The 72,089-nt window shown below is 46.0% G+C and overlaps 1 protein-coding gene across 1 annotated transcript; it reads left to right on the top strand.

Annotated features, from left to right (window-relative positions):
- Positions 1 to 26,349: 26,349 nt before the first annotated feature.
- Positions 26,350 to 59,851, top strand: LOC137341493 (lamina-associated polypeptide 2, isoforms beta/delta/epsilon/gamma-like). The gene is made up of 6 exons (XM_068004601.1): positions 26,350 to 26,680; positions 35,863 to 35,989; positions 40,216 to 40,335; positions 43,636 to 43,718; positions 48,947 to 49,026; positions 58,654 to 59,851. Exons 1-6 carry the CDS (start codon positions 26,459 to 26,461, stop codon positions 58,940 to 58,942), a joined length of 921 nt encoding a protein of 306 aa, XP_067860702.1. The 5' UTR covers positions 26,350 to 26,458; the 3' UTR covers positions 58,943 to 59,851.
- Positions 59,852 to 72,089: the final 12,238 nt, after the last annotated feature.

Here is a 72,089-nt window from a genome sequence, read left to right as displayed (position 1 = left end):
GGCTATGGGGAGAGAGTGGGGCAGTGGGATTAGTTTGGGATTGATACAGGGCTATGGGGAGAGAGTGGGGCAGTGGGATTAGTTTGGGATTGATACAGGGCTATGGGGAGAGAGTGGGGCAGTGGGATTAGTTTGGGATTGATACAGGACTATGGGGAGAGAGTGGGACAGTGGGACTAGTTTGGGATTGATACAGGGCTATGGGGAGAGAGTGGGACAGTGGGACTAGTTTGGGATTGATACAGGGCTATGGGGAGAGAGCGGGGCAGCGAGATTAGTTTTGGACAGTCTCATCGTACATGGACACACCCTGCCAACCACTAGTACTGAGCAATAAATCTGTTGGGTCACTGACTGGTGGGAAAGCAGACTGAATAGTTCCAGACAACTCCTGGAAACCCTGAGAGAGAGATCGGTCCACTCTGGCATCCAAGGCAATCGTAGTTGCCATGCAGGACATTAGGGATAAGAACATAAGAACATAAGAAATAGGAGCAGGAGTAGGCCAATCGGCCCCTCGAGCCTGCTCTGCCATTCAATAAGATCATGGCTGATCTGATCCTAACCTCAAATCTAAATTCATGTCCAATTTCCTGCCCGCTCCCCGTAACCCCTAATTCCCTTTACTTCTAGGAAACTGTCTATTTCTGTTTTAAATTTATTTAATGATGTAGCTTCCACAGCTTCCTGGGGCAGCAAATTCCACAGACCTACTACCCTCTGAGTGAAGAAGTTTCTCCTCATCTCAGTTTTGAAAGAACAGCCCCTTATTCTAAGATTATGCCCCCTAGTTCTAGTTTCACCCATCCTTGGGAACATCCTTACTGCATCCACCCGATCAAGACCCTTCACAATCTTATATGTTTCAATAAGATCGCCTCTCATTCTTCTGAACTCCAATGAGTAGAGTCCCAATCTACTCAACCTCTCCTCATATGTCCACCCCCTCATCCCCGGGATTAACCGAGTGAACCTTCTTTGTACTGCCTCGAGAGCAAGTATGTCTTTTCTTAAGTATGGACACCAAAACTGTATGCAGTATTCCAGGTGCGGTCTCACCAATACCTTATATAACTGCAGCAATACCTCCCTGTTTTTATATTCTATCCCCCGAGCAATAAAAGCCAACATTCCGTTGGCCTTCTTGATCACCTGCTGCACCTGCATACTAACTTTTTGATTTTCTTGCACTAGGACCCCCAGATCCCTTTGTACTGCAGTACTTTCCAGTTTCTCGCCATTAAGATAATAACTTGCTCTCTGATTTTTCCTGCCAAATTGCATAACCTCACATTTTCCAATATTGTATTGCATCTGCCAAATCTCCGCCCACTCACCCAGCCTGTCTATATCTCCTTGTAGGTTTTTTATGTCCTCCTCACTCTCTACTTTCCCTCCCATCTTTGTATCATCTGCAAACTTTGATATGTTACACTCGGTCCCCTCCTCCAAATCGTTAATATAGATTGTAAAGAGTTGGGGACCCAGCACCGACCCCTGCGGAACACCACTGGCTACTGGTTGCCAGTCCGAGAATGAACCATTTATCCCATCTCTCTGCTTCCTGTTAGAAAACCAATCCTCCACCCATGCCAGAATATTACCCCCAATCCAGTGATTCTTTATCTTGAGCAATAATCTTTTATGTGGCACCTTGTCGAATGCCTTCTGGAAGTCTAAATGCACTACGTCCACTGGTTCCCCTTTATCCACCCTGTACGTTATGTCCTCAAAGAACTCAAGCAAATTTGTCCGACATGACTTCCCCTTCGTAAAGCCATGCTGACTTTGTCCTATTAAATTATGTTTATCCAAATGTTCCGCTACTGTCTCCTTAATAATAGACTCCAAAATTTTACCCACCACAGATCCTCTGTTCGGGGGCCTCAGCTGCAGATCGTGCCGGAGCTGCCACATGCACTGGGGTTAGCTGCAGGACTCTGCGCACTTCCCTAAGGTGCCACAGATGCAGCTCGTGGGCTCTTCCCCCTGAACCACACATGCTACGCTTCGTGGACATCTCCTCAACCGCCTTAACACGGGTTAGGTTCGGGCACCTTTCTATTAAATGTTGGACCCCTGAGATCAGAGTCCTGATCCTGTCCCCCTGGACAGCATCAGCTGCCTCCTCATCTGCAAACCCAAACTCCTCAGCACTCATGCACTGTGTCTCTCCCTCACACTGTCTTCTGGGTGGGTATCGCGGGGCTGGTGCTTGCAAGAGGCAAAAAGGATGCCTGAAGGGTGATTCAGGGTCAATGGCCTTGGGAGTCCTTCCCCAGTGGCACTCCTCTGGCGAGCATTGCATGCAGTCTTCTCCAACAAGAGGAAGATACAGTGCGTGAACACATTTTATTTGCCATCAGAAGGATTGCACCCCAGGTGTGAGTGAGGATTTCTGAATGGGGGTGAGAACAGGTACAAGAATGCAACCAATATAGGAGTGAGGCTTTCACATTTTCTCCACGTGTGAGGCTGTGAGCCTAGGATCAGTTACAGGGCAAGGCACAGGGTGTAAAGAAGTGACAGTGCTTCCTCGTGGATAGCTCAGGGGAGTAGGACATGGTGTGAAACACACTGGGGGCAAGGTGGGTGGCAATGGTAGACAGGCATTAAACCTAGCTTCAGCAACGTCCATTGTCTCCTCTCACCTTGGATGACCTGGTCAGCCATTGAACTACTTCTGGCATTGAGTAGGCATACAAGAGTTGCTGGAGGTGGTAATAGGCCTGGATAACCATCTTCCTTCCCTCTGTTCCAAAGATGCGGGTTCTCCTTTACTTGATTCCAGTCAATAGGATCTCCACTGAGTCACTGACTTTGGGGGCTCTGTAGCCTGAAGAACCAGTGTCAATGTTTCACATTGACAGTCAGCCCTTGGGGGTCTGGTCAGTGTGTCAATGATTGCTACACAAATCAGTGCAACCGGGCTCCCCTCTGCTCTTCCCATCTCCAGTATACAGAGGCAGCAATCCCAGCCAATAGTGGTGGATGTGTGAGGAGGAGGAGGGGGGCCTGTTCAGTGCATTAGTCACCAGACTTCAGTGGGTGAGAATGCAAAGGGGAGGGCAAGGGAGGAAATCCAAAGGGTGAGCAAAGTGGGGAGATAATGTAATGGGAGGGAAGGGGAGGAATGAATCAGGAAAAGAGAGGGCAGAATTCAAAGGAAAAATGGATGGGGAAGAGAGAGAGGGGAAATGAAGGGGAGGGCAGTGCGAATGGCAGTGAAGGGGAGAGGGAGGGGCTGAAGCAATCAGAATGAAATGGATGGTAATTACATAGAATGTACAGCATAGGGACAGGCCATTTGGCCCAACTGGTCTATGGCGGTGTTTATGCTCCACACAAACCTTCTCCCACCCCTTTTCATCTCCCCCTATCACCATATCCTTCTATTCCTTTCTCCCTCATGTGTTTATCTAGCTTCCCCTTAAATGCATCTATGCTATTCGCCTCAACCACTCCTTGTGGTAGTGAGTTCCACATTCTAACCACTCTCTGAGTGAAGAAGTTTCTCCTGAATTCCCTATTGGGTTTATTAGTGACTATCTTATATTTATGGCCCCTAGTTCTGGTCTCCCCCAAAAGTGGAAACATTTTCTCCACGTATGCCCTATCAAACCCTTTCATAATGTTAAAGACCTCTATCAGGTTACCCCTCAGCCTTCTCTTTTCCAGAGAAAAGAGTCCCAGGCTGCTCAATCTTTCCTGTTGGTATAACCTCTCAATCTTGGTATCATCCTAGTAAATCTTTTTTGCACCTTCTCCAATGCCTCTATATCCTCTTTATAATATGGAGACCAGAACTGTTCACAGTACTCCAAGTATGGTCTAACCAAGGTTATGTACAAGTTTAACGTAACTTCTCTGCTTTTCAATTTGATCCCTCTAGAAATGAACCCCAGTACTTGGTTTGCTTTTTTTACGGCCTGTGTCACTACTTTTAGTGATTTGTGTATCTGTACCCCCAGATCCCTCTGCTCCTCTCCCCCATTTAGGCTGTCATTATCCAAGCAGTATGGGGCCTCCTTATTCTTCCCACCAAAATGTAATACCTCACATTTATCTATATTGAAATTCATTTGCCAATTACACGCCCATTCTGCAAGTTTATTAATGTCTTCCTATATTTTGTCACAGTCCTCCACGGTATTAACTACACCCCCCAATTTGGTGCCGTCCCCAAATTTTGAAATCGTACTTCCGATTCCAGAGTCCAAATCGTTATGTAAATGGTGAGCAACAGTGGTCCCAGCACTGATCCCTGTGGAACGCCACTTCCCACCTTTTGCCAGTCTGAGTAGCTACCCTTAACCCCCACTCGCTGTTTTCTGTTTTGTAACCAGCTTGCTATCCATTCTGCTACCTGTCCCCTGACTCCACATGCTCTGACCTTAGTCATGAGTCTACAATGCGGTACCTTATCGAAGGCCTTTTGAAAATCCAAATATATTACATCTACTACACTACCCTTGTCTATCCTTTCTGTTACTTCTTCAAAGAATTCAATAAGGTTGGTCAAACATAACGTTCTCTTTTGAAATCCTTGTTGATTACTTTTTTATTATATTTTCGGTTTCTAGATGTTTTTGTATTACATCTTTGAGAAAAGATTCCATTTTCTTTCCAACCACCAATGTTAAGCTAATGGCTCTTTAGTTCCTTGGACTTATTCTATATCCCTTTATCAATATAGGAATAACACTAGCTGTCCGCCAGTCCTCTGGCACTACTCCCTTTTCTAATTAATTTTTATATATGTGTAATAGGCCCTCTGCCATCTCTTCCCTAACTTCTTTTAATATTCACGGATGCAGGGATTTTATCCTCCCTAAGTTTGATTTGTTTATCAATTATCTCCCCCCTTTCTATCTTAAATGTCTTTATATCTTTTTTGATCACTTCTTCTACTTTCCTGCCCACCTTGTTTGTCTTCCTGATAAATACTGAGGCAAAGTAATTATTTAATATTTCTGCCATTTTGCTGTCATTACCTGTGAGTTTATCGTGTGTATCCCTTAGTGGACCTATCCCTACCCTCATTTTTCTTTTGTTATTTATGTGTTTGTAGAACACTTCACTATTTCTTTTTATATTCCTTAATAATTTAATTTTGTAGTTTCTCTTTGCCTTCCTAATTGTTTTTTTAACTTTTTTCTTAACCTTTTCATATTCCCTTTGTCATCATCTACAAGGCACAAGTCAGGAGTGTGATGGAATACTCTCCACTTGCCTGAATGAGTGCAGCTCCAACAACACTCAAGAAGCTCGACACCATCCAGGACAAAGCAGTTCGCTTGATTGGCACCCCATCCACCACCCTAAACGTTCACTCCCTTCACCACCGGCGCACCGTGGCTGCAGTGTGTACCATCCACAGGATGCACTGCAGCAACGCGCCAAGGCTTCTTCGACAGCATCTCCCAAACCCGCGACCTCTACCACCTAGAAGGTCAAGGGCGGCAGGCACATGGGAACAACACCACCTGCACGTTCCCCTCCAAGTCACACACCATCCCGACTTGGAAATATATCGCCGTTCCTTCATCGTCGCTGGGTCAAAATCCTGGAACTCCCTAACAGCACTGTGGGAGAACCTTCACCACACGGACTGCAGCGGTTCAAGAAGGCGGCTCACCACCACCTTCTCAAGGGCAATTAGGGATGGGCAATAAATGCCGGCCTCGCCAGCGACGCCCACATCCCATGAATGAATATTTTAAAAAATCCTCTTTATTGTCTATGTGCTTAGTGTATGCTTTTTTCTTTATGGTGTGTCATTACTGGCGAGGAGAGGAGAAGTAAAGGGGCATCAGCTCTGAGTGGTTATTTGGGGTGGGGGAAGAAGCAGAATGTCAGCATTAACTGAGAGGGAGGGAGAGTGTCAGCAAGAAAGCCAGCAGGTACTGGAAGGGAGAGCTTTAACGGTGAGAGTGGAGGAAGAGTACCAGCTTAACCAGGGTGAAAGGGGAAGAGTGGCAGTACAAATGGGGTGGGTTGGAAGACAGTGTGTGTGTGAGAGGGTGGGGAGTTGGATGGGGTACAGTGTCTGTGTGTGAGAGGGTGGGGAGATGGATGGGGTACAGTGTGTGTGAGAGGGTGGGGAGTTGGATGGGGTACAGTGTGTGTGTGAAAGGGTGGGGAGTTGGATGGGGTACAGTGTCTGTCTGAGAGGGTGGGGAGTTGGATGGTGTACAGTGTGTGTGTGAGAGGGTGGGGAGTTGGATGGGGTACAGTGTCTGTCTGAGAGGGTGGGGAGTTGGATGGGGTACAGTGTGTGTGAGAGGGTGGGGAGTTGGATGGGGTACAGTGTGTGTGTGAGAGGGTGGGGAGTTGGATGGGGTACAGTGTCTGTGTGTGAGAGGGTGGGGAGTTGGATGGTGTACAGTGTGTGTGTGAGAGGGTGGGGAGTTGGATGGGGTACAGTGTGTGTGAGAGGGTGGGGAGTTGGATGGGGTACAGTGTGTGTGTGAGAGGGTGGGGAGTTGGATGGTGTACAGTGTGTGTGTGAGAGGGTGGGGAGTTGGATGGGGTACAGTGTCTGTGTGAGAGGGTGGGGAGTTGGATGGTGTACAGTGTGTGTGTGAGAGGGTGGGGAGTTGGATGGGGTACAGTGTGTGTGTGAGAGGGTGGGGAGTTGGATGGGGTACAGTGTGTGTGTGAGAGGGTGGGGAGTTGGATGGTGTACAGTGTGTGTGTGCAAGGGTGGGGAGTTGGATGGGGTACAGTGTCTGTGTGAGAGGGGGGGAGTTGGATGGGGTACAGTGTGTGTGAGAGGGTGGGGAGTTGGATGGGGTACAGTGTCTGTGTGTGAGAGGGTGGGGAGTTGGATGGGGTACAGTGTGTGTGTGAGAGGGTGGGGAGTTGGATGGGGTACAGTGTGTGTGAGAGGGTGGGGAGTTGGATGGGGTACAGTGTGTGTGTGTGAGAGGGTGGGGAGTTGGATGGGGTACAGTGTGTGTGTGAGAGGGTGGGGAGTTGGATGGGGTACAGTGTGTGTGTGAGAGGGTGGGGAGTTGGATGGTGTACAGTGTGTGTGTGAGAGGGTGGGGAGTTGGATGGGGTACAGTGTGTGTGTGAGAGGGTGGGGATTTGGATGGTGTACAGTGTGTGTGTGAGAGGGTGGGGAGTTGGATGGGGTACAGTGTGTGTGTGAGAGGGTGGGGAGTTGGATGGGGTACAGTGTGTGTGTGAGAGGGTGGGGAGTTGGATGGGGTACAGTGTGTGTGTGAGAGGGTGGGGAGTTGGATGGTGTACAGTGTGTGTGTGAGAGGGTGGGGAGTTGGATGGTGTACAGTGTGTGTGTGAGAGGGTGGGGAGTTGGATGGTGTACAGTGTGTGTGTGAGAGGGTGGGGAGTTGGATGGGGTACAGTGTGTGTGTGAGAGGGTGGGGAGTTGGATGGGGTACAGTGTGTGTGTGAGAGGGTGGGGAGTTGGGTGGTGTACAGTGTGTGTGTGAGAGGGTGGGGAGTTGGATGGGGTACAGTGTGTGTGTGAGAGGGTGGGGAGTTGGATGGGGTACAGTGTGTGTGTGAGAGGGTGGGGAGTTGGATGGGGTACAGTGTGTGTGTGAGAGGGTGGGGAGTTGGATGGGGTACAGTGTGTGTGTGAGAGGGTGGGGAGTTGGATGGGGTACAGTGTGTGTGTGAGAGGGTGGGGAGTTGGGTGGTGTACAGTGTGTGTGTGCAAGGGTGGGGAGTTGGATGGGGTACAGTGTGTGTGTGAGAGGGTGGGCAGTTGGATGGGGTACAGTGTCTGTGTGAGAGGGGGGGAGTTGGATGGGGTACAGTGTGTGTGAGAGGGTGGGGAGTTGGATGGGGTACAGTGTGTGTGTGAGAGGGTGGGGAGTTGGATGGGGTACAGTGTGTGTGAGAGGGTGGGGAGTTGGATGGGGTACAGTGTGTGTGTGAGAGGGTGGGGAGTTGGATGGGGTACAGTGTGTGTGTGAGAGGGTGGGGAGTTGGATGGGGTACAGTGTGTGTGTGAGAGGGTGGGGAGTTGGATGGTGTACAGTGTGTGTGTGCAAGGGTGGGGAGTTGGATGGGGTACAGTGTCTGTGTGAGAGGGTGGGGGAGTTGGATGGGGTACAGTGTGTGTGTGAGAGGGTGGGGAGTTGGATGGGGTACAGTGTGTGTGTGAGAGGGTGGGGAGTTGGATGGGGTACAGTGTCTGTGTGAGAGGGGGGGAGTTGGATGGGGTACAGTGTGTGTGAGAGGGTGGGGAGTTGGATGGGGTACAGTGTGTGTGTGAGAGGGTGGGGAGTTGGATGGGGTACAGTGTGTGTGAGAGGGTGGGGAGTTGGATGGGGTACAGTGTGTGTGTGTGAGAGGGTGGGGAGTTGGATGGGGTACAGTGTGTGAAAGGGTGGGGAGTTGGATGGGGTACAGTGTGTGTGTGAAAGGGTGGGGAGTTGGATGGGGTACAGTGTGTGTGTGAGAGGGTGGGGAGTTGGATGGTGTACAGTGTGTGTGTGCAAGGGTGGGGAGTTGGATGGGGTACAGTGTCTGTGTGAGAGGGGGGGAGTTGGATGGGGTACAGTGTGTGAGAGGGTGGGGAGTTGGATGGGGTACAGTGTGTGTGTGAGAGGGTGGGGAGTTGGATGGGGTACAGTGTGTGTGTGAGAGGGTGGGGAGTTGGATGGGGTACAGTGTCTGTGTGTGAGAGGGTGGGGAGTTGGATGGGGTACAGTGTGTGTGTGAGAGGGTGGGGAGTTGGATGGGGTACAGTGTGTGTGTGAGAGGGTGGGGAGTTGGATGGGGTACAGTGTCTGTGTGTGAGAGGGTGGGGAGTTGGATGGGGTACAGTGTGTGTGTGAGAGGGTGGGGAGTTGGATGGGGTACAGTGTCTGTGTGTGAGAGGGTGGGGAGTTGGATGGGGTACAGTGTGTGTGTGAGAGGGTGGGGAGTTGGATGGGGTACAGTGTGTGTGTGAGAGGGTGGGGAGTTGGAGGGGGTACAGTGTGTGTGTGAGAGGGTGGGGAGTTGGATGGTGTACAGTGTGTGTGTGCAAGGGTGGGGAGTTGGATGGGGTACAGTGTCTGTGTGAGAGGGTGGGGGAGTTGGATGGGGTACAGTGTGTGTGTGAGAGGGTGGGGAGTTGGATGGTGTACAGTGTCTGTGTGTGAGAGGGTGGGGAGTTGGATGGGGTACAGTGTGTGTGAGAGGGTGGGGAGTTGGATGGGGTACAGTGTGTGTGTGAGAGGGTGGGGAGTTGGATGGGGTACAGTGTCTGTGTGAGAGGGGGGGAGTTGGATGGGGTACAGTGTGTGTGAGAGGGTGGGGAGTTGGATGGGGTACAGTGTGTGTGTGAGAGGGTGGGGAGTTGGATGGGGTACAGTGTGTGTGAGAGGGTGGGGAGTTGGATGGGGTACAGTGTGTGTGTGTGAGAGGGTGGGGAGTTGGATGGGGTACAGTGTGTGTGTGAGAGGGTGGGGAGTTGGATGGGGTACAGTGTGTGAAAGGGTGGGGAGTTGGATGGGGTACAGTGTGTGTGTGAAAGGGTGGGGAGTTGGATGGGGTACAGTGTGTGTGTGAGAGGGTGGGGAGTTGGATGGTGTACAGTGTGTGTGTGCAAGGGTGGGGAGTTGGATGGGGTACAGTGTCTGTGTGAGAGGGGGGGAGTTGGATGGGGTACAGTGTGTGTGTGAGAGGGTGGGGAGTTGGATGGGGTACAGTGTGTGTGTGAGAGGGTGGGGAGTTGGATGGGGTACAGTGTGTGTGTGAGAGGGTGGGGAGTTGGATGGGGTACAGTGTCTGTGTGTGAGAGGGTGGGGAGTTGGATGGGGTACAGTGTGTGTGTGAGAGGGTGGGGAGTTGGATGGGGTACAGTGTGTGTGTGAGAGGGTGGGGAGTTGGATGGGGTACAGTGTCTGTGTGTGAGAGGGTGGGGAGTTGGATGGGGTACAGTGTGTGTGTGAGAGGGTGGGGAGTTGGATGGGGTACAGTGTGTGTGTGAGAGGGTGGGGAGTTGGATGGGGTACAGTGTGTGTGTGAGAGGGTGGGGAGTTGGATGGTGTACAGTGTGTGTGTGAGAGGGTGGGGAGTTGGATGGGGTACAGTGTGTGTGTGAGAGGGTGGGGAGTTGGATGGTGTACAGTGTGTGTGTGAGAGGGTGGGGAGTTGGATGGGGTACAGTGTGTGTGTGAGAGGGTGGGGAGTTGGATGGGGTACAGTGTGTGTGTGAGAGGGTGGGGAGTGGGATGGGGAACAGTGTCTGTGTGAGGGTGGGGAGTTGGATGGGGTACAGTGTGTGTGTGAGAGGGTGGGGAGTTGGATGGGGTACAGTGTCTGTGTGTGAGAGGGTGGGGAGTTGGATGGGGTACAGTGTGTGTGTGAAAGGGTGGGGAGTTGGATGGGGTACAGTGTGTGTGTGAGAGGGTGGGGAGTTGGATGGGGTACAGTGTGTGTGTGAGAGGGTGGGGAGTTGGATGGGGTACAGTGTGTGAGAGAGGGTGGGGAGTTGGATGGGGTACAGTGTGTGTGTGAGAGGGTGGGGAGTTGGATGGGGTACAGTGTGTGTGTGAGAGGGTGGGGAGTTGGATGGGGTACAGTGTGTGAGAGAGGGTGGGGAGTTGGATGGGGTACAGTGTGTGTGTGAGAGGGTGGGGAGTTGGATGGGGTACAGTGTCTGTGTGTGAGAGGGTGGGGAGTTGGATGGGGTACAGTGTGTGTGTGAAAGGGTGGGGAGTTGGATGGGGTACAGTGTGTGTGTGAGAGGGTGGGGAGTTGGATGGGGTACAGTGTCTGTGTGAAAGGGTGGGGAGTTGGATGGGGTACAGTGTGTGTGTGAAAGGGTGGGGAGTTGGATGGGGTACAGTGTGTGTGTGAGAGGGTGGGGAGATGGATGGGGTACAGTGTGTGTGTGAGAGGGTGGGGAGTTGGATGGGGTACAGTGTGTGTGAGAGGGTGGGGAGTTGGATGGGGTACAGTGTGTGTGAGAGGGTGGGGAGTTGGATGGGGTACAGTGTCTGTGTGTGAAAGGGTGGGGAGTTGGATGGGGTACAGTGTCTGTGTGAGAGGGTGGGGAGTTGGATGGGGTACAGTGTCTGTGTGCGTGAGGGTGGGGAGTTGGATGGGGTACAGTGTCTCTGTGAGAGGGTGGGGAGTTGGATGGGGTACAGTGTCTGTGTGTGTGAGGGTGGGGAGTTGGATGGGGTACAGTGTGTGTGTGTGAGAGGGTGGGGAGTTGGATGGGGTACAGTGTCTGTGTGTGAGAGGGTGGGGAGTTGGATGGGGTACAGTGTCTGTGTGAGAGGGTGGGGAGTTGGATGGGGTACAGTGTCTCTGTGAGAGGGTGGGGAGTTGGATGGGGTACAGTGTCTGTGTGTGTGAGGGTGGGGAGTTGGATGGGGTACAGTGTCTGTGTGTGAGAGGGTGGGGAGTTGGATGGGGTACAGTGTCTGTGTGTGAGAGGGTGCGGAGTTGGATGGGGTACAGTGTCTGTGTGTGAGAGGGTGGGGAGTTGGATGGGGTACAGTGTGTGTGTGAGAGGGTGCGGAGTTGGATGGGGTACAGTGTCTGTGTGTGAGAGGGTGGGGAGTTGGATGGGGTACAGTGTCTGTGTGTGAGAGGGTGGGGAGTTGCATGGGGTACAGTGTGTGTGAGAGGGTGGGGAGTTGGATGGGGTACAGTGTGTGTGTGAGAGGGTGGGGAGTTGGATGGGGTACAGTGTCTGTGTGTGAGAGGGTGGGGAGTTGGATGGGGTACAGTGTCTGTGTGTGAGAGGGTGGGGAGTTGGATGGGGTACAGTGTCTGTGTGTGAGAGGGTGGGGAGTTGGATGGGGTACAGTGTGTGTGTGAGAGGGTGGGGAGTTGGATGGGGTACAGTGTTTGTGTGTGAGAGGGTGGGGAGTTGGATGGGGTACAGTGTTTGTGTGTGAGAGGGTGGGGAGTTGGATGGGGTACAGTGTTTGTGTGTGAGAGGGTGGGGAGTTGGATGGGGTACAGTGTTTGTGTGTGAGAGGGTGGGGAGTTGGATGGGGTACAGTGTTTGTGTGAAGTGAGTGATGAGGTCTTGGATGTGTGAGAGTGACTGTTGAGATCATTTTTGGGTCCTGATGGTCTGTTGAAAATCCAAATGTGATTTTGTTTTTAAGAATTTATTAATTGTGAAGTATAAAAATGCTTTAAATTAACCAGATCTCATCAGGCCTGAAATTCTGCAGGAGGGGGCACCGTATGTCTCCCAATCTCAGCGGGAGTTCGTGGGACCCCCAGAGACACGGTGTAGATGGTGAACGTACTCCTTCTCTGGGGGTTTGTCTCATCTCCTGCTGCTTATATCAAGGGATTGGTAAACCCTCCCCCCACCCCTCACCCACACAGAATATCAAGGCCTTCATTTTTAATGTAAAAACTCTAATGTTTTTCGAGGGAGCGTGCCCCTTCCCCAGACTGGAAATGTGTCACCAATGTTGTCCCTTCAATGTTGGGATTTCCCCTCCCCCTTTCCAGTATTCCTCCAATTCAAGTGAAGGTATATTGGGGGTGAATTCCCGTGGGGTACTCCCACTCGTCAGTCTAACTTCGGCAGAAGTCCCCCACACAGCCAAAATGACGTTTACACCATTTCTCAAGGGCTTCCACCGATCTTGTACCGAAGATACAGCAGTCTGTCGGGAGAACCCCCCCCCAGCAGAAACTCTCCCCCCTTGTTGTGTAAACTGACCACTTCAGACACAGAGCCAGTGTAGTGACTTCTTTTCACGTGTCAGGGCCCTTCTTAAGCTGTCAGTTCTCAACATTAGCAACTTTTCCAGTTGGCAGTGAGAGGGCTTGACAGGGTAGATGCTGATAGGTTGTTTCTCCTGGCTGGAGAGTCCAGAAGTAGGGGGCATAGTCTCAGGATAAGGGGGTCGGCCATTTAAGACTGAGATGAGGAGGAATTTCTTCACTCAGAGGGTTGTGAATTTTTGGAATTCTCTACCAGAGGGCTGTGGATGCTCAGTCGTTGAATATATTCAAGGCTGAGATCGATAGATTTTTGGACTCTAGGAGAATCAAGGGATATGGGGATCAGGCAGGAAAGTGGAGTTTAAGGTCAAAGATCAGCCATGATCTTACTAAATGGTGGAGCAGGCTCGAGGGGCCATATGGCCTACTCCTGCTCCTATTTCTTAAGTTCTTATGGCATGTTGCAGACGTTGTTTCCTGAGTTAAGAATTAAAAATAGATGTCCTGGCCCTTAAATGTTTCCCTCCCCCCCAAGGCAGGTTGCTAACTGTGCCAGGAGCCGGAGAAAGGTAATGTCAGCGGGGTTACCATGGAGATGGAAGTGGAGTTCCGGAGTTAAACCCACCGTGGTGGATAATCTAGTCCAATCCCTTTAATATGTTAGAGCCTCATCCTTGGTCAAACCATCCCGTACCCGACCACTTTTAATCCAGGAAACAGAGAGGAGTACTGTTTGTCCATGGCAAAAGGGTTCATGTCGTGCCTGTGTCTCCAGCCTCAGGCCAACCCATAGTGTACAAGTGAGAAATGTCCAAACATATATTAGAGTCTCTTCTCTCTGCTTTACATTTGGAAAGATCTCACTTGTGCGGTAAACAGAGAGAATGAACTTGCATCTATACAGCGCCTTTCACATTCTCACGACCTCCCAAAGTGCTTCACAAACAATGAAATATTTGTTGAAGTGTACGATCTGTTGTTTAGTAGGCAAAAGCAGCAGCTAATTTGCATACAGCAAGGTCCCACAAACAGCAATGAGATAAAGGACCAGTTAATCTGTTTTAGTGATGTTGGTTAGGGATAAATATTGGCCAGGACACCGGGGAGCCTTGATTAAGTCCATTCCACTTACAATACCAACTTGATTTATATAGGGATTTTACACGGAAAAACGTCTCAAGGTGTTTCACACAGGCATAATCAGAAATAAATGGAGACAGAATGATTAGAGCTCAGAGACTGATATCGGATTTTTCGGAGAGAGGGGATATACTGGCCTTGGAGGGGGTGCAGCGCAGGTTCATCAGAATGATACCGGGGTTCAGAGGGTTAAATTATAAGCACAGGTTACATAGACTAGGCTTGTATTCCCTTGAATTTAGGTGGTGGAGGGGTGATCTGAGCGAGGTGTATAAAATGATTAAAGGATTCAATAGGGTAGAGACAAAGAAACTATTTCCTCTCGTGGGGGAGTCCAGAACAAGGGGGCTTAATCTTAAAATTAGAGCTCGGCCCTTCAGGCATGATGTCAGGAAGCATTTCTTCACACAAAGGGTAGTGGAAATCTGGAACTCTCTCCCACAAAAGGCTGTGGATGCTGGGGGTCAATTGAAACTTTCAATACTGAGATTAATCGATTTTTGTTAGATAAGGATATTAAGGGATATTTACCATGGCGACCATCAGGGTGGGCAGGACATTAGAAGAAGAGATCACAAAAGATATTAAAACATTTAAGATAGAAAGGGGGGAGATAATTGAAAAACTAATTAAACTTAGGGAGGATAAGACCAGATGGATTGCATCCACGAATATTAAAAGAAGTTAGGGAAGAGAGAGCAGAGGCACTATTACATATATATAAAAAATCACTAGAAAAGGGAATAGTGCCAGAGGACTGCGGACAGCTAATATGATTCCTATATTTAAAAAAGGAGATAGAACAAGTCCAGGGAACTATAGAACAGTTCGCTTAACATCGGTGGTAGGAAAGATAATGGAATCAAAGAAAACATCTAGAATATTAAAATATAATAAAGAATAGTCAGCACGGATTTCAGAAGGGAAAGTCATGCTTGACCAACCTTACTGAATTCTTTGACGAAGTAACAGAAAGAGTAGACTAGGGTAATGTAGTAGATGTAATATATTTGGATTTTCAAAAGGCCTTCGATAAGGTACCGCATTGTAGACTCATGACTAAGGTCAGAGCATGTGGAGTCAGGGGACAGGTAGCAGAATGGATAGCAAGCTGGTTACAAAACAGAAGAGAGTGGGGGTTAAGTGTAGCGACTCAGACTGGTAAAAGGTGGGAAGTGGTGTTCCACAGGGATCGGTGCTGAGACCACTGTTGTTCACCATTTACATTAGCGATTTGGATTCGGAAATCAGAAGTACAATTTCAAAATTTGTGGACACCAAATTGTGGGGTGTAGTTAATACAAAGGAAGAATGCATCAAAATGCAAGAGGACGTTAATAAACTTGCAGAATGGGCCTGTAATTGGCAAATGATTTTTAATGTAGATAAATGTGAGGTGGTGCATTTTAGTAGGAAAAATGTAAAGGCCACATACTGTTTGGATAATAAGAGTCTAAATGGGATAGAGGAGCAAAGGGATCTGGGGGTACAGATACACAAATCACTAAAAGTAGCGACACAGGTTAATAGGCCATAAAAAAAGGCAAACCAAACACTGAAGTTCATTTCTAGAGGGATAGAATTGAAAAGCAGAGAAGTTATGTTAAACTTATATGGAACCCTGATTAGACCACACTTGGAGAATTGTGCACAGTTCTGGTCTCCATATTATAAAAAGGATATAGAGGGATTGGGGAGGATGCAAAAAAGATTTAAAAGGATGATACCAAAACTAAGGGAAAGGCTGAACAGGCTGAGACTCTATTCTCTTGAAAAGAGAAGGAAGAGGGGTGACCTGATAGAGGTCTTTAAGATAATGATAGGGTTTGATTGGGTAGACGTGGAGAAAATGTTTCCACTTGTGGGAGAGTCCAAAACTAGAGGTCATAAATATTAAAAAGTCACTAATAAATCCAATAGGGAATTCAGGAGAAACTTCTTTACCCAGAGTGGTTAGAATGTGGAACAAGGAGTGGCTGAGGCAAATAACACAGATGCATTTAAGGGGAAGCACATGAGGGAGAAAGGAATGGAAGGAGGAATAGGCAGGGTTAGATGAAGTAAGGAGGGAGGAGGCTCATGTGGAGCATAAACGCCGGCATAGACCAGTTGGGCCGAATGGCCTGTTTCTGTGATATAGTTTCGATGTAACTCGATGAAAAAGTGGGTAGAGTTGGGATACAGGTCAGCCATGATTTAATTGAATGGTGGAGCAGGCTCAAGGGGCTAAATTGCCTACTGTTGTTCCTAATGTCCCTACTAGTATCACAGTAGGTACAGCACAGGAGGAGGCTATTCGGCCCATCGTGCCTGTGCTGGCTCTTTGAAAGAGCTATCCAATTAGTCCCACTCCCCTGCTCTTTCCCCATAGCCTTGTAATTTTTTCCCTTCAAGTATTTATCCAATTCCCTTTTGAAAGTTACTATTGAATTTGCTTCCACCGCCCTTTCAGGCAGTGAATTCCAGATCATAACAACTCGCTGCATAAAAAAAATGTTTCCTCATGTCGCCTCTGGCTCTTTAACCGATCACCTTAAATCTGTGTCCTCTGAAACAGTTTCTCCTTAGTTACTCTGTCAAAACCGTTGATGATTTTGAACACCTCTATCAAATCTCCCCTTAACCTTCTCTGTTCCAAGGAGAACAACCCCAGCTTCTCCAGTCTCTCCACATAACTGAAGTCCCTCATCCCTGGTACCATTCCAGTAAATCTCCTCTGCACCCTCTCTAAGGCCTTGACAGCCTTCCTAAATGTGGTACCCAGAATTAAATACAATACTCCAGCTGAGGCCTAACCATGTTTTATAAAGGTTTAGCATAACTTCCTTGACTCTACATCGCTATTATTAAAGCCCAGGATCCCATATGGTTTTTTAAAAGCCTTCTCAACTTGTCCTGCCACATTCAAAGATTTGTGTATGTGCACCCCCAGGTCTCTCTGTTCCTGCACCCCCTTTAAAATTGTACCATTTAGTTTATATTGCCTCTCCTCATTCTTCCTACCAAAATGCATCACTTCACACTTCTCTGCATTAAATTTCATCTGCCATGTGTCTGCCCATTTCACCAGTCTGTCTCTGTCCTCCTGAATCTGTTTCTATCCTCCACATTGTTTCCTTCATTTCTGAGTTTCGTGTCATCTGCAAACTTTGAAATTATACCCTCTATCCAAGTCCAGATCATTAATATATATCAAAAAGATCAGTAGTCCTAATACTGACCCCTGGGGAACACCACTGTATACTTCCCTCCAGTCTGAAAAACAACCATTCCCCACTACTCTCTGCTTTCTTAGCCAATTTTGTATCCACGCTGTCACTGTTCCTTTAATTCCATGGGCTTTAATTTTGCTAACAGGTCTATAATGTGGCACTTTATCAAATGCCTTTTAAAAGTCCATATACACAACATCAACCTCACTACCCCCATCAACCCTCTCCATTACTTCATCAAAGAACTAGTTAAAAGCAGTGTCAGTTTGGTTTAAGAAACACTTATTAGTAGGAATTTTACTGGAGATTTGAGAAAGACTTTCGAGGCAGTAAATGGGGTGGAGAGAACTTAGACCCTTAGTACAGGAGGGAGGGAATTTCCCTAGGTTGATTACACCATTTTTTGGGGGTATCCACAGCTCTTCCACTGAAGTTACAGCAGATGAGCTGGAGAATCCCCGTGGGCATTCACACCCATTAATGCACCAATTTTTTATTTACATTGCATGCAGCAGTCTTCCTTCTAATTTAGAAGGCTGTGGTTCAAGTCCCAGTCCAGGACTTGAGCACATAATCTAGGCTGATACTTCAGAGCAGTAATGAGGGAGTCAGAGATGTTGGATTTTATATCGGATCAGGACTAGTACTCCAGCTCCTGCATCTTCTCCTTTATTTAATTAACAGATTTGATAACCTATGAGATGGTGAAATATCGGATGTTTATTAGTTAAAGACAACACACTGTGTAGTACATGCAAGCAATACGTCTATATACTGACACATAGGATACTCATCGGGGTTACTGAGCTTACACCTCAAAAGGCAGTTCACAGCCTTGAGCCTTCACTTGTTCTAAAGCTCACTCATTGACAGTACATATACAGCCCAATGGCAGGCTGTCCCCTCTTCCCCCTCTCCCGATAAAGATATACAATTAAAATCACTTAAAACGTCCACGGTCACATAAGAACATAGGAAATAGGAGCAGGAGTAGGCCATACAGCCCCTCAAGTCTGCACTGTCATTCAATACGATCACGGTTGATCTTCGACCAACTCCACTTTCTCGCCCTATCCCCATAAAATCAGCAGTCACTTATATCAGCCAAAAAGCACTTACCATTATCCATTTGCATTAATGTCAATTTCAAAGTTGCCGTCATAGTGTCTTAAGTGCTCCGTTTATTTCGGGCAGAAAGAGCTGTGTTTACTCACTAGCTCGTATAATTACTTAAAACTACATAGTGGCTTAAGAATCCAATCCCAGTATGGGTCACAAGCACATTAAAGCCAGGAGGCTCTGGTGTCTATTTGGGTTAGTAAAACTGTAGCCTAAAACTGCTTTTTGAGACCCAATAAATCGTCTAGAAACTTACAAAACTTTGCATGGAATTTTTTGAATGCTGTAAGAAAGCGGACAGCTTGTCCGTGTTTTCCTAACTTTTTAAAAATTTGTTCATGGGATGTGGGCGTCACTGGCAAGGCGAGCATTTATTGCCCATCCCTAATTGCCCTTGAGAAGGTGGTGATGAGCCGCCTTCTTGAACCGCTGCAGTCCGTATGGTGACGGTTCTCCCACAGTGCTGTTAGGAAGGGAGTTCCAGGATTTTGACCCAGCGACGATGAAGGAACGGCGATATATTTCCAAGTCGGGATGGTGCGTGACTTGGAGGGGAACGTGCAGGTGGTGTTGTTCCCATGTGCCTGCTGCTCTTGTCCTTCTAGGTGGTAGAGGTCGCGGGTTTGGGAGGTGCTGTTGAAGAAGCCTTGGCGAGTTGCTGCAGTGCATCCTGTGGATGGTACACACTGCAGCCACAGTGCGCCGGTGGTGAAAGGAGTGAATGTTTAGGGTGGTGGATGGGGTGCTAATCAAGCAGGCTGCTTTGTCCTGGATGGTGTCGAGCTTCTTGAGTGTTGTTGGAGCTGCACTCATCCAGGCAAGTGGAGAGTATTCCATCACACTCCTGACTTGTGCCTTGTAGATGGTGGAAAGGCTTTGGGGAGTCAGGAGGTGAGTCACTCGCCACAGAATACCCAGCCTCTGACCTGCTCTTGTAGCCACAATATTTATGTGGCTGATCCAGTTAAGTTTCTGGTCAATGGTGACCCCCAGGATGTTGATGATGGGGGATTCGGTGATGGTAATGCCAGTGAATGTCAAGGGGAGGTGGTTAGACTCTCTCTTGTTGGAGATGGTCATTGCCTGGCACTTATCTGGCGCGAATGTTACTTGCCACTTATGAGCCCAAGCCTGGATGTTGTCCAGGTCTTGCTGCATGTGGGCACGGATTGCTTCATTATCTGAGAGGTTGCAAATGGAACTGAACACTGTGCAATCATCAGCGAACATCCCCTTTCTGACCTTATGATGGAGGGAAGGTCATTGATGAAGCAGCTGAAGATGGTTGGGCCTAGGACACTGCCCTGAGGAACTCCTGCAGCAATGTCCTGGGGCTGAGATGATTGGCCTCCAACAACCACTACCTTTGTGCTAGGTATGACTCCAGCCACTGGAGAGTTTTCCCCCTGATTCACATTGACTTCAATTTTACTCAGGCTCCTTGGTGCCACACTCGGTCAAATGCTGCCTTGATGTCAAGGGCAGTCACTCTCACCTCACCTCTGGAATTCAGCTCTTTTGTCCATGTTTGGACCAAGGCTGTAATGAGGTCTGGAGCCGAGTGGTCCTGATGGAACCCAAACTGAGCATCGGTGAGCAGGTTATTGGTGAGTAAGTGCCGCTTGATAGCACTGTCGACGACACCTTCCATCACTTTGCTGATGATTGAGAGTAGACTGATGGGGCGGTAATTGGCCGGATTGGATTTGTCCTGCTTTTTGTGAACAGGACATACCTGGGCAATTTTCCACTTTGTCGGGTAGATACAGCTGTACTGGAACAGTTTGGCTAGAGGCGCGGCTAGTTATAGAGTCATAGAGTCATAGAGTTATACAGCACGGATAGAGGCCCTTCGGCCCATCGTGTCCACGCCGGCCATCAGCCCTGTCTACTCTAATCCCATATTCCAGCATTTGGTCCGTAGCCTTGTATGCTATGGCATTTCAAGTGCTCATCCAAATGCTTCTTGAATGTTGTGAGGGTTCCTGCCTCCACAACCCTTTCAGACAGTGAGTTCCAGACTCCAACCACCCTCTGGGTGAAAAAGTTCTTTCTAAAATCCCCTCTAAACCTCCCGCCTTTTACCTTGAATCTATGTCCCCTTGTTATAGAACCCTCAACGAAGGGAAAAAGCTCCTTAGAATCCATCCTATCTGTGCCCCTCATAATTTTGTACACCTCAATCATGTCCCCCCTCAGCCTCCTCTGCTCCAAGGAAAACAAACCCAATCTTCCCAGTCTCTCTTCATAGCTGAAGCGCTCCAGCCCTGGTAACATCCTGGTGAATCTCCTCTGCACCCTCTCCAAAGCGATCACATCCTTCCTGTAGTGTGGCGACCAGAACTGCACACAGTACTCCAGCTGTGGCCTAACCAGTGTTTTATACAGCTCCATCATAACCTCCTTGCTCTTATATTCTATGCCTCGGCTAATAAAGGCAAGTATCCCATATGCCTTCTTTACCACCTTATCTACCTGTTCCGCCGCCTTCAGGGATCTGTGAACTTGCACACCAAGATCCCTCTGACCCTCTGTCTTGCCTAGGGTCCTCCCATTCATTGTGTATTCCCTTGCCTTGTTAGTCCCTCCAAAGTGCATCACCTCGCACTTTTCCGGGTTAAATTCCATTTGCCACTGTTCCGCCCATCTGACCAACCCATCTATATCGTCCTGCAGACTGAGGCTAACCTCCTCGCTATTTACCACCCTACCAATCTTTGTATCATCAGCGAACTTACTGATCATACCTTTTACATTCATATCCAAGTCATTAATGTAGACCACAAACAGCAAGGGACCCAGCACCGATCCCTGTGGTACCCCACTGGCCACAGGCTTCCAGTCACAAAAACAACCTTCGACCATCACCCTCTGCCTTCTGCCACTAAGCCAGTTTTGTATCCAAAGTGCCAAGGCACCCTGGATTCCATGGGCTCGTACCTTCTTGACCAGTCTCCTGTGGGGGACTTTATCGAAGGCCTTACTGAAATCCATGTATACCACATCCACTGCATTACCCTCATCCACACGCCTAGTCACCCCCTCAAAAAATTCAATCAAATTAGTCAGACATCATGATCTTCCCTTGACAAAGCCATGTTGACTATCCCTGATTAATCCTTGCTTCTCCAAGTGGAGACTAATTTTGTCCTTCAGAATTTTTTCCAATAATTTTCCTACCACTGATGTTAGGCTCACTGGCCTGTAGTTCCCCGGTTTTTCCCTACTCCCCTTCTTGAATAATGGTATTACATTCGCGGTTCTCCAGTCCTCTGGAACATCCCCTGTGGCCAGAGAGGTTCTGAATATATGTGTCAGAGCCCCCGCAATCTCCTCCTTTGCCTCACACAGTAGCCTGGGATACATTTCGTCCGGGCCTGGGGATTTATCCATTTTTAGGCCTGCTAAAACCGCCAATACCTCCTCCCGTTCGATGTTAATATGTTCGAGTATATCACAGTCCCCCTGCCGTATTTCTATGTCGACATCGTCCTTCTCCATAGTGAAAACAGATGCAAAAAATTCATTTAGAACCCCTCCTACATCTTCCGGCTCCACACACAGATTGCCATTTTTGTCCCTAATGGGCCCTATTTTTTCCCTAGTCATCCTCTTACCCTTAATATACTTATAAAACATCTTAGGATTTTCCTTTATTTAGTTCTGGAGCACAAGTCTTCAGCACTACAGCCGGGATGTTGTCGGGGCTCATAGCCTTTGCTGTATCCAGTGCACTCAGCCGTTTCTTGATATCACATGGAGCGAATCGAATTGGCTGAAGACTGACTTCCGTGATGGTGGGAATATCGGGAGGAGGCCGAGATGGATCATCTACTCGGCACTTCTGGCTGAAGATGGTTGCAAACGCTTCAGCCTTGTCTTTTGCACTCACGTGCTGGACTCTGCCGTCGAGGATGGGGATGTTTGCAGAGCCTTCTCCTCCCATTAGTTGTTTAACTGTTCACCACCATTCATGACTGGATGTGGCAGGACTGCAGAGCTTTGATCTGATCTGTTGGTTGTGGAATCCCTTAGCTCTGTCTATAGCATGTTGCTTCCGCTGTTTAGCACGCATGTAGTCCTGTGTTGTAGCTTCACCAGGTTGGCACCTCATTTTTAGGTACGCCTGATGCTGCTCCTGGCATGCTCTTCTACACTCCTCATTGAAACAGGGTTGATCCCCTGGCTTGTTGGTAATGGTAGAGTGAGGAACATGCCGGGCCATGAGGTTACAGATTGTGCTGGAATACAATTCTGCTGCTGCTGATGGCCCACAACGCCTCATGGATACCCAGTTTTGAGCTGCTGGATCTGTTCTGAATCTATCCCATTTAGCATGGTGATAGTGCCACACAACACGTTGGATGGTATCCTCAGTGCGAAGACGGGACTTCATCTCCACGAGGACTGTGCGGTGGTCACTCCTACCAATACTGTCATGGACAGATGCATCTGCGACAGGTAGATTGGTGAGGACGAGGTCAAGTAGGTTTTTCCCAGTCTTTCTCACATGAAAAAGTATGGTCTGGGGAGTAGAGTTCTAGGCATGTGTCAAGGGTGGTCTGCTAGATGCACATTGCACTCCATATCCTTCTTCCAGACCAAGGGCGGCAGTATAACTGCAGTCTTAACACCGCCTGCTCAGAGCTACTTGATCAGAACTGTTTTTCCCCCAGCATAGAATCATAGAAAGTTTACAGCACGGGAGGAGGCCATTTGGCCCATTGAGTCCACTCCAGCTCTACGCAAGAGCAATCCAGCTAGTCCCACTCCCCCACCCTTTCCCCGTGGCCCTGCAAACTATTTCCTTTCAAGTACTTATCCAGTTCCCTTTTGAAGACCATGATTAAATCTGCCTCCACCACCACCACCATCACCACCACCAACAACACCTCCCCCTCCCCTGGGCAGCACATTCCAGATTCTAACCACTCATGTCACCTTTGCCAATCACCTTAAATCTATGTCCTCTGACCCTTCCGCCAATGGGAACAGTTTCTCTCTATCTACTCTGTCTAGGCCCTTCATGATTTTGAATACCTCGATCAAATATCCTCGCAACCTTCTCTGTTCCAAGGAGAACAACCCCAGCTTCTCCAGTCTATCCACGTAACTAAAGCCCCTCATCCCTGGAATCATTCTAGTAAATCTCTTCTGCACCCTCTCTAAGGCCTTCACATCTTTCCTGAACTGCGGTGCCCAGAACTGGACACAATACTTCAGTTGTGGCCGAACCAGTGTTTTATAAAGGTTCATCATGACTTCCATACCTTTGTACCCTATGACTTTTATTTATAAAGCCCAGGATCCCGTATACTTTCTCAACCTGCCCTGCCACCTTCAACGATTTGCATACATACACCCTCAGATCTCTCTGTTCCTGCACCCCTTTTAGAGTTGTGCCCTCTAGTTTATATTGCCTCTCCTCGTTCTTCCTACCGAAATGTATCACCTCGCATTTTTCTGCATTGAATTTCATCTGCCACGTGTCCGCCTATTCCACCAGCCTGTCTATTTCCTCTTGAAGTCTATCACTATCCTCCTCACTGTTCACTACACTTCCAAGTTTTGTGTCATCTGCAAATTTTGAAATTGTGCCCTGTACACCCAAGTCCAAGTCATTAATAGATATCAAGAAAAGCAGTGGTCCCAGCACCGACCCCTGGGGAACACCACTGTACACCTCCCTCCAGTCCAAACACCACTTCTCTCTGTTCCCTGTCCCTTAGCCAATTCTGTATCCATGTTGCTACTGCCCCCTTTACTCCATGGGCCGCAATCTTGATGACAAGCCGACCGTGCGGCACTTTATCAAAACGCCTTTTGAAAGTCCATTTACCCCACATCAACTGCATTGGCCTCATCTACGCTCTGTGTTACCTCATCAAAAAACTCTATCAGGTTAGTTAAAAACGATTTGCCTTTAACAAATCCGTGCTGGCTTTCCCTAATTAATCCACACTTGTCCAAGTGACTGTTAATTTTGTCCCGGATTATCGTTTCTAAAAGTTTCCCCACCACTGAGGTTAAACTGACTGGCCTGTAGTTGCTGGGTTTATCCTTACACCCTTTTTGAACAAGGGTGTAACATTTGCAATTCTCCAGTCCTCTGGCACCACTAAGGAGATTATGGCCAGTACCTCTGCAATTTCCACCCTTACTTCCCTCAGCAACCTAGGATGCATCCCATCCGGACCGGATGACTTATCTACTTTAAGTACAGCCAGCCTTTCCAATACCTTCCAGCCAATTCGATTCACTCCACGTGATATCAAGAAACGGCTGAGTGCACTGGATACAGCAAAGGCTATAGGCCCCGACAACATCCCAGCTGTAGTGCTGAAGACTTGAGCTCCAGAACTAGCTGCCCCTCTAGCCAAGCTGTTCCAGTACAGCTACAACACTGCCATCTACCCAACAATGTGGAAAATTGCCCAGGTATGTCCTGTTCACAAAAAGCAGGACAAATCCAATCCGGCCAATTACCGCCCCATCAGTCCCCTCTCAATCATCAGCCAAGTGATGGAAGGTGTCGTCGACAGTGCTATCAAGCGGCACTTACTCACCAATAACCTGCTCACCGATGCTCAGTTTTGGTTCTGCCAGGACCACTCGGCTCCAGACCTCATTACAGCCTTGGTCCAAACATGGACAAAAAGAGCTGAATTCCAGAGGTGAGGTGAGAGTGACTGCCCTTGACATCAAGGCAGCATTTGACCGAGTGTGGCACCAAGGAGCCCTAGTAAAATTGAAGTCAATGGGAATCAGGGGGAAAACTCTCCAGTGGCTGGAGTCATACCTAGCATAAAGGAAGATGGTAGTAGTTGTTGGAGGCCAATCATCTCAGCCCCAGGACATTGCTGCAGGAGTTCCTCAGGGCAGTGTCCTAGGCCCAACCATCTTCAGCTGCTTCATCAATGACCTTCCCTCCATCATAAGGTCAGAAATGGGGATGTTCGCTGATGATTGCACAGTGTTCAGTTCCATTCGCAACCCCTCAAATAATGAAGCAGTCTGAGCCCGCATGCAGCAAGACCTGGACAACATCCAGGCTTGGGCTCATAAGTGGCAAGTAACATTCACGCCAGAAAAGTGCCAGGCAATGACCATCTCCAACAAGAGAGAATCTAACCACCTCCCCTTGACATTCAACGGCATTACCATCGCCGAATCCCCCACCATCAACATCCTGGGGGTCACCATTGACCAGAAACTTAACTGGACCAGCCATATAAATACTGTGGCTACAAGAGCAGGTCAGAGGCTGGGTATTCTGTGGCGAGTGACTCACCTCCTGACTCCCCAAAGCCTTTCCAGCATCTACAAGGCATAAGTCAGGTTTATGATAGAATACTCTCCACTTGCCTGGATGAGTGCAGCTCCAACAACACTCAAGAAGCTCGACACCATCCAAGATAAAGCAGCCCGCTTGATTGGCACCCCATCCACCACCCTAAACATTCACTCCCTTCACCACCGGCGCACTGTGGCTGCAGTGTGTACCATCCACAGGATGCACTGCAGCAACTCGCCAAGGCTTCTTCGACAGCACCTCCCAAACCCGCGACCTCTACCACCTAGAAGGACAAGAGCAGCAGGCGCATGGGAACAACACCACCTGCACGTTCCCCTCCAAGTCACACACCATCCCGACCTGGAAATATATCGCCGTTCCTTCATCGTCACTGGGTCAAAATCCTGGAACTCCCTTCCTAACAGCACTGTGGGAGAACCGTCACCACACGGACTGCAGCGGTTCAAGAAGGCGGCTCACCACCACCTTCTCGAGGGCAATTAGGGATGGGCAATAAATGCCGGCCTTGGCAGCGACGCCCACATCCCGAGAATGGATTTTTAAAAAGGTATTATTAAGCAATCTTTAGCCCATCCAGAATCTCAACCACCTCTTCCTTTACTGAGGCTCTGGCAGCATCTTTGTCTTAGACCTAAAATTAGCCGTTGAGTACAAATTCTGCACAGCAGCCACTCAAGGGAAACGAACAAATGATCGGTACTGAACGCTACCCCGTTATACCGGCCACCGCCTATAGCGGTCAGGCTGTGCCCGTGCCCCTCACCGTGAGCTGACCCCTGACCCCCGACCCCTGACCCCCCGCTGGGATGGAGCTGCTGCCGTGGGTAACGATGCCGCCTGTTTTAATAATCCAATGGCTGTCAGTTTTGCTGCGCAGCATCAACCAATGGCAGCGCCTTGCCGCCGAGTGTGGGAGCGGTTGCCGTTGGGGCCTTGTCTTTGATCGCTCCGCTCGGCCTGTGTGGCGGCGCCGCTCTCCCCCCGACCGACCCCCGCAACCATGCCCGAGTACCTGGAGGATCCGTCGGTGTTGACCAAGGAGCGGCTGAAGAGCGAGCTGATCGCCCACAGCGTGAGCCTGCCGCTCGGCGACCAGCGGAAGGACGTGTACGTGCAGCTCTACCTCAAGCACCTGACGGCCCGCAACAGCAGCCCGAGCCCCGACTTCTCCAGCGATGAGGAGGAGAACGCGCCGGGCGCGGGCCGCGCGCGCTCGGGCAAGGTGAGAGGGTGGCGCGCGCGCTCCGGGCAATGTGAGAGGGTGGCGCGCGCGCTCCGGGCAAGGTGAGAGGGTGGCGCGCGCGCTCCGGGCAAGGTGAGAGGGTGGCGCGCGCGCGCTCCGGGCAATGTGAGAGGGTGGCGCGCGCGCGCGCTCCGGGCAAGGTGAAAGGTGGCGCGCGCGGGCAAGGTGAGAGCTGGCGCGCGCGCGCTCCGGGCAAGGTGTGAGGGGCGCGCGCTCCGGGTAAGGTGTGAGGGGCGCGCGCTCCGGGTAAGGTGTGAGGGGCGCGCGCTCCGGGTAAGGTGTGAGGGGCGCGCGCTCCGGGTAAGGTGTGAGGGGCGCGCGCTCCGGGTAAGGTGTGAGGGGCGCGCGCTCCGGGTAAGGTGTGAGGGGCGCGCGCTCCGGGTAAGGTAGGAGTTGGCGCGCGCTCCGGGCCGCGTTCCATTCGAACGGCGCGGCGTTCGCATCATTTGCAGCTTTCCCGCTTAAACTGCCACTTCCGCCCCCTTGCCCAGTAAATTCGGCGGGCGCTGGTTAATTGAGTTGCTGATCCTTTAATTCCACCCGCGGCGGGGGATTGCTTGTGCTCTGGGAGGATTTGCAATCGGATCTGTCCCAGTAGCGGTTCTGTATTGTGGATGTACGGTTAGGATCGCGGGTAAACTACATCCCACTGGCCAAATGCAAAATTTTAGGAACGATCGAAACTTCCTCCTCTAATGGCTGCCAATTATTTGGAGTGACACCGATTAAAAAGCAACTTCATTTCATACCTATAAGTAATTCGGCGCTTTTTTCATTGCAAAAATGAATTTGGGTTTTCCGTCTGATCGTTGAATCTCACCTAACATTTCCCCGATGTTGACTGTTTACTTTCAGGAATGTCAAAAGTTTAGATTTAAAATCTGCCCTAGTTAGTTTACTTTTTGAACATTTTCTGCAATATTTATATAGTATATTTTAAACTGGATGGTTTTGTTATTTGTAATAATGTGAGATGCTCAATTTGTACCCTAACCCACCAAGCCAAGCTTCTGTCAAGGTTCCCCCCCCCCTCTCATCTCTAGTTTCTCTCCTGTCTTCCCTCACGCCCTCTCCGCGCTCATCTTGTCCATGCGACCCACCTCCTGCTCTTGTCCCTATTCCCACTAAACTGCTGACTACCCAACTTCCCTTCTTGGTCCCCATGCTAACTGATATTGTGAACAGTTCCCTCTCCTCAGGTACCCTACCTGACCTTCAAATCTGGTTTTGCCCATGCCACAGTACTGAAAGGGCCCAAATCAAAGTCACAAATGATATCCTATGTCGCTGTGACCGTGGTAAACTATCCCTCCTCATCCTTCTCGACCTGTCTGCAGCCATTGACACGGTTAACCACACCATCCTCCTCCAATGCCTCGCCTCCATTGACCAGCTGAGTGGGACTGCCTTTGCCAGGTTCCATTCTTACCTATCCAGTCATAGCCAATGCATCTCCTGCAATGGCTTCTCTTTCCTCCCCTGCACCATAACCTCAAGTCCTCGAGAATCTCTCCTTGGCCTCCTCCTTAGATCCAAAGAGGGGTCATATAAAGTTGCCAGCAAAAGTAACATACCTGAGGATTGGAATTCAGCAAAAAGGCCAAGATATTGATTGAGGGGAAAAATAGACTGAGTGTAAACTTGCAAGGAACTTAAAAGTGGACTGTAAAAGCTTCTACAAGTATGTAAAAAGAAAAAGATTAGTGAAGACAAATGTAAGTCCCTTACAGTCAGAAACGGGAGAATTTATTATGGGGAACAAGGAAATGGCAGAGCAATTAAACAAATACTTTGGTTCTGTCTTCACGGAAGAGGACACAAATAACGTCCCAGAAATGCTAGGGAACCAAGGGACTAGTGAGAAGGAGGAATTAAAGGAAATTAGTAAAAAAAAAATAGTGCTGGAGAAATTAATGGGACTGAAAGCCGATAATTCCCCAGGGCCTGATAATCTGCATCCCAGAGTACTAAAAGAGGTAGCCATGGAAATAGTGGATGCATTGGTTGTCATCTTCCAAAATTCTATAGATTATGGAACAGTTCCTGCAGATTGGAGGGTGGTAAATGTAACCCCACAATTTAAAAAAGGAGGGAGAGAGAAAACAGGGAACTACAGACCGGTTAGTCTAACATCAGTAGTGGGGAAAATGCTAGAGCCTATTATAAAGGATGTGATAACAGGACACTTAGAAAATATCAACGGGATTAGATAAAGTCAACATGGATTTATGAAAGGGAAATCGTGTTTGACAAACCTACTGGAGTTTTTTGAGGATGTAACTGGTAGAATAGATAAGGGAGAACCAGTGGATGTGGTGTATTTGGATTTTCAGAAGGCCTTTGATAAAGTCCCACATAAGAGGTTAGTGTGCAAAATTAAAGAACATGGGATTGGTGGTAATACACTGGCATGGATTAAAAATTGGTTAACAGACAGGAAACAGAGAGTAGGAATAAATGGGTCTTTTTCGGGGTGGCAGGCAGTGACTAGTGGGGTACCGCAGGGATCAGTGCTTGGGCCCCAGCTATTCACAATATATATCGATGATTTGGATGAGAGAACCAAATGTAATATTTCCAAGTTTGCTGACAACACAAAACTAGGTGGGATTGTGAGTTGTGAGGAGGATGCAAAGAGGCTTCAAGGCGATTTTAGACAAGTTGAGTTAGTGGGCAGATACGTGGCAGATGCAGTATAATGTGGATAAATGTGAAGTTATCCACTTCAGAAGGAAAAACAGAAAGGCAGAGTATTATTTAAATGGTGATAGATTGGGAAGTGTTGATGTACAAAGGGACCTGGGTGTCCTTGAACACCAGCCACTGTAAGCAAACATGCAGGTGCAGCAAGCAGTTAGGAAGGCAAATATTATATCGGCCTTCATTGCAAGAGGATTTGAGTACAGGAGCAAGGATGTCTTACTGCAGTTATACAGGGCCTTGGTGAGACCACACCTGGAGTATTGTGTGCAGTTTTGGTCTCCTTACCTAAGAAAGGATATACTTACCATAGAGGGAGTGCAGCAAAGGTTCACCAGACTGATTCCTGTGATGGCAGGACTGTTGTATGAGTTTAGAAGAATGAGAGGGGATTTCATTAAAACGTATAAAATTCTGACAGGGCTAGACACACTGGATGAAAGGAGGATGTTTCCCCTGGCTGGGGGGTCCAGAACGAGGGGTCACTGTCTCAGGATATGGGGTAGGACATTTAGGACTGAGATGAGGAGAAATTTCTTCACTCAGGGTGGTGAACCTGTGGAATTCTCTATCTCAGAAGGCTGTGGAGGCCAAGTCACTGAATATATTTAAGAAGGAGCTAGATAAATTTCTAGATTTAAAAAAAAGGCATCAAGGGGTATCAGGAGAGAGCGGGAATATGTTATTGAGATAGAGGATCAGTCATATTGAATGGCAGAGCAGGCTCAAAGAGCCGAATGGCCTACTTCTGATCTTATTTTCTATGTTTCCCATCTACATGCTGCCCCTCAGCAATATCATCTGAAAACACGATGTCAGGTTCCACGTGTACGCTGACGACCCCAGCTCTGTTTGTCCAATATCCGGTCTTAGATAAGCTGAAATTTCCTCCAATTTAAACATTGGGAAGACCGAAGCCATTGTTTTCGACCCCCACCACCAACTCTGTTCCCTCGCCACCAATTCCATCCTCCTCCCTGGCTGAACCAGACTGTTTGCAACCTTGGCGTCCTATTGACCCTGAGCTAAGCTTCCGACCCCATATCTTCTCCCATTACAAAGACTGTTTACTTCCACCTCTATTATCGCCCCTCTCTGCCCCTGCCTCAGCCCATCTGTTGCTGAAACCCTCATCCATGCCCTTGTTACCTCCAGACTCAACTATTCCAATACTTTCCTGGCCGGCCTCCCATTTTCCATCCTCCATAAACTTGAGCTCATCTAAAACTCTGCTGCCCATATCCTAACTTGCACCAAGTCCCGTTCACCCATCACCCTTGTGCTCGCTGAACTACATTGGCTCCCGGTCCACCAACGCCTTGATATTAAAATTTTCATCCACGTGTTCAAATCCCTCCATGGCCTCGCCCCTCCCTGTCTCTAACATCCTACAACCTTCTGAGAACTCTGGCCTCTTGTGCATCCCCCACTTCCTTCGCCCCACTGTTGGTGGTCATGCCTTCAGCCATATAGGTCCTAAGCACTGGAATCCCTCCCTAAACCTCTTCGCCTCTCTTCCTCTCTCTTAAGAATCGGCTTAAAACTTACCACTTTGACCAACTATTTGACCACCTATCCTAATGTCTGCTTCTTTGCCTCGATGTCAATTTTTGTCTGATTTACGCTGCTGTGAAGCACCTTGGGATGTTTTACTATATTAAAGGTGCTATATAATGCAAATTGTTGTTAGAAATGAAGAAGGTGCATGGGTAACTGAATTTAAATCAGTGTTGTCCAATACACTAGCCACATGTTGCGAATTGGGAATCCAGATGTGACTTAATTGGATTTCTGATAAGTAAATTAAAAATGAGTAATAGACACCATTGTTGGGCCTGTGATCTCAATACCCATTCGCATGGTATATGCATGTGAACTTTAACCTTTTTGTGCATTTGTTGGTAAAACAGCAAGATGAAAAGCAGAGTGTGGGTGTGTGTTTTTGATCGTTGAGTGCTTACTTCCTTGGTTCCTGAATGGTGATAGATGTTTATTCAGTACATATACACACGTGTGAAGTACATTTACCTGTATTATGAGTGTATGTAAGGCATTTTCTACTAAGGTCGGTGCTTGTGGCTAAAACTGTGTTGCTGTTGCCACAGCTGTGTGTAGTCACTGATTTCTACTGAACAACACTGGTTTAAAGCCAATTCCTTCACCGTGTTGTGAGTCATCTGCAATCCCAAATTCACTGTTTCTCTCTAATTATGCCTCCTCCCCCAGTTTATAATGTTCTGGTTTTAATTGAACTTGAAGTGTATGCAAACCAGCAAATATGAAAACTGATCAAAACTCTGATAAATTTTGTAACTTGTACCAAGTTACAAAGCTTATGAGTATTACACTGCATTTAAACTGCAATCTTTGGGAGCTCAAACCAGAGTGAGCCAGTGTCCTGGAGGAGGGTTCACACCCTGATCCCCCAGGCCACCAGTTACAGTACTGCTTCCTATTCTCCTGAGCTAGACTGCCATATTTGTGCTGATGTGCTCCCAAAACAGTGGTAGTGTAAAAGCAGCCTTAATTGGCTGTATCCAGTTATGAAGATGTTCTCGGTCTCCCTGATTTTGTTGGGAACACTCCATCTTTAAATGTGAGTTATTTAAGATTGGTATGTTTTTACTTTAATTTCCATGTTATATTATAAAAACACTTGCAGGTTACTTGAAATAGTTTTCATGCTTGTTTTTATATTGAGTAAATACTTTCTCAGGAGCTGGAAATCCAGCTCTAAGGAGTCTGATTGCCAAATTACAATCATTTAAAGGATAGCAAAAATACTGTGGCTGATGTGTCTGAAACATTTGTTTCAGTGGTTAATAAATTACTGCACTTTACTTGGGGCTTGGATAATGCTTTAAAGAGTATGTGGAGAAATAAAAACAGCAAATGTTGGAAACACTCAGCAGATCAGGCAGCATCTGTGGAGAGAGAAACTGCAAATATGTGGAGAATAGTTGATGGTGAGTTGTTGGTTGTGATCACTTGCTGTGAGTAAGGAGTACTGTGTTCCACGGCCATGTGTTCGTGATGGAGGAGCTGTTTATGATCGTGCTTTCTCACTGAAGATGTTTTTTTCCCCACCTCTCCCTTGAAAATTTTGCCTGCAGCTTTGCGAGTTTCATTTAGAATATGGACACGCGAAGCCCCAGAAGCAGTGTCACGGAACCCCAAACCTGGTGCTAGCAGTTGGTTAATGTGTGTTCAAGTGGATTAAACATCTTTGCAAAGTCAGTTTATGTTTCTTCAATGACTTTCATAGAAAGATCCCTGTTCTGCTGCAGAGTCGGTGTGTTTATCTGGTGTGTGCTGAGTTGGCTGATCTCGGCCATGGCAGCATTACAGGCACCATTGGCAGAGCCAGTGTGGGGGGGGGCGGTGGGGTAGGGGGTCATATCCTCCCCCGTCACTTTGAGGTCGGCCAACTTTGTATGCTGGGACTCGGCCAAAACTGACTGGAAGTAATTTACTCACTTAAATTCCCGATCGAATTGCCGTTTTGAGTCTGACATGATGGGTAATAGGACACTGGAGAGCATTGTTGGGATTGTGCTGTGTCAGTTCCCCAAATCTGGACTTCGACCTTAGCTCCGCCCTGCTGGGCACTACAATCGACCTCAGCGCCCCTAGTTAGGGAAGGGACAGTCGGGGTTTCCACTCCTGATAGCCTTGTAGTACATGGTCTGAACGCTGATTTGAAGAGAAGATTGTGAAGAAATGAGTCAACTCTTCCCAGGGGAGTGGCTGTTGCTGGATGCCCTCCCAATATGTCTCTGCTTGACTGATGTCCCTGTGATAAACCCTGCACGTGGAGGAATGTTGCTCAAGACCAGATGTTGTAATAAGGCAGCTGGCTTTGTACTCTAGTCGGTGCGTACTCCTGTTACTGTTACTCATGTTTCATAGCTTGAAGTTTTGCTGTAAGTTATTGCTGGAATTTTGACCGTTGTTGCTTAACAGATGTGCACTTTCTTTATTCCCTCTTTGAACTACATCGATAAATATTACCAACAAATTGATCTCCAGGATGGCTTTCCCTGGAAGATATTTTGAATAAAAAATTATAAATTGTCTGTGAAGGCCAACAGAAAATTCATTGCTAAATGCCTTGACAGTAATTTCCTCTTCTCCTTTCCTATGATAATCTGTAACTGTCCTAGCATAAGGGTGGCGAAGCAGTGAAGGGTTTTTGATTATTAAATGATTGCCCTTAGCACCAAACAGCAACCCCTATCCCTTGTACCAGCTCTTGCATTCCCTCTGTACCCCATCCAGCTAATAGATTAGTTAGCTAAGCCCTGCCCTTTCCCTTGGGAGATAATAGATGAGTGATTGACTCAAACAGTAATGGTAGGCAGCAAAATCTTGGTCAACGGCTATACTCTTAAAAGAGGAAGACACACTATCAGGGCCTCCAAAAATCATCCAGCTATAAAGAATTGCAATCAATTTTAACATCAGTTTTATTTTTGTTCAAATGCTGAAGGTGAAATTGCGGGAAATAGTTTGGAGGAGTTCCAGAACTCAGCAATTTAGGAGCTGAATTGCCATCCACACAGCGGAAGCACCCAGAGTTTCAACTAGTGCTTGTTCAGCTCTCTTATACCCCTCGTTGCGATGATGGTGCTTGTACTTTGTTAGCAATATTGTACAGCTATATGAGTGGGAAGTGCCCATTTGTACTCGTTTCTAGCACAGGTGTGGTGACAGGGCTGTGTGCTTAATGCTCAGACACCTGCATGAAGTGACAGTTACCAGCTGCCTGTACTACTGCTGTGTTTTTTTAATGGTCCAGGAGTGGATATGACACAATTTCCAATTGTGTTGTCGCTCGCACAGAGACTATGTCGCAGGAGACAGTCTTGCAGGAGTGAAAGGCAGGCTGAGACTTTGGAGGCTGACTTAAGGAAAATACTAGCTGCAAAAATACAGCAAAAACATGAAGGTGCAGTTTTTGGAAAGCTGTAACAAAAACAGTAAAAGCTGGAAATACACAGCAAGTTAGTCAGGATCTGTGGAGAGGACAGACAAGTTAATGTTTCGGAAGTTAAAGAATGGTCCACAACCGGAAAGTTAACTTGACTGTTAAAAAACCATATGGGATCCTGGGCTTTAGTAACAGAGGCATCGAGTACAAAAGCAAGCAAGTTATGCTAAACCTTTATATATCACTGGTTAGGCCTCAGCTGGAGTATTGTGTCCAATTCTGGGCACCACACTTTAGGAAAGATGTCAAGGACTTCTAGAGGATGCAGTGGAGATTTACTGGAATGGTACCAGGAATGAGGGACTTCAGTTATGTGGAAAAGCTGGGGTTGTTCTCCTTAGAGCAGAGAAGGTTAAGGGGAGATTTAATGGAAGTGTTCATAATTGAGAGGTTTTGATGGAGTAGATTGGGAATAACTGTTTCTACTGGCAGGAGGGTCAGTAACCAGAGGACACAGATTTGAGATAATTGGCAAAAGAACCAGAGGGGAGATGAGGAAACATTTTTTTTACATAGTGAGTTGTTATGATCTGGAATGCACTGGCTGAAAACAGATTCGAAAGAGGTGGAAGCAGATTCAGTAATAACTTTCAAAAGGGAATTGGATAAATACGTGAAAAGAAAAAAATCACAGGGCTATGGAGAAAGCAGGGGAGTGGGACTAATTGGATAGCTTTCAAAGAGCTGTCATAGGCAAGATGGGCAGAATGGCCTCCTTCTGTGCTGTGTGATTCTATGACTGTTCTCACCAGAGATGCTGACTGACCTGCTGTGTGTTTTCAGCATTTCAGATTTTGTCCAAAAAACCCCAGGAATTTTAGTGTAATGGCGAGATCACATTGTCCGAACCAGTAAACCCTATAAACCAGAACCCAGTGTAATGGGGGAGATCTCATTGTCAGAACTAGTAAACCCTATAAACCAATACCCAGTGTAATGGGGGAGATCGCATTGTCAGAACTAGTAAACCCTATAAACCAGTAAGGGGATTGGTCCAGTTACCGTCTGTCTGTGGTCCCCAGGTAGTGCAGTTTAATTCTCTACCACTGTCGTCAACAGTTTACATTTCTATAGCCCTCCTCACACACTGTGAGCTGTCTTGAGAACTTTGGGTGGAGGAAAATCATTGGTTACCAAACGAGGGAAAAGGGATAATAGAGAACAATGGCATTGTCAAAGAGAAGGCTTTTTAGGCAGCTTCTGAAACAGATTGGGGACAGGGTTTGGAGAGTGTGTTCAGGACAGCTGTGGCATAGTGGGTGAAAAACCGGCCACAAACGGTGAAGCAGAGGGAGCAGTGAAAAACCCAGTAGTGGAGGCTTGGTGATGTGGGGAAGGAAACTCCACTCGCGATCAAGCAGTGCACCAAGGCTCTGCATCTCTAGACCTCAGTTGGCCATTTAAAGAATATATGACTTCAAATTTTCCACTTATCAGTTTCTTGGCTTTAAATATTGCCTTTCTTACACAGAAAGCCACAAGGAAGACAGACAAAACTAGTGTGGAAGAAAAAGATTTCCTAGATGTGACTGAGTTGACAGATGAAGATTTAAAAGAACAGCTTATAAAATATGGATTTTCTGCGGGTCCTATTGTGGGTGAGTATCCATACTGAATCATTCACTCGACGGCAGGCAAGGCTGACTTTCTCACTTCCAAGTGTTGAGGACCCTGACACAGAGGGTTGGCAGAAAATCCCTTCGATTCATGATAATTACGGGCGAGAAAGGCCATTCGACTAAACTCAGTTCATCCATCCAGAAAGACGATGAAAGTCGCCCCATTGCACCATCCAATTGTGTTTTCAATGATTCCAGGACTTCCACTTCTACTATGTCCAGGAGTTGTTTCATGTGTTGATGATTTTGTGTGAAGAATTTCCTGATATAAGACCTAAATTTACCTTTTTACTTGTTTGAATCTGTGATCCCTCTGTCCTACTCTCACAATTTAATTTAAAATAATACCCATGGTTTCCCTTTTCCATTCCTATGACTATCTTGTATCCCTCTCTAATATCACCTCTCGGGCACCTCCTTTCCAGGTTGAAAAGCCCAAATTTTTCCAGCCTTTCCTCATAACTAAGACCCCTGACACTATTACTCTCCACTTGTGTGCACATATCAATATTATTAAAGTCAGTACATCATGAATCGCGTGTTCCATTGAAAACTGCCGTGTAAGCATTTCCTATGGGGAATTGCATGTTCAGATGTCCACCCGTTACCTGTGACATTTCCCTGTGATTCTGGTATGTGGCCCTCTAGGACTTTCCATACATGCCACCAGGTACAGCACTTGTAGTTACAGAGATTACTTTTAAATCATCTTTCAACAATTGTACAGCCCTTAAGTAGCTCCCTGGGTAGTCTCGACCTCTCTGCACTGCTCCTGTTAGGAAGTGCAAGGCCTGTATTCCCTCACCCTCAGCCAGGGCAAAAAGGGGACATGAGATTGCTTTGGCAGATAAGGCAAAGGAGAATCCAAAGAGCTTCTACAAATACATAAAGGGCAAAAGAGTAACTAGGGAGAGAGTAGGGCCTCTTAAGGATCAACAAGGTCATCTATGTGCGGAACCACAAGAGATGGGTGAGATCCTGAATGAATATTTCACATCGGTATTTACGGTTGAGAAAGGCATGGATGTTAGGGAACTTGGGGAAATAAATAGTGATGTCTTGAGGAGTGTACATATTACAGAGAGGGAGGTGCTGGAAGTCTTAACGCGCATCAAGGTAGATAAATCTCCGGGACCTGATGAAATGTATCCCAGGACGTTATGGGAGGTTAGGGAGGAAATTGCGGGTCCCCTAGCAGAGATATTTGAATCATCCACCGCTACAGGTGAGGTGCCTGAAGATTGGAGGGTAGCAAATGTTGTGCCTTTGTTTAAGAAGGGCGGCAGGGAAAAGCCTGGGAACTACAGACCGGTGAGCCTGACATCTGTAGTGGGTAAGTTGTTAGAGGGTATTCTGAGGGACAGGATCGACAGGCATTTGGAGAGGCAGGGACTAATTAGGAACAGTCAGCATGGTTTTGTGAGAGGAAAATCATGTCTCACAAATTTGATTTGAGTTTTTTGAAGGGGTAACCAAGAAGATAGATGAGGGCTGTGCAGTAGACGTAGTCTACGTGGACTTCAGCAAAGCCTTTGACAAGGTACCGCATGGTAGGTTGTTACATAAGGTTAAATCTCATGGGATCCAAGGTGAGGTAGCCAATTGGATACAAAATTGGCTTGACGACAGAAGACAGAGGGTGGTTGTCGAGGGTTGTTTTTCAAACTGGATGCCTGTGTCCAGCGGTGTGCCTCAGGGATCGGTGCTGGGTCCGCTGTTATTTGTTATTTATATTAATGATTTGGATGAGAATTTAGGAGGCATGGTTAGTAAGTTTGCAGATGACACCAAGATTGGTGGCATTGTGGACAGTGAAGAAGGTTATCTAGGATTGCAACGGAATCTTGATAAATTGGGCCAGTGGGCCGATGAATGGCAGATGGAGTTTAATTTAGATAAATGTGAGGTGATGCATTTTGGTAGATCGAATCGGGCCAGGACCTACTCGGTTAATGGTAGGGCGTTGGGGAGAGTTATAGAACAAAGAGATCTAGGAGTACAGGTTCAGAGCTCCTTGAAAGTGGAGTCACAGGTGGATAGGGTGATGAAGAAGGCATTCGGCATGCTTGGTTTCATTGGTCGGAACATTGAATGCAGGAGTTGGGATGTCTTGTTGAAGTTGTAGAGGGCATTGGTGAGGCCACACTTGGAGTACTGTGTACAGTTCTGGTCACCCTATTATAGAAAGGATATTATTAAACTAGAAAGAGTGCAGAAAAGATTTACTCGGATGCTACCGGGACTTGATGGTTTGACTTATAGGGAGAGGTTAGACAGACTGGGACTTTTTTCCCTGGAGAGTAGGAGGTTTAGGGGTGACCTTATAGAAGTCTATAAAATAATGAGGGGCATAGATAAGGTAGATAGTCAAAATCTTTTCCCAAAGGTAGGGGAGTCTATAACGAGGGGGCATAGATTTAAGGTGAGAGGGGAGAGATACAAAAGGGTCCAGAGGGGCAATTTTTTCACTCAAAGGGTAGTGAGTGTTTGGAACGAGCTGCCAGAGGCAGTAGTAGAGGCGGGTACAATTTTGTCTTTTAAAAAGCATTTGGACAGTTACATGGGTAAGATGGGTATAGAGGGATATGGGCCAAATGCAGGCAATTGGGACTAGCTCAGTGGTATAAACTGGGCGACATGGACATGTTGGGCCGAAGGGCCTGTTTCCATGTTGTAACTTCTGTGATTGTATTGTTCATGCTTTCCTTGTGTGCCCATGCCACTGCTCTGACCTGGTCCTTTTCAGACGACAGTCGGTCACTATGATAGCAAACAAATTGTTCGGTAGCTCCCTGTGCACCCAGTTCAGTCCTGCTCTGAGTGTGATTCATACCTTCATGTGTGCATTATGTAACCATTTGGGAAAAAAGTAATGTGGCTGAAATTGGATCTGTTCTTCCCCCACTCCCCTCCTCTTCCCTCCCCCAAATCAAAATCTACCAGTAGAGCAGCATTCCTGCCATGGAAATGTGAGGTTGTGTAACTGGATTCAAATGAGTCTTGAAGTCTGAAGTCCCATTTTCCAGGCAGCGGTAAGTCAGTGTACAAGATTACTGTCTGGTAGAAAATCTTCCCTCTAGTACCTCTATTTTGCTGTTTCGATGTTTGTGTTTGGTATCAGGACTTTTCCTGAATTTTATGGAGGAAACAGCAAAGCGCTGAACACAATATGTATCTCATCTCTCTGTGGTGCTGCACGTTAATACTCCAATGTCCTGAATCATAGTGCAATCTGAGGGGAGAGGGTAGTCCTGGGATGGTGCTGAATTTGAATGCTGAGATTTGATTAATAATCAGGAAAGCTGAAAATTGATTTTTGTTAGGGTATAGCCAAATTGTTTACCCTCCGCCTTTAATTATCTCACAAAGCAAGTCCCCAGCCCACATATCTCAATGAGCCAGCTGCCAAGAGCTGATTAAGAGCAACCTGATGGAAACATCCTGTGCCTTTGCCTGGTCTCCAGTCACTGTTACTTCGTGTCATGTGGCTGCGATTGGGAACTCGGTGCTTCATCGCGCTGTATATTGGAGCTCCAAAACACTCTGCTGTTCTTCAGGAACAGCCTCTGTATATGGGAATAGTACAGGCAATCAGGGGTGTATTTATTTTTAAAAGAAGCAATCAGAGAGTTGCTGATGGCTCACTGGGTGACAAAGCACCTGATTTGAGTAGATACAAAAGCAAAATGCTGAGGATGCTGGAAATCTGAAATAAAAACAGAAAATGCTGGAGAAGTTCAGCAAGTCAGGCAGCATCTGTGGAGAAAGAAACATAGTTAACTTTTCACCAATTCTGACAAAAGGTCTTCGACCTGAAACGTTACCTCTGCTTCTTTCTCCACAGATGCTGCCTGACTTGCTGAGCTTCTCCAGCATTTTCTGTTTTTATTTGAGGATACAAGTCCATGCCACTGGGCTGAGCAAAGGAAAAATAACCAGAGTTCCCATTCCAGTTACTCCTCCCACTGAACTCCCTGCTACCCACTGAAATGGCATCCCATTGTTTGTACTTCCTTTGTGTTGTACTCTTCTATATGCGCTGATCAGTATTGTACAAGTCGTGACTTGGCGATACCCCCTAGTTATAGGCCTTCTCGCTTCTCTCATTTTCAGGTTTTCTTTATCCTTTGAGTATTGAGATTGAAAAGTTGCAGGTGAGATGAGATGAGTAACATGTCCTAATTCTCTCCCTCACCGTTGTGCAGCCACAACTAGAAGGGTCTATGAGAAGAAGCTGGAGCAGCTGATGGACCAGGGTTCAGTGACTGAGGAAAACCAGCCGAACGGGAGCACGGATTCTGATCAGTACAGTGACACGGAAGAAGGTGAATAAGCCTGGCTTACTGGGGCTTCTTTCCTGTATATAGGAATTGCCAGTTTATAGGAAGAAAATAAGAGGTGTTTTATTGTACTGTTATAATACAACTAATTGATTGATTTTCATTCAAAAATTAAAGCTCTTGGTATTAGTTGTAGTTCTTGCATTCTGTATTTTGAAATATGATTTTCCGATAGTTAACAAATTCTTTGGGGACCTCCACCACAAAAACCTTCTTCCTCCCCATATTCTTCACTCCCTTCTCTCCGATTCTCCGTCCTCCTGTTAGTCCATGTTTGTATTTATCTGTGAATCAGACCAAAGGGAGCTTCGGTTTGGGTCAGGAGCCCAGCAGGGCAAGAGGTTTTCTGTTACAATCTTAACTTTCTGTTGAAACCAAAGTTGTTAGAATTAAACTTTAGAAATATTCTAACGAGGTGTCATTTACAATGGAGCTCAGCTGAAACTATCCACCAATCAATAGATTGCCAGTGGAATAGCAAGCTGGTGTTCAGTTAAGCTGGTGGGTGAAACGAACCTTGAGCCCTTCGGCCCATTGTAATGTGCTGACTCTCTGACTGAACCTTCCATTTTGTTGTATTCCCCTACCTTTTTCCCCATATCCTTTTTAAAGTTTTCTCTTTCAAATATTTATCTAATTCCCCCTTAAAAGCTAGTGCTCTTCTGCCGCCACTGTTTCTGATAGGGCATTCCATGTCCTAATAGCCCTCTGCATAAAAACATTCTCCTAACCACTTAACTTTTAGTAAAGATCTTAAATTTGTGCCCTCTGGTTACTGACTCACCGACCAGTGGAAATGCTTTTTTCTTAATTATCTTAGCAAAACCCTTTCTCTGCTGCAATGAAAGAACCCCAGTTTCTTTAGTGTCTCCTTATAACTAAAGCCCCTCATCCCTGATATCGTCAATGAATCTCTCCACACCCTCCCCATGACTTCCTTCCTAAAGTAAGGTGCCCAAAACTGGGCATAGTATTCTAAATGCAGCCTGACCCATGATTTGTACGTGTTTAGCATTACCTGTTTGCATTTGTACCCAAATGCTCCTATTTATAGAATCTAGAATCCCACGTGTTTTTTTTAATAACTTAAGCAACTTGTCCTCCCACTTCTGTATCTGAACACCCCCCCCCAAGGCTCCCAGCTGCTGTACTCCTTTTAAATTTTTACCATTTAGTGTATGTTCCCTCTCATTCTTTGCAAAATGCGTCGCCTCACATTTCTCCGCATTAAATATCATCTGACATCTATCTGCCCAATATACTAACCTGGTAACCCCAGTGGGGGACACCACTGTTTAAGGTGGAAAACATCCATTAACCACTTTACTCTCTCTCTCTTTTCTGTCCTTTAACTAACTTGCTATCCCTGCTACCATATCTCCTTTTAATACGGCATGCCTTAATTTTATCAACCAGCATCTTTTGTGGCATCTTATCAAATGCCTTTTGAAATTCCATATGTACAACATTTCCTGTATCCATACACTCTTATTTCCTCAAATAACTCTATTACATTTTCAGACATGAGATGCCTTTTATAAGCCAACACTAGCAGTTCTTAATTAACCCATCTTTCTAGGTGATTATTAGTTTTATTCCGTATTATGACCACTAGGAGCTTACTTGAGCATGAGTGACCCATAAAGTGTTGAACAGGAAGGCAAAGGTGCTGGTATCCCTCAGAGTGATGACTGAAGCCTGGTATGTAGAGGGTAATGATATGATGAGTAATCTATTTTGATGCAATTTCAACAGGTTTACACCAAGAAACATTTGTTTATTAAAAGTAGATCCACATAACAGTGCTGAAAAACATTCGCTAAAGAAAGACAAGACAAGACAAGACAAGACAAGACCAGCTGCTCCATCCTGGCCTGGTGTAACCTCTGTACACCCCCCTCACCCAGCTGCTCCATCCTGGCCTGGTGTAACCTCTGTACACCCCCCTCACCCAGCTGCTCCATCCTGGCCTGGTGTAACCTCTGTACACCCCCCTCACCCAGCTGCTCCATCCTGGCCTGGTGTAACCTCTGTACACCCCCCTCACCCAGCTGCTCCATCCTGGCCTGGTGTAACCTCTGTACACCCCCCTCACCCAGCTGCTCCATCCTGGCCTGGTGTAACCTCTGTACACCCCCCTCACCCAGCTGCTCCATCCTGGCCTGGTGTAACCTCTGTACACCCCCCCTCTCCCAGCTGGTCCATCCTGGCCTGGTGTAACCTCTGTACACCCCCCTCACCCAGCTGCTCCATCCTGGCCTGGTGTAACCTCTGTACACCCCCCCTCTCCCAGCTGGTCCATCCTGGCCTGGTGTAACCTCTGTACACCCCCCTCACCCAGCTGCTCCATCCTGGCATGGTGTAACCTCTGTACACCCCCCTCACCCAGCTGCTCCATCCTGGCCTGGTGTAACCTCTGTACACCCCCCCTCTCCCAGCTGGTCCATCCTGGCATGGTGTAACCTCTGAACACCCCCCCCTCTCCCAGCTGCTCCATCCTGGCCTGGTGTAACCTCTGTACACCCCCCTCACCCAGCTGCTCCATCCTGGCATGGTGTAACCTCTTTACACCCCCCCCCCCCCCCCACCCAGCTGGTCCATCCTGGCATGGTGTAACCTCTCTACATTTTCCCCCCCTCCCGGCCCCTCTCACCTTGCTGGTAGCCCCACAATCTCCTGGGAGAGGTAAAAAAAAAAGTCTTAGGCCAATTTAATGTGAATGGGTGGCACAGCCCACAATGACCCACCTAGCTCTGTGTAAATATGTTTGCTATAATACTCTTGGATTACATATCACAAAATCAAGGTACAAATTTTGCTTTGGGCGACTGATGCTTGGTAATTTCCATTTTTACTATTACTTTTATGGTGCCTTTTTTAAAAAAAACATTGTAACCTGAGCATCGAGCATTGAGAGTTCATATTGCTTTTGAATTTGATAAGCAGATACCATAAAACAAACTGAGTTTTAATTGGATATAGCAACGCATTACTACAAGTTTTCCCATCTCCCCAGTTTACATTAACACTACCAATTTTGTGTCAATTAAATGTTCTTTTATAATTCTGCCTGTTAGTTACTCGGGTCCCAGGTTCGACTGAATCGGTCCCTATGATTCTGCTTCTTTTCCCACTCCATGTGATAGTGAGGTCAGGATTAGAAACTAGTAGCACTACATATGTTGGGGCACCAGCACACTGTACATTGGACTGTTTTTGTGATCAGAGAGCAGCTCATGAACTTAGTGAGTAACATTCCTTTGTACTTATCTTTTGAATATTCAGAGATAATTGAGAAGAAGGAGCTGTTTACAAGCAAGACAAAGACTCCTGTAATAACCAGGCAAAGAAAAACAGAGTACAGTCGGGTAAGTGATTTGGATGGTTTCTTCCATAACATTTTCAGTCTTGATTGTTTCACTGTCAAAAACCAAATACAGTTTTAAACAAAATTCTATACATTCTATTCCTGATAATTCCATCATTTTTATGCTTAAAAATTCTCATCCTTGTTTTCAAACCCCTCCATGGTCTCACCTCTCCCTATCTCTGTAACCTCCTCCAGACCTACAACCCTCCCAGATCTCTGCGCTCTTGCGCATCCCCGATTTTTAATCGCTCCACCATTGGCAGCCGTGCTTTCAGTTGCCGAGGCCCTAAGCTCTGGAATTCCCTCCCTAAGCCTCTCCGCCTCTCTCTCCTCCTTTAAGACGTTCCTTAAAACCTCTTCCTGTCCTAATATCTCCTTATGTGGCTCGGTGTCAAATTTTGTCTGATAATGCTCCTGTGAAGCGCCTTAGTACGTTTTACTACGTTAAAGGCGCTATATAAGTTCAAGTTGTTAAAAAATTGATTATCTAATAATTTGAATTGAGTAACATAAATAACAACAGAATGGGAATTTAGTGCTGAAAAAAATTGACCTTTCAGATAATTTGAATTGAGTAGATTGTATTCAGATTTGTATAGTGGATTTTAAAAAATTTTGTGCGGTCCAAGTTTGACATCCTGTGAAATCTGTGAATGAAAGTGTGAAATAAACTCTCATTCAGCTATCTTGCAGCAGTTTGTTTTTAAAAAAAGATTGTGTATTTAAGAGAATCAAAATTGTTTTACAGAAGTCTTAATATGGCACTAAATTCTTGGTAGTTGCAATTGGACTATTTGATAGAGCAATTCCCAAGTAGCAGATTCTCTTGAGTACAGTTCGGTAATTATTTCAGGCAAATGGAAGATGCTTTCACAGAACTGAGTAGTTTTTAAACACTTGGGATTTGGCTGCTGGAAGGTGTAATAGGGCTTACGAGCCTAGAAATGACTCTTGGTGATCTTAATAGACAAACAGTGAATGCATTCGTGTGATATTCCTCTGTTATCTTAGCAGGTATTCACCTTATTTTAATGGAATTGACGCTTCTGCTAAAATAGCAGAGAGGAATGTCATTAGAATACGATTGAGCATTCATGTGGTAACCTGAGAAATTTTTAGGCTATAAACATATACACATCATACAGTGACTGGTAGATTATCTATACATAGAGTGTAATCCACTAATGGATATATTACACAGGTGGCTCACACAACAGGGGTAAGTGCAGATTTCTACCAGTGCTATCTCTATATTGCCTTTCACAACCCCACGACATCTCAAAGTGCTTTACAACCAGTGAAGTACTTTTGAAGTGTGGTCACTATTGTAATGAAGGAAATGCGGCAACCAATTTGCACACAGCAAGATCCCACAAGCAGCAATTAAATGACCAGATCATTTTTTTTTAGGTGTTGGTTGAGGGATAACTATTGACCAGGACAATTACTTGGTCTGCAACCTGTTAAAAAGGCTACTTGTACATTCTGAAATAAAAACAGAAAATGCTAGAAATGCACAGCAAATCAGTCAGCGTCTATATAGCAGAGACACAGGTTATTGCTTGAGATGTATACCATTCCAAAGGATAGACACCTGACTCATTCAATGCTCTTTATAAAGGCTGACTGACCTGTACGTTTACAGCATTTGCAGTTTTTTTTTTTTGCTACACTTAAACCCACTTAAATGAATAACTGATAAAGGAATAAAATCTCCATGCTCAAATCCCTTTTCTATTCTAATGATAAATGAATAACTAACGATTAAATAAAGTGCAAAAGCCTGGCTTTATTGATTTAAGTGTTGTACTGGCTCGCTAAAGCCAATGCGTTGAGCTCTTTTAATAAGCGTTTTTGTCTGGGAGTGAAAATTGCCTACTATGGGATGTGGGCGTCGCTGACAAGGCCAGCATTTATTGCCCATCCCTAATTGCCCTTGAGAAGGTGGCGGTGAGCTGCTGCCTTGAACCACTGCAGTCCGTGTGGTGAAGGTTCTCCCACAGTGCTGTTAGGTAGGGAGTTCCAGAATTTTGACCCAGCGACGATGAAGGAACGGCGATATATTTCCAAGTCAGGATGGTGTGTGACTTGGAGGGGAACGTGCAGGTGGTGTTGTTCCCATGTGCCTGCTGCCCTCATCCTTCTAGATGGTAGAAGTCACGGGTTTTGGAGGTGCTGTCGAAGAAGCCTTAGTGAGTTGCTGCAGTGCATCCTATGGATGGTACACACTGCAGCCACGGTGCGCCGGTAGTGAAGGGAGTGAATGTTTAGGGTGGTGGATGGGGTGCCAATCAAGTGGGCTGCTTTGTCCTGGATGGTGGTGAGCTTCTGGAGTGTTGTTGGAGCTGCGCTCATCCAGGCAAGTGGAGAGTATTCCATCACACTCCTGACTTGTACCTTGTAGATGGTGGAAAGGTTCTGGGGAGTCAGGAGGTGAGTCATTCGCCACAGAATACCCAGCCTCTGACCAGCTCTTGTAGCCACAGTATTTATGTGGCTGGTCCAGTTAAGTTTCTGGTTAATGGTGACCCCCAGGTTGTTGATGGTGGGAGATTTGGCGATGGTAATGCCGTTGAATGTCAAGGGGAGGTGGTTAGACTCTCTCTTGTTGGAGATGGTCATTGCCTGGTACTTGTGTGGCGTGAATGTTACTTGCCACTTATCAGCCCAAGCTTGGATGTTGTCCAGGTCTTGCTGCATGCGGGCACGAACTGCTTCATTATCTAAGGTGTTGCAAATGGAACTGAACACTGTGCAATCATCAGCGAACATCCCCATTTCTGACCTTATGATGGAGGGAAGGTCATTGATGAAGCAGCTGAAGATGATTGGGCCTAGGACACTGCCCTGAGGAACTCCTGCAGCAATGTCCTGGGCCTGAGATGATTGGCCTCCAACAACTACTACCATCTTCCTTTGTGCTAGGTATGACTCCAGCCACTGGAGAGTTTTCTCCCTGATTCCCATTGACTTCAATTTTACTTGGGCTCCTTGGTGCCACACTCAGTCAAATGCTGCCTTGATGTCAAGGGCAGTCACTCTCATCTCACCTCTGGAATTCAGCTCTTTTGCCCATGTTTGGACCAAGGCTGTATTGAGGTCTGGAGCCGAGTGGTCCTGGCGGAACCCAAACTGAGCATCGGTGAGCAGGTTATTGATGAGTAAGTGCCGCTTGATAACACTGTCGACGACACCTTCCATCACTTTGCTGATGATTGAGAGTAGACTGATGGGGCGGTAATTGGCCGGATTGGATTTGTCCTGCTTTTTATGGACAGGACATACCTGGGCAATTTTCCACATTGTTGGGTAGATGCCTCATAGACACTAGGGCCCAAACACTTTTTTGACAATCAATGTGCCAGGTGCTTTTGTTTAGGTGGGAAAACTAGCTCAGGAGGTGCTAATGTTCAAGCTTTGTGATGCTTCTAATTTAGAATGTTTTTACAGCACTGTAATTTTAATCCAAACTTGGTACAACAGTTAAGACAGATAAAAGAATCGAATGGTTAAATGAATAAAATTACTTGGCAAAATCATTATTCATGAACCCGTTTTGCACTGTAATACTTTGATTCTTTTCATATTAGCAATTATATCTGATATGTAATTGTAACCACTTCAAATCTAATTGGACTGGTGAAAAGGGAATTCCTGTCCTGATTCCTAATGGTCATTATAGTTGAAAATTGGTTGCCCCTTAAATTTTTGTCAATTTTTTTGAAAATTCAGAATAAGTTTGTTTTAAAACTGTGCATTAATTCTCGGTGTTTTCTGTTGAAAATGGTGGCAAAATTCAGAAATTGATACCAATCCATTTCTCTGCTCTGTATAAATTAACCTGAATCCTTTTATCTTGCTGTGCCAAATAGTGGGTGGGAGATGTGAATCTGACTGAAGATGAATTGGATCCTACCTTTGAGTGTAACATCACTGAACTGCACCAGATACTTGCATCACTTAAATACCGTTCTTTCTTGTTTCTCTGGAACTCCCAAGGTTATATTTGATATTTTGTCCTGACTTAAATTCATTTACAGATGTGTTTCCTTCCTGTCTCCTTGTTTTGCCCAGTGTAAGATGTTGTTGGTGAAATGTTAGTTTCCAGCCTGTCACCATTTATTTGTTTGTTAGTGGTTTGGGCACTGTAAAGCTTCACAGTTTATTTTTCCTGTACTTGAATGGTAGGCTGTGATGTTTCAGGCTCTTCAGTAAACTCTTTGTCAATTTTTAGGGACTTAAATGTTTAACTGTGATTGACAGGTAACCACTTAAAAGCAAGTAGGGAAACCTGTCAATGATTCCAGTTTCAGGATCACTTAGTAACCTTGAAACCATTTCTAGTAAGTACCCTTTTAATTTTTTGTTAGAAGTTCAAGTTGGGTGTTGAAGAATTAACTGTGTGCGATCCTTGTTTCCTTTATTTTCATCATCTATCCTTTTAACTTTGGACTGTTTTATTTTTTGTGCTGTTCTCTTACTTTAATTTCTCTAACCTTGCTAGGATGTGTGTGTGCTTTTTTTTGTTTGCGTTTTGTTTTGAATACATTCTCCTGTATAAATGTGTTCAGTCTTTCTGCTGGGATTGGAGATAATTATATAGAGGACACTGGAACTAAGGTGGAATAGAGATTGAGACCTTTGAGTTTAGAATGCTGTGGTAGTGCGTAGGAGTTCAGGGAGAGCAGGCTGTGGTCTTTGGCAACCCATTGGTGATCACTTAACTAAAGACTCTACATGAAGTGGTTATATCTTTCAGAAGTGTTGATGACATATATATTTATATTTTGCTGCAGAAAAATGGAAGAGGTTCAAGCTGTCTGGCAGTTGCAACTGCCATGCCCAATACTAGTTCTGTAAACGGGCAGCTGTTGAACACCGCTTTGTTAGAGGTATAGTGGTTTGATTTTGTTTTCTCCTTGCACCAAAATGCCTGAGTGGTGTGGGGTGTAACTCGTGCAAATCTGAATAAATGCAGGAGAAACAAGGAGCAGAGGAGCTGCTGAACTGCTGTGCACCACGTAACGAGCTATCCCGACAAACGAGGATGCAGAGCAAAAAACAGGGAAGTTGCTAACTTCTGCACCGCACAGAGTGGACTCGCTCTCTTTCCTTAATTGCACCTCCCTCTGGAGCTGTGGGTCTTTTGTTTCTATTGTTTTAAAGTCACTCGCCACAACCAGACTTGTAGCGAAAGCTTTATGTTGATGATTTTTCATTTTATAGGTGGAACAAAAAGAAATAGTGAAGGACAGTTTGCTGGAAGAAATGTTCCCCAATCAGGCACCAACACCTACAGGGATCAGGTAGGATAAGGGGTCGCTGTTCCTTCGATATTCTTCAGTACCCCATTTGGGAGCTGGTTGCTATGGCGACCACTCAGTTGTACCACAAAAAATTCAAAGTCTACTATACCTAAAATGTAGTCTCTTTACAGCAGTCCTTCATATTCAAGTATAGAATGGGTATGATCTCGTTGCCATTACAGAGACATGGTTGCAAGGTGACCCGGGTTGGGAACTGAATATTCAGGGGTATCTGACATTTCAGAAGGATAGGAAGAAAGGAAAAAGTGGTGGGGTAGCTCTGTTAATAAAGGATGAAATTAGTACAATAGTGAGAAATGATCTTGGCTCAGATCAAGATGTAGAATCAATTTGGGTGGGGATAAGAAATCACTGTTGGGAGTAGTCTATAGGCCCCCTAACAGTAGCTACACTGTAGGGCAAAATATAAATCAAGAAATAATTGGAGCTTGTAAAAAAGGTAATGCAATAATCATGGAGGATTTTAACTTTCATATAGATTGAACAAATCAAATTGGTAAAAATAGCCCTGAGGGTGAGTTCGTAGAGTGTATTCGGGACTGTTTCTTAGAACAATACGTTGTGGAACCAACCAGGGAACAGGCCATTTTAGATCTGATAATGGGTAATGAGACAGGATTAATTAATGACCTCAAAGTAAAGGATCCCTTAGGAAACAGTGATCATAATATGATGGAATTTCACATCCAGTTTAAGAGTGAGGACCTTGGATCTGAAATTACTGTATTAAACCTCAATTACAAGGGCAATTATAATGGCATGAGGACAGAGTTGGCTAAAGTGGACTGGGAAAACAGATTAGAAGGTATGATGGTGGATAAGCAGTGGCAGGCATTTAAAGATATTTTATGACTCTCAACAAAAATATATCCCAGTAAAGAGGAGAGACTCCACGAGAAGGGTGAACCAACCATGGCTAACTGAGGAAGTTAAGGGTGGTATCAAATTAAAAGAAAAAGCATCCAATGTGGCAAAGATTACTGGTAAGCCCGAAGATTGGGAAAACTTTAGAAACCAACAAAAGGGAGAAAATAGATTGAGAGTAAACTAGCAAGGAATATAAACATAAGAACATAAGAAATTGGAGCAGGAGTAGGCCAATCGGCCCCTCGAGCCTGCTCCGCCATTCAATAAGATCATGGCTGATCTGATCCCAACCACAAATCTAAAGAACACAAGAAGTCGGAGCAGGACCCGGCCACATAGCCCCTGGGCCCTCTCCGCCACCCACAGGGCATTGACCGATCCGAACTCAGCTTCATGTCCAATTTCCTGCCCGCTCCCCATAACCCCTAATTCCCTTTACTTCTAGGAAACTGTCTATTTCTGTTTTAAATTTATCTAATGATGTAGCTTCCACATCATTAGATAAATTTGACAGTAAGAGCTTTTACAAGTATATAGAAAGGAAGAGAGTAGCTAAAGTAAGTATAGGTCCCCTAGAGGATGTGACCGGGGAAATAATAATGGAAAACAAGGAAATGGAGAGGCATTGAACAGATATTTTGTATCTGTCAAAAGGGGAGGGAGGTTCTAAAAACAATCACTATCACAAGAGAAAAATTACTAGGCATACTAATAGGTCTAAAGGCTGACAAGTCCCCTGGACCTGATGGCTCGCATCCGAGGGCCTTAAAGGAAGTGGCTACAGAGATAGTGGATGCATTGGTTGTAATCTTCCAAAATTCACTAGATTCTGGAAAGGTCCCAGCAGATTGGAAAACCGCAAATGTAACACCCCTATTCAAGAAGGGAGTGAGACAGAAAGCAGGTAACTGTAGGCCAATTAGCCTAACATCTATCATTGGGAAAATGCTGGAATCCATTATTAAGGAAGTAGTAGCAGGACATTTAGAGACTCAAAATAAAATCAAGGAGAGTCAACATGGTTTTATGAAAGGGAATTCGTGTTTGACAAATTTATTAGTGTTCTTTGAGAAAGTAATGAGCAGGGTGGATAAAGGGGAACCAATGGATGCAGTGTATTTGGATTTCCAAGAGGAATTCGATAAGGTGCCACGTAAAAGGGTACTGCACAAGGCAAGAGCTCATGGTGTTGGGGGTAATATATTAGCATGGATAGAGGATTGACTAACAGAAAACAAAGAGTCGGGATAAAAAGGGTCATTTTCAGGATGGCAATCTGTAACTAGTGGGGTGCCGCAGGGCTCAGTGCCGGGGCCTCAACTATTTACAATATATATTAATGACTTGGATGAAGGAAGCATGTGCACTATGACCAAATTTGCTGCTGGTACTTTTCCACCTATCTTTGTAAGTTGTGATGAGGACACAAAGGGCTCGATTTTAGGATCGTGTTTCCGGCGGGTTCCCAGCGAGGTGGCCCCGAAAATCCCGATATCCGGTCACGTGACCGGATCGCGACGAAATCCCGGCCACTTCCGGTACCGCGCTGACATGCGGGGCTGCGCGCGCAAGCCCCGCTGGTGGGAATCCCGCAGGCAATTAAAGCCAGCGGGGTTCCACTTGAGAGTACTTACCTTGCTCGTTGTGGTCAGTTAATGAGCTGAAGCAGCTGTCAAAAGAGGAAGTGTGGGATTTTCGGTTCAAGGCAGTGAGTTTCCCACACTGGGGGAAACAGTCTCCCTCCAACCAGGCGTATTGCAGCCAGCAGCCTGTGGCAGGTGCCAAGGTGCGCTCCACGGGGGAGAGCCGTCACCCACGCAGGAGGCCACCGCGTCACAAAGGGCAACCCCTGCCCTCCACCACCCCCCGCCAAGCCAGAGGACAGACCGACACGAAACCACAGCCCCAGTCCGAGGAACCACACACCTACCCTGCACAACCCCTCAGACCAACACCTGCCAGTTGGGTGGTGTGTGGAGACCCTCGGAGGACGAAGAGCATGACCAGCACCAGCAGCCTCGCAGTCCACGCCGTCCGCCGCAGAGACGTGGATCCCCCCAACACGGTGTTGTTGGACGCCCACCTGCACAGCAGGAGGGAGGGCTACCGCAGAGAGAGACGCGTCGCAGAGGGCACTACCCTCTCCACAGGGTCCACAGACCGAGGCGCAGCTCCCCGGACCTCTCCGAGCAGCAGTGCACAGGGAGGCGCAGATTCGCTCGACATGTAGTCGTGGAGATCTGCAGCGTCTTTCATGCCGAGCTGCTCCTGGCTGGCCCCAGCACCAACTGCTTACCTGTCGCTGGCAAAGTCACCACTGCCCTCCACACCTTCTCCTCCGCATCCTTCCAGGGTGCAGCCGGCTACACCGCCGATGTCTCTCAGTCGTCTGCGCGGACGAGCCCTGCAAATACACCTGCACCTACTCTGCAGTAACACGATGGGTGGCATCAGTGGTGGGTCCTCATAGTGATACCCAGGAGCGGGCATTATTGGACACAACGGACAGGATTCGCGGAGACATGGCAGTGGTGGTGTCAATATAATGTGTGCTGTTTGTTGCTCTGAAATTCAATATGGGTAACACCCATGACAAACCCTCAGACACCCTTGTGCACCCCCTTCATGCTGACGAGACGTTTGCCTTACGCTGCCTACTGCACATATGTGATGCATGCCCTGTGGCTGCAGCACAGGTGGTGGCAGGTTGAGTGAGGCTGGCCGTGAGGGAGATGCACGAGAGGGTGAGTATGGGATGGAGCAATGAGATTGTATGAGGATTGGGTTGCGTGTTAGTGGCAGGGTGAGTACTGGCGAGGTAAGTAGGTGGAGGTAAGATGAGGATGGGGTGTGAGTGGGTATGAAGGGTGATGTGACAGAATAGTGTTGGCGGTGCCGAAGGAGATGTGGGGTTGGGGGCAGTGTTGTGGCAGACGGAGTGTAGGGGAAAGACTTCGTGTTCTCACTGCGGCTGACCTACTTAGGTCATTGCAGCGCCGCCTGCACTGTATGCAGGTGGGCGATATGTTGGTGGCGCAGGTGACCCCCTCTGCCACCTCGAGCCAGGCCTTGGTGGCAGAGGCAGACCGCTTCCTCCCGCCCGCCGGGGGGAAGATCTGTGTCCTCCTCCTCCTCCTCACCCCATCTGATGATACCTGGGGTGAGGCATCATTAAACTGGGAGCAGCCTTCCCCCTGGGCTGCTCCATGCTGTAATTTGTCCCATTGGTTGCAGCATCTGTCAGTGGAGGACTGCCCCTTTAACTAGAGAGCCTCCAGCTGACAGATCGTACTGCGCATGCGCAGCCCGACCGACGCGCAGGCCAGCGCCGTGGACCCCGGAGGAGCAGGTAATTGATTCCTATTAGTGGGTTGCCTGCTACGATCGCGCGGGCAACCCACTAATTTCGCCGAGCGTGTTGGCCACGCTCCCGGAGGACCACCCGCTGGGAACCCGCAGGCCTGCTAAATTCGGGCCCAAAGTGTCTGCAAAGGGACAGGTTAAGCAAGTGGGCAAAAACTTGGCAGATGGATTATAATGTGGGAAAATGTGAAGTCATCCACTTTGGTAGGAAGAATAAAAAAGCAAAATATTATATAAATGGGAAAAATACTACAGAATGCTGCGGTACAGAGGGATCCGGGTGTTCTCGGACATGAAACACAAAAAGTCAACATACAGGTGCAGCAGGTAATCCGGAAGGCAAACGGAATATTGGCCTTTATTTCAAGGGGGATGGAGTATAAAAGCAGGGAAGTCATACTACAACTGTACAGGGTGCTGGTGAGACCACACCTGGAGTACTGCTTACAATTTTGGTCCCCTTATTTAAGGAAGGACATACTTGCATTGGGGGCGGTTCAGAGAAGGTTCACTAGGTTGATTCTGGGTATGGAAGGTTTTCTTGGGGAAAGATTGAACAGGTTGGGCCTATACTCACTGGAGTTTAGAAGAATGAGAGGAGATCTTATTGAAACATATAAGATTCTGAGGGGGCTTGACAGGGTAAATGCTGAGAGGATGTTTCCCCTCATAGGGGAATCTAGAACCGGGGGCATAGTCTTAGAATAAGGGGTCGCCCATTTAAGACAGAGATGAGGAGAAATTTCTTCTGAGGGTTGTGAACCTTTGGAATTATTTGCCCCAAAGAGCAGGTGGAGGCTGAGTCACTGAAAATATTCAAGGCTGAGTTAGACAAATTTTTGATCAGCAAGGGAGTCAAAGGATATGGGGAAAGGGCGGGAAAGTGGAGTGGAGGTAAAAATCGGATCAGCCATGATCTCGTTGAATGGCGGAGCAGGCTCGAGGGGCCGAATGGCCTACTCCTGCTCCTTTCCCTCATGTTCTTATAAATTATAGTTACGGTATTCTATTTTGAATATTCATTTTAGTACAAAAGATTGCCACTGAATTTTTTTTCTACTTCATTCATATATAAATATGGTGTGTATAGTGTAGTATAACTAGAGGGTTCAGTCAGGTAACGGACTTTATTAAACATAACTACTTTCATACATTTACTGTCAACTAGTTTTTTTGATGTGATGCCAGTGGCTGTTTTAATATAATGAGAGGATTCTATTAGATAAATTACCTTGTCAAACATGACTACTTTCATGTTAATCCTTCTGCTGTCAACTAGTTTTCTTTGGAATGATGGCAGTGACTGTTTAAATCTGCATTTAGTTGCGATCAGGACATTTAGTATTTGCTTTAAAAGTTGTCAGCAAAAAAAGTCACACAAATGAATCAGTAATCGACTGATTACATGTACGGACACTAGAGGCGTGTACACAGACAATGGTTGATCACTGCAAGCAGATAACACCCAGAGTCCCTGGACTCCGTTAGCAGTTAAATGTCCTGCTTCACACCATGCTTTTGATCATCCTGACTCTCGTCCTCTTAGCACCTGGATAAAACAGGCCATTTTAAAATTAAATATAAATATAAACACACTTGTATTTTACACAATGTTACAGACAGTTTAAACAGTATCCGTTTGAAAGAAATGACTAAACCACTCGCGCAGCACAGTTGGCTGGTAAGAATAGGAACATGAATCGGTCATTCAGCCCTTCGAGTCTGTTCTGCCATTCAGTTAGATCGTGGCTGATCTGTATCTTAACTCCATTCTCCCGCCTTGGTTCCGTAACCCTTAATATCCTTACCTAACAAAAATCTATCAATCTTAGTTGTGACATTTTCAATTGACCCCCAGCCTCAACAGCTTTTTTTTAGGGAGAGAGTTCCAGATTTCCACTCCCCTTTGTGTGAAGAAGTGCTTCCTGACATCACCCCTGAATGGCCTAGCTCTAATTTTAAGGTTATGCCCCTTGTTCTGGACTCCCACCAGTGAAAATAGTTTCTCTCTACCCTATCAAATCCTTTAATCATCTTAAACACCTCAATTAGGTCACTCCTTAATCTTCTGTGCTTAAGGGAATACAAGCCTAGTCTATGCAACCTGTCCTCATAATTTAACCCTTATAGCTCCAGAATCATTCTGTGAATTTGCGCTGCACCCCCTCCAAGGCCAATATATCCTTCCTGAGGTGTGGTGCCCAGAACTGAAGATGGAGTCTAACCAGAGCTCCGTACAGCTGTAACATAACATCCACCCCATTGTATTCCGGCCCCCTTGAGATGAAGGCCAACATTCCATTAGCCTTTTAAATTATTTTTTGTCCCTGTCCACTAGTTTTTAATGATTTCTGCTCTTTGACCCCTAAATCTCTCCGCTCCCCCACAGTTCCGAGCTTCTCACCATTTAGAAAATACTCTGATCTATTTTTCTTAGGGCTAAAGTGGATGACCTCACACTTTCCCACATTAAACTCCATCTGCCACAGTTTTGCCCACTCATTTAATCCATCAATGCCCCTTTGCAACTTTCAGGTGCCATCTATGCTATTTACTGTGCCACCTAACGTGTGTGTATATGTGTGTACCACTAGTCACATCCTGCCAATTGGAGTGCATACACATTATCCGTAATCTCTGTCTCCTACCTCCTAACCAATTCCCTACCCAAATACTCGCTCAGAAGGTGCGAATCAGTGTACAAATGCTGGTCAGTGAGTTACTTTCTGGATTCTATGCAATGACATGTACCTTGTATTGAACTTGGAAATTTAGTCATACTGTCACTACAACAAATGAGTGCGGGTCAGTGGTATCGAACAGGACACACCAGCAAGAAATCCCCGAACAGACAGTTTTGTGTATTGCGGAATGTGTTGTGCAAATGAATTCTGCTTTCTGTTTGCTCGCCTCAATGGGAGCTTGTCAGTACATTATTGTGGAGCTATCAGCTGGACTCACCATCATTACAGGCTCAGAATCTCACCAAGCTGTATATCATATATGAGATGTTTCCAATATTTAGTAGATATGTGTGAGTGATTATCGTCACACTGAGGAACAGACCTCAGATCTGTGATTAACTGGAATTTTACTTGGAGCTTTTAACATTTTAAAATAAAAAACAACTTTTTTAAAAAACCAAACCAGTTATTCTTTATGTACCCACAGTAACTTCAGTATAACTATTGGTTAACCATTTTAAATTAAGCTGTACAATTTAATGTAATGTTTTAAATGACTTCCTCTCGTTAGACATCAGAGCCTCACAACAGATACAGTTCACTCAAGTTCAGTGTTGTGTTTTAAACTTGTATTTCAGTACAAACTGCACCACATCCTCATGTCATGGCTCCCTGACACAAACATTTGTAACTGAATTTTACAGCTATATTTTAAATTGGTTGCATCTATATTTCTTTTACATTAAAAATCTTGTGTCTGCACACATTTCCTGTTGTTATGCTTTTGTCACACTTTTTGTGTCCACACTTATGGCTTTTGCCTATGTAAACTTATCAAGCTGTAATTACACCATCTGGCCACTTGGTGAAGTTCTGCCCAGTCTGTCCCTCAGCCTTGTGCCGCCATCTTGTTTTTTCTTAGGTTAAGTTTATCATTCAAGTTTTGGAGAAATCTTTGGGTTTTATTAATACCTTAATTTTAATTGGGTTTTGTCATGCTGCCGTACATTCTCTCAGCCGTGCCCTGTTCTCACAACTTTACAATTTAAGAGTCAAATTTGCGTTTTTCGCCTTCCCCTTATGGAGCCACCTTTTCAGCTTTCCCCTCACCTGTACACTGCCATATGAAACCCAAGTAACTCAACCAACTGATATCAGCCCGTGGCAATAGTCTTTCAAATAAAATTCTGTCACTTGTAAAGCTCCTTTTCAGTGGTCCAAAGCATACCCTCTTTCCCCCTCCTCCTCCTCTTTCCCCCTCCTCCTCCTCCTCTTTCCCCCTCCTCCTCCTCCTCTTTCCCCCTCCTCCTCCTCCTCCTCCTCTTTCCCCCTCCTCCTCCTCTTTCCCCCTCCTCCTCCTCTTTCCCCCTCCTCCTCCTCTTTCCCCCTCCTCCTCCTCCTCCTCTTTCCCCCTCCTCCTCCTCCTCCTCCTCTTTCCTCCCCCTCCTCCTCCTCCTCCTCTTTCCTCCCCCTCCTCCTCTTTCCTCCCCCTCCTCCTCTTTCCCCCTCCTCCTCTTTCCCCCTCCTCCTCTTTCCCCCTCCTCCTCTTTCCCCCTCCTCCTCTTTCCCCCTCCTCCTCTTTCCCCCTCCTCCTCTTTCCCCCTCCTCCTCTTTCCCCCTCCTCCTCTTTCCCCCTCCTCCTCTTTCCCCCTCCTCCTCTTTCCCCCTCCTCCTCTTTCCCCCTCCTCCTCTTTCCCCCTCCTCCTCTTTCCCCCTCCTCCTCTTTCCCCCTCCTCCTCTTTCCCCCTCCTCCTCTTTCCCCCTCCTCCTCTTTCCCCCTCCTCCTCTTTCCCCCTCCTCCTCTTTCCCCCTCCTCCTCTTTCCCCCTCCTCCTCTTTCCCCCTCCTCCTCTTTCCCCCTCCTCCTCTTTCCCCCTCCTCCTCTTTCCCCCTCCTCCTCTTTCCCCCTCCTCCTCTTTCCCCCTCCTCCTCTTTCCCCCTCCTCCTCTCCTCCACCTTTCATTTTTCTCCATTCATTATGACTCAACTAAATGACTTGATCGTAGAAGTGGTAAGTGTATGAAGTTAAAATCCTTCCAGTGATAATGGGTGTGTTTTTCTGCAGAATAGTGACATTCATTGATTAGGATGGTAACTTGTATCCAACTCCATTTTCCAAAAGCTTTCTGGAACCTTTCTCTTTTTAAAAGTAAAAGTAACTTTAACATTGAAATAAATGCATTAAAACAGGTATCCGGGGGGTTTCTCCGTGCTCCCACAGGGTACGGTTCCACAGTTGCCTGTCATCCTCTGGTGTCTTGTGGAAGTGGCTATAAGCCCCAGTGGTTGGTGCCGGCAGGCTATTTCTCGTAGGGACCATCCGAGCCAATCCCAATTCTGTCCTTGCCCGATATCCACACTTGCACATTTCCAGCAGGAGTCATTGGATAGAGATTGAGAACCGGAATTTTAATTGCTCATCTCCATAACCCAGGGATGTGCTGGCCGATGGTAGTACTGATACCCTTGCCCAGACTGGCGATTGAACCTGGAGTCACCAACTCACTGGGAACATCAGAGATCAAGCAAATATATAGGGGTATTTTTTATGTGCCTTTTTTAAACAAAAAACTGCTCTCCTTTTCAAAAAAAAAACCTCCTACCCAAAGTGCAGCCGAAAGTTTTAAGATCTGTTGTTAGTTAAAATGTCCTAATGTTGCTTTATTCACTCAATTCTACCTGATTCTTCACAGTGCCACTTGCCGTAGACCAATCAGAGGGGCCGCTGGGAGACCGATTGAGTTTATGTTCAAGGATGCACTTCCAAGGAGACCTTTACCCAAACTCCAGCCAGTGACACAGGTCAAACTGGAGAAGAGTAAAAGCCGGCGCTCTGTGCCCATCTGGGTACAGATTGTGGTGCTCCTCATCGTGGCATTCTTCCTGTTCTTGGTTTATCAAGCCATGGAAACAAACAAAGGGAATCCATTCCCCGTAATCCCTGAAGGTTCCATTGAGTCAGCGGCTGACGGTCACCAGTGAGCCACACAGTATAGAACACACCAGTGCGACAAGCTTAACCATTGGTACATCCACGAGTACTGGTCTGAACGCACACTTCTGTTTTTGCATCGGAACAGAGACTTGGGTGGGTGGGGGGGGAGTGATCATGGCAGAAAAGTAAAATAAAACAAAAATGGACATCTGACTTCTGATTTAGAAATGGACTCTATCAGGCCTCTGTGCCATGTAAAGATCAACTCATTTAAAATTTGATTCCTCAAACTTTTTTGTAAACTATTTTTCTAAAGTTGGACTTTCTTCACCTTTTAAAAGCAACAGACCATGGTACAATTGGCATAATGAGGGTAACAAAGCCACAGTGTGACGCTACAGTTTGTGTTTGTAGCGGTTTTAAGTAGTGATCAATAAGGATTGTATATGAAGTCAGTAGCAATGTTGAATCTTTTATACCATTTGAGGCATGGTTAGACTATTCTTTAGGCATGGGGTCAAAGATCAGTGTTCTGAAAGTAATGGTGTGATCCAGATAATGTTACTTTGAACTGTATTGGTCTGGTAAAATGAGGATTAAAATAGAATAAAAGTTTTCTGAATTACTGCTTACAGCTGGAAGTACATCTACAGCAGAATATGTTTGAAAAACATTGCATCTTTCAGTAAAGAATTTAGTGGCTAGAACTACAACTTACATCATGAGCCTTGGCACATACTATTATACCGTTCTGTGGCAACAGATATTCTTCACTGTTCATTGCTATCTTGTGATGTTTTCCTTGTTTAGTGTTAGATCATAGTCATTTATAGGAGTGTATTTACAGTCATAATGTAGACTTGTGTATTTTAATTGTCTAGAACCATGTCTTTTTAGAAGGCCTATTTATTAGCAATACTAAGTGTTCATATTTGAAATAAACGGATTAAAATATTGATGACTATGGAGTTCGTATACATCTTGCTAACGGCATTTTTCTTTCTTGCAAACCAGTGAAAAGCAGGGTGACGTCTGCCACACATTCATATGCACTCCCGGGAATTTCCTCAGGGATTCTCCCGATTGGCTGCTTACACGGTTTACACGGTTGATCTGGGGTTCCTGCCAAGGTTATGTTGGCCAATTGGAACCCCCAAGGAAATGTTTTGCTTTGGCTTAGCCAACTATTTGATAGTTCCTGATGCTAGTCTCTTTACAAATAGTTTGAAGCTAAAATATAATGTGTTTAGGAACAAATAACGGTGATAACTAAGTGGGAAAGTAAGCTATGAGGAGGACACAAAGAGTCTGCAAAGGGATACATACAGGTTAAGTGTGTGGGCAAGAAGGTGGCAGGTGGAGTATAATCTGGGGAAATGTGAGATTATTCACTTTGGTAGGAAGAATAGAAAAACAGAATATTTTTTAAATGGTGAGAAACTATTAAATGTTGGTGTTCAGAGAGACTTGGGTGTCCTGGTACAAGAAATACAAAAAGTTAGCATGTAGGTACAGCAGACAATTAGGAAGGCAAATGGAATGTTGGCCTTTATTGCAAGGAGGTTGGAGTACAAAAGTAAGGAAGTCTTACTACAGTTGTACAGGGCTTTGGTGAGATTTCATCTGGAGGATTGTGTACAGTTTTGGTCTCCTTATCTAAGGAAGGATATACTTGCCTTAGAGGTGGTGCAGCGAAGGTTCACTAGATTAATTCGTGGGATAAGAGGGTTGTCCTATGAGGAGAGATTGAGTAGAATGGGCCTATACTCTCTGGAGTTTAGAAGAATGAGAGGTGATCTCATTGAAACATATAAGATTCTGAGGCGGCTTGACAGGGTAGATGCTGAGAGGCTGTTTCCCCTGGCTAGAGGGTCGAGAACTAGGGGGCATAGTCTCAGGATGAGGGGCCAAGACTGAGATGAGGAGGAATTTCTTCACGCAGAGGGTTGTGAATCTTTGGAATTCTCCATCCAGAGGGCTGTGGATGTTGAGTCAATGAGTATATTCAAGGCTGAGATCGATAGATTTTTGGACTTGGGGAATTAAGGGATATGGGGATCGGGCAGGAAAGTGGAGTTGAGGTCGAAGATCAGCCATGATCTGATTGAGTAGCGGAGCAGGCTCGAGGGGCCTCCTGTTTATGTTTCTTATGTTATTTTGAGAATCAAATAGAATTACATAGTCTACAGCACAGAAGCAGGCCATTTGGCCCAACTGCTCTATACTGGCGTTTATGCTCCACACAAGTTTCCTCCCTCCCTACTTCATCTAATCCTATCAGCATATCCTTCTATTCCTTTCTCCCTCATCTGCTTGTCTAGCTTCCTGTTAAATGCATCTATGCTATTCGCCTCAACTACTCCTTGTGGTAGCGAGTTGCACGTTCTAACCACTCTTTGGGTAAAGAAGTTTCTCCTGAGTTCCCTTTTGGATTTATTGGTGACTATCTTATATTTATGACCCTAGTTTTGGACTCCCCCACCAGTGGAAACATCTCTTCGTCTATCCTATCAAACCCCTTCATAATTTTAAAGACCTCAATTGGGTCACCCTTCTATCTTCTAGAGAAAAGAGTCCTAGCATGTTCAGCCTTTCCTGATAAGTATATTGTCTTTTTAAGCTCCACATTCTCTTACACCGTAGGATTGAGGGGTTCCGGGGAGCTGCTTGCAAAGCATGCACACAAGGTTATGTACTGCATGTTGTTTCCTGTCCTCATATTATCTAAAACCCCAGGACCTGGGCCATTGCACCAGTTTGTTGTTCCCGCACTGCTACCGCCTCGCAGGGAAGGGGTCCAAGGGGGTGGTTAAATCATTCCACCAGTTCACAGCTGTCTCCTTGGGCATAGCTCAGTTCATTTTCAATTGATAGCATATGCAAGGTAGCCACATCTCTTCACCCACTTACTGGTTGCAAGGTTTAACTGCAACACACATTTGGTAGATCAATCCTGACACTTCAAGTTATAATTCCTAGATCTGCTATTTTAGTATGCAGAGTGTGTAGAGGATTTGGAATGAAGATTGCCTACCTTGTAGAATCTTCACACTCTACCTCGCCGCTTATGTTCAGCTCATGGTTTACACTATCTAGTGAAGTCATGATGAAAAACTTGCAAGGTACATGATCTATATTAATGTTTCAGTGATTTATACAGCAAACTGAAGGTCTCTGAAACAAAGTTATTGAAATCTGTGTGCGTATGAAGTCAGGGAATCAACGTGGAGGTGTGTGTTGGTGTTCTAACTCGCTGTACCTCAGAGTGACCAGCAAATGGACTTTTGCTCTCTGCCTTTTCTGAACCCCTTCCTATTGGGGAGGTCCCAATTTGTGCCATGAAAGAAAAGTCCTTGTTGGCCCACTCAGCTGGTTAGAGGGGCACAGTTCTGGAAAGAGATAGCTCAACTCCCCTCTTGGAGAGGTGGTCTGTCATATGGGGACAGCTGGAATAACATTCAGTTTAAATGAAATGGCATAAACTGACTGCCCTGCATTCAAACCTGCATATAATGTTGATATATTGGCAACAAATATCACAAGGGATTACTTCTTAAACCTTTCACCAATTGGGCAGTTTGATGAAAGATTAGGATCTTTAGGATGAATTGAATTGTGTTGTGTTGCTATTTGGGATTTAAGAAAAAAACATTTTTGGAACTTGTAGAGATGGGCTGAAAAGTATTTAGCACATCATCTTTGGAAATCAAGCAATACTGTATGAAATCAGAAGAATAAGTGACCCTTTTATCTGCAAGAGAGCAGCTCCAGTACTCCCCTGCTGCAGATGGTAAATGGAAACAACACTACTTATTATCTGGTCATTATCACATTGCTGTTTGTGGGATCTTGCTGTGCGCAAATTGGCTGCCACGTTTCCTACATTACAACAGTGACTACACTTCAAAAGTACTTCATTGGCTGTAAAGCGCTTTGGGACGTCCTGAGGTCATGAAGGGCGCTATATAAATGCAAGTTCATTTGTTCTTGAACTTGAATTGGACTAAGATCTGGAAACATTTAAAGAACAACAGCAAACGTTTTTTTAAAAAAAGGATAGCAGCAAGTGTGTGTGTTTTTAATTTGTGACCGGGATAAGGCCAACACTGCTGCCACATTTGTTGCCCTGTGAAGGTGGTGGTGGGCCTTCTTGAACTGATGGTGCTCCCATAACGGTGGCAGGTAGGGAGTTTCAGGATATTGACCCAACAACAATGAAAACAGTGATAAATGTCCAAGTCAGGATGGTCTGTGACTTAGAGGTGATGGTGTTCTCATGCTACTCTTGTCCTTCTTGATAGTAGAGGTCATAGGGAGAGACGTGTTGTCGAAGTATAATTAACAGAAACTGGAATAAGTGTTTTTTCTGTATCTCAAAAAATAAAAAGTCAAAGGCAATCTGAACTACATTGTCTAATTTTGATTCATTTAGTTTAATAAACGAGGATTCATCGTGGGTAAAATTGCGAGAATTTTGATAGTGTTTTTACATTTTGGTTTAAGGCCCTTCACTCAGTAAGAGGAAGAGTCCAAAGCTAAAACAGACTAGAAAGAACTGAGAACTGGGAAAGAATTCCAAAAGAGAAGTGCATGGGAATTGAGAGGTCATCCAACACCGAAAGAGACCGAAGAAAGAAAGAAAATGAAGAAAGAATACAGAAACATATTTGGCACCGATGGGGCTTAAAGATAAGCTGAGGACATTTGATCCAGTAATTATAAACACCTGGATTGTATCTGCTTCAGTTCAGTGTGGTGACTGGTCCAGATGGGATACATCCTCGATTACTAAGGGAAGTAAGGGCAGAAATTGCGGAGGCTCTGGCCACAATCTTCAAATCCTCCTTAGATATGGGGGCGGTGCCAGCGGACTGGAGGATTGCAAATGTCACACCCCTATTGAAAAAAGGGGAGAGTGATAAATTCGGCAATTACAGGCCAGTCAGCCTAACGTTGGTGGGGAAATGTTTAGAGACAATAATCTGGGACAAAATTAATTGGCACTTGGAAAAGCATCAGCTAATAAATGAAAGTCAGCACAGATTTGTTGAAGGAAAATCGTGTTTAACTAACTTGATTGAGTTCTTTGATGATGTAATGTAGAGGGCTGATGAGGGTGGCATTGTTGATGTGTACATGGACTTTCAAAAGGCATTTGATAAAATACACGTAATAGACTTGTTAGAAAAATTAAAGCCCATGAGATTAAAGGGACAGTGGCAGCGTGGATACAAAATTGGCTAAGGAACAGAAAACAGAGTAATGGTGAATGGTTGTTTTTCAGACTGGAGGGAAGTATACAGTGGTGTTCCCCAAGGGTCGGTATTAGGACCACTGCTCTTTTTGATATATATTAATGACCTGGACTTGGGTATACAGAGTACAATTTCAAAGTTTGCCGATGACATGAAACTCGGAAATGTAGTAAACAGTGAGGAGGATAATAACAGACTTCAGGAGGACAGAGCAGACTGGTGAAATGGGCAGAAACATGGCAGATGAAATTTAACGCAGAGAAGTGTGAAGTGATACATTTTGGTAGGAAGAACAAGGAGAGGCAATATAAACTAAATGGAACAATTTTAAAGGGGGTCCAGGAATAGAGAGACCTGGGGGTGTATGTACACAAATCTTTGAAGGTGGCAGGACAAATTGAGAAGGTTGTTAAAAAAGCAAATGGGATCCTGTGCTTTATAAATAGAGGCATAGAGTACAAAAGCAAGGAAGTTGTGCTAACCCTTAATAAATCACTGATTAGGCCTCAGCTGGAGTATTGTGTTCAATTCTGGGCACCACACTTTGGGAAGGATGTCAAGGCCTTAGAGAGGGTGCAGAGGAGATTTACTAGAATGGTACCAGGGATGAGGGACTTCAGATATAAATACCAGCACCTGCTGTCCGAAAAAATGGGAATAGAGGTTATGATCTGAAGGTGTTGAACTCAGTGTTGAGGCCAGAAGGTTGTAAAGTGCCTAATTGAAAGACGTCACAGTGAAAGAGGAGGTAGCTGAGATACTGGATGGGCTAAAAATTAATAAAGAGGAGGTACTAGAAAGGCTGGCTGTACTTAATGTAGATAAGTCACCCGGTCCGGATGGGATGCATCTTAGGTTGCTGAGGGAAGTAAGGGTGGAAATTGCGGAGGTACTGGCTATAATCTTCCAAACATCCTTGGATACGGGGGTGGTGCCAGAGGACTGGAGAATTGCAAATGTTACACCCTTGTTCAAAAAAGGGTGTAAGGATAAACCCAGCAACTACAGGCCAGTCAGTTTAACCTCAGTGGTGGGGAAGCTTTTAGAAATGATAATCCAGGACAAAATTAACAGTCACTTGGACAAGTGTGGATTGATTAGGGAAAGCCAGCACGGATTTGCTAAAGGCAAATCGTGTTTAACTAACCTGATTGAGTTTTTTGATGAGGTAACAGAGAGGGTTGATGAGGGCAATGCGGTTGATGTGGTGTATATGGACTTCCAAAAGATGTTTGATAAAGTGCCACATAATAGGCTTGTCACAAAGTTGAAGCCCATGGAATAAAGAGGGCAGTGGCAGCATGGATACAAAATTGGCTAAGTGACAGGAAACAGAGAGAAGTGGTGAACAGTTGTTTTTCGGACTGGAGGGAGGTGTACAGTGGTGTTCCCCAGGGGTCAGTGCTGGGACCACTGCTTTTCTTGATATATATTAATGACTTTGACTTGGTGTACAGGGCACAATTTCAAAATTTGCAGATGCCACAGAACTTGAAATTGTAGTGAACAGTCAGGAGGATAGTGATAGACTTCAAGAGGACATAGGAATGGGCAGACACATGGCAGATGAAATTTAATGCATAGAAGTGTGAAGTGATACATTTTGGTAGGAAGAATGAAGAGAGGCAATAAAAACTAAATGGTACATTTCTAAAGGGGGTGCAGGAACAGAAAGATCTGGGGGTATATGTTCCCAAATCGCTGAAGGTGGCAGGGCAGGTTGAGAATGCGGTTAAAAAAGCATACAGGATCCTGGGCTTTATAAATAGAGGCATTGAGTATGAAAGCAAGGAAGTTATGATGAACTTTATAAAACACTGGTTTGGCCACAACTGGAGTATTGTGTTCAATTCTGGGCACCGCACATCAGGAAAGATGTGAAGGCCTTAGAGATTTACTAGAATTATACCAGGGATGAGGGACCTCAGATATGTGGAGAGATTGGAGAAGCTGGGGTTGTTTTGCTTTGAACAGAGAAGGTTAAGAGGAGATTTGATAGCGTGTTCAAAATCATGAAGGGTTTTGATAAAGTAAATAAGGAGAAACTGTTTCCAGTGGCAGAAGGGTCGGTAACTGGAGGACGCAGATTTAAGGTGATTGGCAAAAGAACCAGGGGCAACATGAGAAAACATTTTGTTACTCAGCGAGTTGTTATGATCTGGAATGCACTGCCTGAATGGGCGGTGGAAACAGATTCAACAATAACTTTCAAAAGGAAATTGGATAAATACATGAAGGGAAAAAAATTACAGGGAATGGGGAAAGAGCAGGGCAATGGGACTAATTGGATAGCTCTTTCAAAGAGCCGGCACAGGCACGATGGGCCGAATGGCCTCCTTCTGTGCTGTACCTACTATGATACTATGATTGCAGTTCAAATGCTAAAAATAAGTTGTCCTTTGATCCCAATTTGCTACCAATAGATAGAAGTGTATTGACGCCATATCTGTAGTGTGCTAAAAACTGGGAGATTTCCAAGTTCAGCTGTTCTTTAGTTCTGGAATTTAGTCATGTGGAGGATTTATAAAGTGTGGCATGTGTTAACCACATCGCCTTTCAATTATTTCAACATACTGTTGTAGAAGATTATGAAACCTATTGAATTCATGCAATTCACCTTGCCAGTTATGGGGACTTTTGTTTTTTTATAAAATTAGACTATTGCATTTCTTTAGAAGTAATTAAAAGGAGTAATTACAGACTTTGATCAATCAGTTTGATAGTATTAATAGTATTTCCCCAATTCTTATGTTTCATATTTCAATTTAATAATTATAATTTAATAGATGCTTCAGGCTGAAAAAGGGTTGGTTTTATGTAAGAGAGCATATAGTGTAGAGTCAGATTACATTTAGTTCAGTAAACACATGTTTGTAAGTTACAAAGGAGTTGGAAGCCGATCATCTCAGCCCCAGGACGATGCTGCAGGAGTTCCTCAGGGCAGTGTCATCATAGAATCATAGAAAATTTTCGGCATAGAAGGAGGCCATTCAGCCCATTGTGTCTGCGCCGGCTGAGAAACGAGCCAACCAGCCTTTTCCCGCATTTGGTCCGTAGCCCTGCAGGTCACGGCTCTTCAGGTGCACATCCAGGTATTTTTTAAATGAGTTGAGGGTTTCTGCCTCTCCCACCCTCTCGGGCAGTGAGTTCCAGACCCCACCATCCTCTGGTGAAAAAATGTTTTCCTCATTTCCGCTCTAATCCTTCTACCAATCACTTTAAATCTATGCCCCCTGGTTATTGACCTCTCCGCTAAGGGAAACAGGTCCTTCCTATCCACTCTATCTAGGCCCCTCATAATTTTATACATCTCAATTAAATCACCCCTCAGCCTCCTCTGTTCCAAGGAAAACAACCCCAGCCGATCCAATCTTTCCTCAGAGCTAAAATTCTCCAGTCCTGGCAACATCCTCTTAAATCTCCTCTGCACCCTCTCTAGTGCAATTACATCCTTCCTGTAATGTGGTGACCAGAACTGTACGCAGTACTCAAGCTGTGGCCTAACTAGTGTTTTATACAGTTCCAGCATAACATCCCTGCTTTTATATTCTATGCCTCGGCTAATAAAGGAAAGTATCTCGTGTGCCTTCTTAACCACCTTATCTACCTGTCCTGCTACCTTCAGGGATCTGTGGACATGCACTCCAAGGTCCCTCACTACCTCTACACCTCTCAGTATCCTCCCATTTATTGTGTCTTCCCTTGCCTTGTTTGCTTTCCCCAAATGCATACCTCACAGGCCCTAGGCCCAATCATCTTCAACTGCTTCATCAATGACCTTCCCTCCATCATAAGGTCAGAAATGGGGATGTTCGCTGATGATTGCACAGTGTTCAGTTCCATTCGCAACCCCTCAGATAATGAAGCAGTCCGAGCCCGCATGCAGCAAGACCTGGACAACATCCAGGCTTGGGCTCATAAGTGGCAAGTAACATTCACGCCAGAAAAGTGCCAGGCAATGACCATCTCCAACAAGAGAGAGTCTAACCACCTCCCCTTGACATTCAACGGCATTACCATCGCTGAATCCCCCACCATCAACATCCTGGGGATCTCCATTGACCAGAAACTTAACTGGACCAGCCACATAAATACTGTGGCTACAAGAGCAGGTCAGAGGCTGGGTATTCTGCGGCGAGTGACTCACCTCCTGACTCCCCAAAGCCTTTCCACCATCTACAAGGCACAAGTCAGGAGTATGATGGAATATTCTCCACTTGTCTGGATGAGTGCAGCTCCAACAACACTCAAGAAGCTCGACACCATCCAGGATAAAGCAGCCCGCTTGATTGGCACCCCATCCACCACCCTAAACATTCACTCCCTCCACCACCGGCGCACCATGGCTGCAGTGTGTACCATTCACACAATGCACTGCAGCAACTCGCCAAGGCTTCTTCGACAGCACCTCCCAAACCTGTGACTTCTACCACCTAGAAGGACAAGGGCAGCAGGCACATGGGAACAACACCACCTGCATGTTCCCCTCCAAGTCACACACCATCCCGACTTGGAAATATATCACCGTTCCTTCATCGTCGCTGGGTCAAAATCCTGGAACTCCCTTCCTAACAGCACTGTGGGAGAACCTTCACCACACGGACTGCAGCGGTTCAAGAAGGCGGCTCACCACCACCTTCTCAAGGGCAATTAGGGATGGGCAATAATGCCGGCCTCGCCAGTGACGCCCACATCCCACGAATGAATAAATAAAAAGATGTTTGTAAGTAGGGAATTGTTAATCCTGTGGGTTGTACAGGTTTGCAAGGTCAGGTTGTTGTAAAGATTCAGCTTTCAACGATCTGCTTAAGGGAAATGCTCCAAAAGAGTTGAGCAATTTCAGAAAATATCCCAAATTATGGAAACTGGGGGCAGTGCAATGGGATATATTTGGAGACCAGATAGACTGTTAACGCATTAAATTGGACCAATCTTAGTAAAAACACAAAACAATGTGAGAATATTAGCGAGTGCAGATAAAGCTGATGTCCAAGAGATAAGAAAGAGCATTCTAACTTGAAATACACAAATTGGAACTGGTGGCAGAAAGCACAGCCCCGACACGAAAGAGACGAGGGAGGATTGCAGTGTTTGCAAGAGGAGAAAGACGAGCAGAGTAACCGTCAGCTGGAAGTACACAGGCAGGAGGTAGATTAAAAGGAGCAGCTTAATCTCACAATGGCACACCAGGGCCTGCCTGCTGCAAACCAGGCAAGTGGGGGTGCAGTAAATCCACCCACAACAGATTTTATTAGATCTAGCTTCATTCCGCTTGTTTGCAACAGGGACGATGCATTTGAAACTGTTAGTGCGTCATCACAAGAGGAACCCTGAGGAATGGGGAAAGAGAAACTACCACCATCACCAAGGGAAGCACGTATTTTCTCCGAGAAAACCTGAGTCGTCTACAAATTATAATGCAGTGAAACTTGCAATTCTTGCATATTTCAGCTTCACTCCAGAAGCATACAGCGTAAGTCCAAAACATCTAAATGTTACATAAAGCACATCGTTATACTGAAAAAGAATTGACAGTAGAAATACAAGGTTTCACAAAAGCAAAACTGCGGATGCTGGAAATGTGAAATAAGAACAGAAAATGCTGGAAATACTCAGCAAGTCAGGCAGCATCTGTCGAGAAAGAAACAGAATGAACGTTTCAGGTCAATGACCTTTCGTCAGAACTGGAAGAAGTCAGAGATTTAACAGATTATAAGCAAGGGAAAAGGGAGGGAGGGAGGGAGGAAAGAACGAAAGGGAAGGTTTGTGATAGGGTGGAGGGCAGGAGTGATTAAATGAGAAAAGGGATGATGGTGCAAGACAAAATGGGGTGGTAATGGAACAAGTAAAGAAACAAAAGATGGGTCCAGAGGTGTAAATGGCAACATCAGAACCAATACCAGCACCTGCTTCCTGAAAAAACAGGAGTAGAGGTTATGATCTGAAGGTGTTGAACTCAGTGTTGAGGCCAGAAGGTTGTAAAGTGCCTAATTGAAAGACATCACAGTAAAAGAGGAGGTAGCTGAGATACTGGATGGGCTAAAAATTTATAAAGAGGAGGTACTAGACAGGCTAGCTGTGCTTAAAGTAGATAAGTCACCCAGTCCGGATGGGATGCATCCTAGGTTGCTGAGGGAAGTAAGGGTAGAAATTACAGAGCTACTGGCCATAATCTTCCGATCCTCCTTAGCGATGGGGGTGGTGCCAGAGGACTGGAGAATTGCAAATGTTACACCCATGTTCAAAAAAGGGTGTAAGGATAAACCCAGCAACTACAGGCCAGTCAGTTTAACCTCGATGGTGGGGAAACTTTTAGAAACGATAATCCCAGGACAAAATTAACAGTCACTTGGACAAGTGTGGATTGATTAGGGAAAGTCAGCACAGATTTGTTAAAGGCAAATCGTGTTTAACTAACCTGATTGAGTTTTTTGATGAGGTAACAGAGAGGGTCGATGAGGGTAATGCAGTTGATGTGGTGTATATGGACTTCCAAAAGGGGCAGTGGCAGCATAGGTACAAAATTGGCTAAGTGACAGGAAACAGAGAGAAGTGGTGAACAGTTGTTTTTCGGACTGGAGGGAGGTGTACAGTGGTGTTCCCTGGGGGTCAGTGCTGGGACCACTGCTTTTCTTGATATGTATTAATGACTTGGACTTGGGTGTACAGGGCACAATTTCCAAATTTGCAAATGACACAAAACTTGAAAGTATAGTGAACAGTGGGTGGTTGTAAGACAGAGGGTGGTTGTAGAGGGTTGTTTTTCAAACTGGAGGCCTGTGACCAGCGGTGTGCCTCAGGGATCGGTGCTGGGTCCGCTGTTATTTGTTATTTATATTAATGATTTGGATGAGAATTTAGGAGGCATGGCTAGTAAGTTTGCAGATGACACCAAGATTGGTGGCATTGTGGACAGTGAAGAAGGTTATCTAGGATTGCAACGGGATCTTGATAAATTGGGCCAGTGGGCCGATGAATGGCAGATGGAGTTTAATTTAGATAAATGTGAGGTGATGCATTTTGGTAGATCGAATCGGGCCAGGACCTACTCCGTTAATGGTAGGGCGTTGGGGAGAGTTATAGAACAAAGAGATCTGGGAGTACAGGTTCATAGCTCCTTGAAAGTGGAGTCACAGGTGGATAGGGTGGTGAAGAAGGCATTCGGCATGCTTGGTTTCATTGGTCAGAACATTGAATACAGGAGTTGGGATGTCTTGTTGAAGTTGTACAAGACATTAGTAAGGCCACACTTGGAATACTGTGTACAGTTCTGGTCACCCTATTAGGATATTATTAAACTAGAAAGAGTGCAGAAAAGATTTACTAGGATGCTACCGGGACTTGATGGTTTGACTTATAGGGAGAGGTTGGATAGACTGAGACTTTTTTCCCTGGACAATAGGAGGTTTAGGGGTGATCTTATAGAAGTCTATAAAATAATGAGGGGCATAGATAAGGTAGATAGTCAAAATCTTTTCCCAAAGGTAGGGGAGTCTATAACGAGGGGGCATAGATTTAAGGTGAGAGGGGAGAGATACAAAAGGGTCCAGAGGGGCAATTTTTTCACTCAAAGGGTGGTGAGTGTCTGGAACGAGCTGCCAGAGGCAGTAGTAGAGGCGGGTACAATTTTGTCTTTTAAAAAGCATTTAGACAGTTACATGGGTAAGATGGGTATAGAGGGATATGGGCCAAGTGCAGGCAATTGGGACTAGCTTAGTGGTATAAACTGGGCGACATGGACATGTTGGGCCGAAGGGCCTGTTTCCATGTTGTAAACTTCTATGATTCTATTCTAGTGAGGAGGATAGTGATAGACTTCAAGAGAATATGGACAGGCTGATGGAATGGGCGGACACGTGGCAGATGAAATTTAACGCAGAGAAGTGCGGAGTGATACATTTTGGTAGGAAGAACGAGGAGAGGCAATATAAACTAAAGG

This window comes from Heptranchias perlo, chromosome 24 (assembly GCF_035084215.1).
Source record: "Heptranchias perlo isolate sHepPer1 chromosome 24, sHepPer1.hap1, whole genome shotgun sequence".
NCBI lineage: Eukaryota > Metazoa > Chordata > Chondrichthyes > Hexanchiformes > Hexanchidae > Heptranchias > Heptranchias perlo.
Note: the sequence above shows the minus strand (reverse complement) of the source record. Positions and strands in the feature narration are given on the sequence as shown.

Bases quoted from the DNA above. Each gene is read 5' to 3' on its own strand.
- LOC137341493 (XM_068004601.1), top strand. From the start codon at position 26,459: ATGCCCGAGTACCTGGAGGATCCGTCGGTGTTGACCAAGGAGCGGCTG. The intron at 40,336-43,635 runs GTGAATAAGCCT...TTGAATATTCAG, and splicing joins GTACAGTGACACGGAAGAAG to AGATAATTGAGAAGAAGGAG. The intron at 49,027-58,653 runs GTAGGATAAGGG...GATTCTTCACAG, and splicing joins CCAACACCTACAGGGATCAG to TGCCACTTGCCGTAGACCAA.